The following is a 68,414-nucleotide window of genomic DNA, read 5'->3' as shown; positions in this document are numbered from 1 at the left end:
CAAGTCACTGACAGTTGCTGTGCCCGACACTGATATGTACTTCATCATTGGCGGGCACATATGGGTCCGACGGTGACAGGTTTTGGGCAAAAATAAAAAAACACGGGCCAGCCATAGGCTCGTACCAAACACAGCGGAGGTGCTCGTATGTAGGTTGACGGCAGATCCAGCTAGCTCCCGCGAGCTCTCGCCTGTAGGTCGATGGCGGATCCGACGGTCTGTAGAGAAATATGGTGAGAACAGGGGGAGAGAGAGAGAGAGAGAGAGCGAGGGGGAAAGAGCAACGTACTAACTGAGGTCGACGGCGGCGGATCCGGCAACGGGCGTGCTCCAGGACAGCGTATCCGGCGGTGGGCGTGCTCGGGTGCTGTGGATCCGGCGACGCGCGAGCTCGGAGACAGCGGCATGGTCGAGGTCGACGGCGGCAAAAAGCGGGGCCGAGGGTGGATCTAGTGACCATGGCGGTGTCATAGGCCCTGATGGCGGGCGTCCATGGCGGCGAGGTCGGCCGGGGCATCATCGCGGCGACAGGCCTCCACGTGGGCGGAGAGAGGAGGGAGAGTAGAGAGAGCGGCGAGGGAAAGGAGGGAGAGCAGAGATGGGCTCCGTGGAGGAGAGATTGGGAGGGAGGAGAGGGAGTGGATCGGGAGGAGATTGGGAGGGGCTAGCTTGATGGAGGAGAGATTGGTGGGGGAGAGAAGCTCAACGTGTGCCTCCTCCCCCACGTAGCCCTCCTCTGACGACACGGGGGAAAACCCTAGCCGCCACCGGTCTTCCTCCTGCCCCTCCCTCTCCCCCGCTTCGCCGCTACCGGAGGGGGTGCCGGCGAAGCCCGCGCACGCCTAGGGAAGGTGGCGGCGGGGTGTTTTCCTCTTCTCCCATGGCGAGGCGGCGCATGGAGGCGTGACGCGTCGGCGGGCAGATCTGCAGCGTCTAAAGGTGCGGGGTGGCGCGTGTGGCCACCAGCGCGGAGTAGGTCTGGGATGCGTGACGGCATCGGTGTGCTGGGCGCGGTTGGGTGTCCGGCCAGATCTGCTGGGCGGCGTGGGGCTGCAACATTGGCGTGGTTGTGGCGTGCGCGTTCCGGCGCTCCGAGGTTCCCGGGCGGCTTGTTGGCCGGCGGAGGGTTGGCCCGTTTTGGGTCCGGCTTGGGCCTGCGGGCCAAGGGTGGTTTTCTGCGCGTGCTTCGCCGAGGGGACGTCATAACCGATGCGTGGGGCTGTTACGGCACCCTGGCCAGTGATGGTTTGGGCCATTGGCGCCGACTGGCCTACGTCGGTGCGCACGGAGCTTTGGTGGCCTCTAGTCAGTTCTTCGCTGCGAAGCTTTTTTCTCCTACTCATGATGTGGGTGAAAACCCTGCACCGCCTTTGGTGCCGGCGACGACGGCGTCCTCGGACGTCGCTCCCTTCTTGAAGGCGTCATCATGCATCCCTACTACATCCCACCTTTTGTAGATGAGGTGCCTCCGAGGGAAAGCGCAGATGCGTTATTCGGATCGGGCAATGGCGACATCGTGTCGTTCTTGGAGGCGTTGCCTTTGGAGCCCTCATTTGGCGGGGGAGTTCGCTTGTAGCGGTGGGGCTGGCGAGGGAGGTTTTTTTTTGGAAAAGTCGTTCATTTGTTTAAACTGAAGGGGGTCAGAAGACGCCCTTAGGTTATTTTTGTCACCTCTACCGACACAGAGACGAAAAACAATAAACTAAAACATTTTAAAATAATGGTTTTACTATCGAAAACAATGAGAAGTCGCGTGTTTTTTAGTTAGAAATCAGTCGACGTGTCTAGCCGTGGGATCTTACCCAACCATAGCATGTGTGGGAGATGAGAGAGTGGGGATGACTCTCAGATCTTAATTAATCCAATGTCTCAGATACGTCAACCGATATTTTAAACTTTTTAGCTTAAAATTAGGCGACTGAGAAATAACGACGCCCTATTATATCCTAATCGGAAATTCTTACGCGCTCACATTCGCGCACGTGTCTTTCTGCGCGACGCACTGCTGCGCTGGCTGCTATTCGTGCGGCTGCCGCTACTGTGCTATCCTGCTGCTGCTGCACGCATTTTTTTCCTTTTTTTCTACGGAATACCTGCTGCTCTTGCTGCATGCATGCATCCATTTCCTTTCTTTTTTTCTACGGAAATTATAAGGAAAACATGTCGGTCCGCTCCTGCGGCCTCGTTTCTCGTGGCTGCCACGCCCGTCGACGGCGTTCTCGCCGCCACGCATTGTGCTCGTCTTCTCGCAACTACGCGCCATGTCGCCTGTCTGCGCAGCCCGCCCGGAACCGTGCACGTCGCCTCATGCTGCTCCGCCACTGCCTTGAGCCGTTCCAACCTCTCTGTGTCGCTCCCCTCGCCGCCACGAGCCGTAGTTGTTGCTGCCAGCGTGGTAGCCATTGGCGACGCGGCTGCTTGCCCATCCTGTCCGCCCACAAGGATGGAACCAATGCAATTTGTCGGGGCCATAGCTGCTTTGTTTTCCGTTTCAGGGAGAATCAGGCTGCTAGTCCGCAAATCGTAATCAATGGGTGGATCGAGCGGTGGTGCCTCTCCCACAAGGCTTGCATTGGGGAGAAACTCTGCACACTCGCTACACCCCGGCGAGATTCAAGGTCGCGACGACTGAATCAAGCGAGTAGAGCGAGCGGTGAGTGATAGAGTTTGATCAAAATAGACAAACGTACAATGGTTAAATGTGTTCATTAGGGTACGTGTGGCAATTTGTGTTCACTAGAGGTGGCAATTTATCTGCATTATGAATGGCAATTTATGTTCATCAGAGGTGGCAATTATCTTCATAAGAGGTGGCAATGAGTATGCATTAGGATGGCAATTTATGTTCATCAGAGTCTGGCAATTTATGTGCATTAGGGTGCCAATATCTATGAATTAGGAATGACATGGGGATAGGTTTGTGTGTGTCGTCTTACAGGAAGGTGATAGATCAACTTGGAGTGGAATAAATGTGGGATGCAATGGTGGGTGCTATATAACCGAAATGGATGACTTACTTGGTTATTCGTGTTCATGGGGGAGGCAATTTGTGTGTACTATGGGTGGTAATTTATATTCATTAGAGAGTGACAATTTGTGTGTATTATGAGTGGCAATTTGTGTGCATTAGGCGTGGCATTTTGTGTGCATTAAAAGAGACATGGACATAAGGTTGGTGTGGGTCGTTTTGAATGGATGTGATATCTTGATTTGGAGTTGATGAGATGCGGGATGCTATGGTGCATGTTAGATTTTTGACTGAAATATATTGGCATGGTTATTGTGTTCATTAGAGAGTGCAAATTACATTCATCAGGGATGGCAATTTGTTTGCATTAGATACGACAAGGAAGATAGGTGTGTAGGGGGTCATTTTAAATCGGCATTACATGGTTATTTCTGTTCATTAGGGTGGTAATTTATATTAATTAGGGGTGACAAATTGTGCTAAAATTTTAAGGTCTTTTTTGAAACTCGTGAAGTCTCATGGTCCATGTCTGATGTTCATGTTCTGTTCGGAACTCATATTAAAATGTGTTGAATCTACGCGTGACAAACCTAATGTGGCACAAGCTAATGTTAGCAAAGAAAATCTGACATAGCATGGCCTGCTGCTGATGCAACCAACGCGTGTCGGAGGTATAGACACAACATGCCTAGCTGCTAGCACTTGGCGTGAAAAGGACTAGCTAAGCTGACGCGGATTTGCTGGAACGTAGTGCGTGGTTCCTTTAGCGCGACCGTCACGCGTTGCCTATAGTGCGACCGTCGCACGATATTACAACTTTATACATTGGAAAGTGACAACTTTGTATATTACATGGTGGCAACTTTAGACACTAGAAGGTGGCAACTTTTAGCACAAACTTTTTTTTTCGAAACATGTCAATATGAGATCTTGTTATGAGATCTTGTTTCAAAGATCTCATCGAGACAAAATAAACCATGAAGACGGATCGTAAATCGGACGTACAGTTTGAGAGATAGAACATTTTAAGTGACATTTTACAAAATACACATGCGTTGCCCCTCGACGCAGCTGATCCTGCTGTGCTAGTTGCATGCATGCATGGATGCGGATTGTTGCGGCTGAGTGGGCTGCATGCATGCGGGCTACTGCCACCGTACGCGCAGATAGACAAACGTGGGGATGTTCGCGCGTTATTCCAGCCCTATCCTAATTTATTGGTATAATTTGGTATCGCCCACGGTAGCGGACAAGGGACGCTTCCGCTGTGTCCGAGCTGAAACCTAGTTCTTCCGAGTTCCTCCTAGCTTCGGTCTCAGGGTCGTCTGAGTTCTACTCGGATTTGCCTCCAACAGCCCAGACTCCCTAGAGTTTCTATATAAGCTTCGACTGGTCAGCCCCACCCATGGCCATACGTAACCGATCATCAAGCAGGATCGATCGATCCTCTGCCCCGCGCGCTTTGTCAAAATGAGTATTCGCCCCGCCAGCTCTACCGGCAGCAACAGCACCGTTTCCGCCGCCCCCGCCGCCGCCGACGTCGACAACTTCAGCAGCGACGAAGCAGAGCCGTCTTCGTTCGCGCCCGCGCCGAAGCCGCTGACGCCCAATCCCAATGGCAGCTGGTGTTTCAATCGGCTCGTCGACACCCTGCACGGCGCCGTGAACGACATTGGCGCGGACGACGGGCTGCCCCCGGCCGTTTCCTATGCCCGCGGCCGCAGCAGGTGCGCCCGCTGCTGGTGTGACCTCGAAGTACCCGACGTGGAGAACTCGATCAGCAAGGAAGGGTGGATCATGGTGTGCAGCGAGAAGTGCCTCTGGCCCCGCGTCTACGGCGGGGAGGAAGAGAGGTGGCAGGGCTGGCTGCCGTGGTAGGCACCGAGAAGATCGAGTTCGACGCCGGCCGCCTGCAAGTTTATCGTGATCGATTGATTAGAACCGTAGCAGTATTGCCCGATTGGCTTACTTACATTGTTGCTTGATTTCTATTACGCCGCAAGTTTGGCAGTACCGGAATCCCCTGTGTAGTCATAACGCTGAATAATGTTCGTGTCTTGGTGGCTGTGATTTGGGTACGAAATTTCGCAATACAGCATGCTTTATGGATTTTAAGTGTACTTGTGATGGGCTCATGCTCATGGGCCCAGTTCTGTCCCTCCGTAGATGGATTGACGCTATGGGCCAATGCAGTTGGATATCGCCTCTTCCCCGATAACTCATAAGTCTAACTTCCGCAGCCCCATTTTGGTCCGATCTGATTTTCCTTTCATTTTCTCTTTTGAGTAAATTACAGAAAACCACGACATTAGCGGTTAGAGTTACACTTTGGTATCGGTGCGGTTAGAGTTACACTTGGTATCGGTGTAAGTTTTAGTTTTTAAAAACCACCGAATTTAGCTAACCGCTCTGTCACTAGTCTAAGCACGAAACTGACGAGACGGGTCCACTGGTTGGGCCAACGTGGCGTGCCGCTGCCCACAAACCCACTTGTTGGGTTATTTTATTCCATGACCCGAACAGCCAGCGCGTCTCTTCCTCAACTCCGGTGGGAGCGCCGCCTCTTCGTGCTTGACAGGTGGGTCCAGTGGGCTTGTCTCGTCAGTTTCGCCCTTGGACGCTAGCGACCGAGCGGTTAGCTAAATCTAGTGGGTTTTAATAACTAAAACGTACACCGGTACCAAAGTGTAACCCCAGCCACTTATGTAGTGGTTTTCTGTAATTTACTCTTCTCTTTTCGATTGCGCACCAAATATACTCCTGCCTTTTTAAAAGAAGTTTATTTTTTTTAGGGAATTAAAAGAAGTTTATTTTTCCTTTGCCTTCGTTAAAGTGCCTTCACATTTCACTCACCATACACGTACAGCCCATCCCATCAATAACCGTGAGAATATGGGCTACGCCTACGAGCTCGCCACAGGTCGGCCCACGGCCTTATTTACAGCCTAATTCCATCACAGCCCAGACAAACGATATCCTTTTCCCACTCCACTAGCTTGGTGCACGGAACCTTGAGCGTCCGTTTCCTCCGGCATCCACGTTCAATGGATCCAGAGGGAGGTCCAGGTTCAACGAACCTGCCCGTTCATGGCCCCTGGCCGATCACCCCAGGCAGAACAAGAACAGCTGCTGAACAGCTGCATTCTCTTGCGCCGCCTTTTCGCCACAAGTTCGGGCCAGTCACTTGCCCACCTAATAAGTACGGAGTGTATTCCATAGATCCTGTCACTCATCGATTCTGTCTTATTACCAGGGGAAATTGTGTCGTAGAGCAGCAAACACAGCATCCGTTGAGAACGAAGTCGCCGTCGTACGTGAAAGAAACAGGGTACCATGGGACGTCTGACCACACCAAGTACGCAAGCACTCGCTCTCGTTGTCGTGCCGTTGCGTAGGTAGCTCTCGACTAGGGGCTCAGCGCCGCCGAGAAAAGAGAGAGAGAGGAAACTAGGTTGAATTAAACCTGCAGGAGGCTAATCTATGTTGCACAAAGTATCCCGAAAGAGAGAGAGGAAACGATGTTGAATTAAGCAAGAGAGACTGAGAGAGAGCGCGCACTTTCTCAGTGACTGCGATGCAGCATCATCGATGACCACGGAAACGAGCGGGATCCCGTCTGTGGAGAGATGGAAACCGCGGCCTTGTGTGGCCACGCAGAGACAAAGAGAATGCACGTGAACGGTCTCTCCTGTAGGTTTTTCTTAAAGTAACCATATACTGTATTTCATTAGACAATGTATGATTATCGAGATTACGCTTATGGTCACGACATGAGATAGACATAACTTGTCGAGCAAACTTTGCACAAAATACCCCGCAAGAAGTAAAGTTATAATTCGATCCTTGGAGAAACTTATGCCTCGCCGAACCGTCGTCCACCCTCGTCCTCCGACGCCACCATGGCAGTGTCGCAAAAAGAGTCAGTCACCATGCACGGATCTGGGAGAGCACCTTTACATACAAGGATGCTTTTCGAGCCGATAAATCAGACCGCCGCAAGTGACGAGACCGAGACTTTGTGCCACGTCGGTCGGGGAACTTTCCCATGTTCACCAGAACTCGACGCCGTCAACTTCATCGAACGCAGTTGAAGAAAAGGAACGCCGCCGCCTACCGTCATCCACGCGGCCAACAACAAGACAACAAATACAAGAACAGCAGCCGGCGAGACCGCCACCCGTGAAAGTGAGGACCACCAACCACCAAACACGAATCTCGCCGGAGCAAGAGATTGGTGAGAAGACTAGGCCACCTGGCCCTCGACGCCAACGGTTGGTCTCTCTTGGAGTTGGTAGCACTCCGGAGCAGAGGAGATTTTTTTAATTCTTTTTTTGAGAATGAGAGCGGAGGAGATAGGAGAACCACAAATCGATCGGACTGAAATGTTACTACCAAGTTGCAGGAAAAAAACAGAGACCGAGGCCCATCTTAAGGCCTCTCACACTGTTTTGTCTCTTAGCACGTTATCTTAAGTGATGGTATTTCATAAGAGACAAAGGACAACTCCAGTGGGGTGATGCATTTGGGCCAAAGCGATCCTTTCGGGCCGAAACGGACAAAATCGTGATCCAGCGGGACGACCCATTTGCGCCCGAGTCTGGATTTTGGTCCGCAGAGACACATTCCTATGCCAAATCTACGGTGGAACAGAGGAGATCTACAGAGCGGCGATAGAGGATCAAGTAGCGGCTGGTGGAGCTTGCTCCCAACCCTCTCTCACCGCGGCAGCAACCACGGGAGAGCCATGGCTGCGGCGGCAGGAGAGCCCACGCAGCTTCAGTTCCACGCGAGAACGACCGTGAAGGTTTTTTTTCACTCCTGTGCTTTGACTTCGTCACAGGAGAGACACTCGTGGGCCTTGATTGTTGTCTTCCGTCCGATTGAAACGAGCGGTGGATGCTAGGGGTCGCAGGGCACTGGAACTCAGTCCGATCATTCTACGGCAAGATTATATGACTTGATTTACTTTTGCTGGTTCTACGTATGCATTGTCTGATTTCTGGCTTCAACTTGCATTCTTTGTTTCGCAAATCAGTTATAGATCCCTCGTTTCTTTTGTTCCATGGGACAATTTCGGACACCAAAATACCGAATTGCCGTTGTTTTCTGGGCACCCATTTCGGTTAGCATTTGGCATAAACCGAATTTCAAAACATCAAACGAACCGAACCGACGAGACCGTAAAGAACCGAATTCCGACCCCTAGGTCGAACCACTGGCGTAGCGGCTCAAAGAAGGAGGCCAAACTGTCCTGTATACACACACAGACCTACCCGGAGCTGCGGAGCAGAAAATCTGACGAAATACACGAGCGGAGGTCTCGTGATTGCTTTGTTCCTCTCCATGCTGGCCTTCAGTTGTGTTTCCTTTTTTTTTCCCTTTCCATCCATGATCCAATAAAAAAGAATCCCGCAGAACTCACAATTCCCCCGTCTTTCTTCCTCCTCTCGCCCATATTCTCCTGCACTGATTCCTTCCCAAATCCGTGCCATCCAAAATCTCGGTTGCCGCAGGTTGATTTCCCCTTCGATTCTCTCGCTCCCGACCGTTTCTCCTCCCATCGCCCCACGAACGGATTCCGCCCTTTAGATCCCCGTTTCATAATCTTCCCCAATTCGTAACTGAGGCAAAAATCAAGCTAGGGCGGCCGCCCTACCTTGCCCTACTGGGTCCTCTGCCCGTGGTACTAGCAGTTCTTATGGATCAGCTTGCTATGCTTGCGACGGAGTTTGGTGATTCGTCGGACTTTGAGGTTGATGGCATCACTGAGAATGATGTCAGCGACGAGGAGATTGAGCCGGAGGAGCTGGCCCGGCGAATGTGGAAGGACAGGGTCAGGCTCAGGAGGATCAAGGAGAGGCAGCAGAAACTAGCTTTGCAGCAGGCTGAATTGGAGAAGTCGAAGCCGAAGCCAATATCTGACCAGGCCATGCGAAAGAAGATGGCGAGGGCGCATGATGGGATTCTCAAATACATGCTCAAGTTGATGGAGGTGTGCAATGCCCGTGGGTTTGTATATGGAATCATCCCTGACAAAGGGAAGCCTGTAAGTGGTGCTTCGGATAATATTAGAGCTTGGTGGAAGGAGAAGGTGAAGTTTGATAAGAATGGCCCTGCAGCAATTGCGAAATATGATGCTGAGAACTTGGTGGCTGCTGATGCTCAGAGCACTGCGGTCAAGAATGACCACAGCTTGATGGATCTTCAAGATGCTACTCTGGGTTCACTTCTTTCATCATTGATGCAGCACTGTAGTCCTCCCCAGCGCAAATACCCATTGGAGAAAGGCACTCCACCCCCATGGTGGCCTTCAGGGGATGAAGAATGGTGGATTGCCTTGGGACTTCCAAGCGGACAAATTGCTCCTTACAAAAAACCGCATGATCTTAAGAAGGTTTGGAAGGTCGGTGTGCTGACATGTGTGATCAAGCACATGTCCCCCAACTTCGATAAGATCAGAAACCATGTACGCAAATCCAAATGCTTGCAGGATAAAATGACTGCGAAGGAGAGCTTGATTTGGTTGGGAGTCCTACAGAGAGAGGAAAGGCTTGTTCACAGCATTGGCAATAGTGTCTTAGCGATTACTTACAGCAGTGCTCCAGAGTACAGAAATGTTAATGGGAACACAAACAGCAGCAGTAATGAGTATGATGTTGATGGTTTTGAGGAGGCTCCTCTTTCTGCATCATCTAAAGATGACGAGCAGGATCTTCCTCCGGCTGCACAGTCCAGTGAGGAGCATGTCTCATTGAGAGGCAGAGAAAGGGCCAACACCAAACATCCTAACCAGGCTGTTCTGAAGGCAGGAGCAAAAGAACAACCAAACATAAAAAGAGCACGCCACAGTTCCACTGCTATTGAGCACGGGGTACAAAGAACTGATGATGCACCAGAAAATTCAAGAAATTTGATTCCTGATATGAACAGACTAGATCATGTAGAAATTCCTGGCATGTCTAACCAGATAATCAGTTTCACTCAGGTGGGTGTAACAAGTGAATCTTTACAACACAGAGGAGATCAAGGACATGTTTATCTTCCTGGTGGTGGGGCTAATAGCTTTGATAATGCCGAAGCTGCGAATGCTACTCCTGTAAGCATATACATGGGAGGCCAACCTGTACCATATGAAAGTAGTGATAATGCCAGGTCAAAGTCTGGAAATCCCTTTCCACTGGCTGATGATTCTGGTTTTAATAATTTGCCCAGTAGTTATAAGACACCTCTGAAACAATCACTACCATTATCTAGGATGGATCATCATGTCGTTCCCGCGGGTATCAGGGCACCTGCTGTCAACAGTCCTTATGGTGATCATGTAATTGATGGTGGAAACTCAACTTCCGTCCCTGGAGATATGCAGCACCTCATAGATTTTCCTTTCTACCCTGAGCAAGATAAGTTTGTTGGCAGTTCCTTTGAGGGGTTACCTTTGGACTATATCAGTATCAGCAGTCCGATCCCAGATATTGATGATTTTCTGCTGCATGATGATGATTTAATGGAATACCTGGGAACATAACATAGGTAATTTTTACACATCCATTTCTTTGTTGTTTTTCCCTCTTTGAAAATTTACATTTTCATTTCGTTTTCAGGTTAGGAAGGCCTCTTATGCCTTTTTTGGGTCATCCATTCTATCTCACCAGGATTACCAGCTTGACTTGAGTATGGAAGGCTAAACTTCTGATTCGTCTGCCGTGCTTCTTATTTGAGACCACCTGTAGCATGCTCAATGATACCTGACTTACATTCTTTTGAAATAATAATATCAAATGATGACCGTATCGTAAACTGAAAATGATGACTGGATCGTAATTGAAAAGGTGTACGTGGTATAAGTTTGAAATAGTAAATATTCCTGGGGGAAATCTGTAGTGACGAAGAGAAAATTCTTTGTAATTTTGGAATCTGTGAGATATTAATGCCATGCTCTCCTTTATTCTCTCATTCTCTCTCATTTTGCCTTCTACAGAAATGTTGAGGATTCAACATTATATTTGCAATCATGGAATGGAAAAAATACAAGTTGAAGAGATCCCTCTGTTTCTTATATTTTCATGTAGCACAATTAATTTAACTGCTGTCATTCATTTATGGTAGTTACAGCGTCAAACCTTTATTATATGGTGATACAAATTTTAACTAGCGTTGCAGATAAACTTTCGGAGATACCCTAATATACCACCACTCGAAATCTAGCACCAACACTGTAAAAAATAATAATTCAAGCACCAACACTCGAAATCTAGTGTCCTGTTAGTTTGGCATCTCCTTATATGGATATGGCTGAGGTAACCTTATTAGTATGTACTCTAGGTTGGTTGTTGACCTTCCAGTATGACTAAAGGTGCCTGGTGTTTGCTAAAATCAGTCACACCGATCTTCTGAGTAGTACTCCCTCTGATCCTAAATTCTTGACTCAAATTTGCCCAAATATGGATGCATCTATTCTTAAAAAGCGTCTACATACATGTAATATTTCGACAACAATTTAGGATCGGAGGGAGTATTATTTATAGAGGCGTGATTTCAGCACAGATTTCTAACCTAAGGCTAATTTGTGCTATTTATGTAGGCATGGTGTTGTATCCAGTGCTAAACAACACATTATGCTTGCAGACTGTCTCACACTCTAAATACAAAGATACCTTTATACTCATATTGGTTAATTTTTTACCCTGGCAATAGTTTCACCTTTCTTATGCTTGCATACTGTGGGTGCGGTTCACCAAAACAGAAAAAACAATCAATACAAAACACTTCCACATGCTTTCTTCTATTCCACTGCTCATTATTTTAGCTAGGCACTGTTATGCTTACCTGAGTTAGACCAAGGTACTCTCAAGTGATGGCTAACAGTGTCCTGAACCGATGCACTTTTACTGAAGTGCAATTATTTCGAGTTTTGACTTCATTGACGTTGACAATCTCAGTATATTTCTTTAGTACATGCTGCTGAAATTTTCATTTAGTATGCTTGCACTGATGAACCTGTTCTGTGAAGTCCCAATGTGCAATTACAGCTTCTTGCGATGTTGGTTATTTCAGTGTCATCATGCTAGCTAATTTTTTTTAGCTGCTCACTCCTGACCCATCTGGATTTGTTGATTGATCCTGAATGAATTGAAGATATAAGCTTCAACGCGTTCCTCGTTTGACGAACGATCGAACCATGCATCTTGCTCTGCCATCCTTCCATTTTCCCATCTCCTGTCGGCGAGACCTTGGTCATCAGGCAATGACGGTGCTGCTGCTTCCAGACGTTCCCAAGAGAGGTGCAGTGGTGGCACATGAGTTGAGGATAAGCTGCGATAGATGGGATGGCCACCATAGGAAGCCTTTCGTGGTGTGGCTGGAGCATGAGGGCATGGAGGCAGAGGTGCAGCGGTGGCACATGAGTTGAGGATAAGCTGCAATGAGCGCTTGCTGAATTTTCTCAAGGAGAGGCTTTGCTCATTGATTATTCCCTCCTGCTTATTGCTAAAAAAAAGTTGACCTAATGTTTGTGAGGTGCTTTTAGTTCCACTTCCTTCAGTTTTTTCTGGCTCATTTGTCGGCAACACTGAGTACAGCGGACCCACCGATGTCCATCCTGCCTCCTCCTGTCCGGCCACCGACCTTTTCTTGGACGGCTCCGCTACCACGATCGGCGCCAACGTGCTGGGCTTCTTGGGGATTGGCAACAGCGTGGTGTGGTGTGGCTTCTTAGATCACAGCACTGGCCGGCTTGCTGACGCCGTCCAGGTGCACTGGGGGCCCTGGAGGTGCACGTGCAGGGGTAGGAGCAGATCTGCAGCGCCGGCGCCTGAGGAAACGGATGTGCCATGACAGGGTGCTGGATGCGCTGCCGCTGTAGTACAGTTTACGAGCCATCAAGGAAGGTGTGTCAGCCAATAAATATATTAAAGAAGTTTCTGCAATTTACATAAACATGGATTGATCATAGGCTTGTTCTTGTGGTGTTTTTGTAATGCCCACGCTGCATATGGTATATCTTCTGATTTGAACCTGGAGACTAGGCAATTGCTAATCTGTACCATGGCACCATTGTGGGGGCATCCAACACTAGACTGATCAAGCACATATGTTTTGTGTTTGTTCATGAACAGGTGTGCCCAGATTTTGAGTGGCGTTCATATGCAAATTTTACCCTGGACAAATTTACGATTTGTGAGAAGCACATGATAAAATAAAATAGGTGTTAATTTGCTCTACTATAGAGCTTCAGAGTGCAGAAATGACATAACTACTTTGCTTCAAAATTGTTGTGGTAATCTCCATATGCAGCTAGCAATAGTGCACACCTCATATTTGTGGTGTCCTTTCCCCCCTTCAATATTTGCTAATGAGTTTACTTTTCTAATATTGTTTGTGGAGTGATCTCATTTTTCCTTTCTTTACTTTGTATGCTGCTGCGTCATGCTATAGGAGTAATTTTGTGGGCTTCTGATTAGTGCCTCATTCAAATTTGGTATGGCTCTTTGGCTTATGTGGTTACAGGTCAGCAGATCATTGTGTTGAGGAACGAGCAATTTGAGAAGCCTCTGTTCACCAACAGTGAGGTGAGGCCTTTGTCTACTGATCTTGGTTGGGTTTGTGAAAACATGGCTATGCCAGAACTGGTGAATCTAGCAATGAATTCTTACCTCCGAGGCTATTCTCCTTTTCTCGTCATGGTCTGAAAAATGCTAGATTTCCATTTTATCTTTAGTTACCCTTCCTATTTGTATGCTTGAAAGGAAGCAACAATAGAACAACCTGTGGAGAAAGCTGGTACCAGATGATTCTGGATTCAGGTCAGCAGATCATTGTGTTGATGTTAGTTTTCTCTGATTACTTCATGCACGTTCCTCCATGCTCTCGGATACGATCAATGCATGGATGATTTGATAGTTTCAGGTCAATATATATAAACGGTTTGTTAGTTATGTTTCGAAGGAAGCATGGTTTGATAGTTTGTTTAGTTTTCTCTAATTCACCTGCGTATAAAATATTTAGTTGGCATTGGTAACTATCTGTATATCTATCACTGAGCATATACTATTCCACTGCAACAAATATCACACTCCTGTAAACTTAAATGGCCATAAACCCATAATATGCTGCTACTTCGCCATTTTCAAGGCAGATTAGTAAATGTAAAGGGTGTGTTTAGATGCTAACCAAAACACACCTTGCCAATTTTTTGGCCATGACCAAAATTTTGGCTTTTGTTTGAATTGTAGCCAATAATTTGGCAAGCGAATGACTTCTTGCCAACTCTAGTTCATTTTTGTTGCCAATTTTGACCAACTCATGGGCCACCAAAACCTTCACCAATTTTTTGGCTAGCCAAATGTTGGCAAGAATTGGCAGGGCAAAAGTTGGCATAAACCAAACACACCCAAAGTTAGTTGTAATGACATACTATCAAATTTTCCAGGGTATGGCATTCCAAAATGTTGGAGAATATGCATTTACACAAAGGAGATAAATCACACTCTGTTCATGTATCCTCACTCAATGACCTTCAAGTCATGGAGATGGCTGATGAGTAAAGCATCAATAATGATACCATTACGCATTATCATGCGCTTCATGATGCCTAATGTGTGCAATATTTTTCTGTGGTCTCACTTTTTTTTTTAAGTTTTGGACGCAGTTAATTAGCATGCTAACTCTAATGTGGACATTTCCCAAAGTTTTTCTCTCTGTGAATCTGTTGCTTTCCGTGTTGTTACCATTTGTGCCATGTCGTTTCTTCTTGCAGCTATGGATAAATCTTGATATAGTTTGTGGTGGTCCTATCAAATTGGCATTGAACTAAACAAACCCAATAGATAACCAACTTAACTGTAGTAGGTTCTTTTATTTAAGCAATAGTACAATTATCTGAATCTTTCTGTATTTGTCTTCATTGAGATACAACTTAAGTTATGGGTTCAAAAGTATTTATTTTGTGTGTCAGGAGTCAGGACATCAGATCAATCTGATGTTTCATCATTTATTTCAGAACAATTGACATTTGAGTGGGTGTAGCCCAGAGTGAACTGACATGTCTAACATATCAGATGTACAAGTAAGATCTGATGTCCATCCTCTGTTCTAGAACAATTGGCACTTGAGTGGGTATAGTCCAGAGTCAACTGACATAGCGAACATATCAGATGTCCAAGTAAAATGTATGAGCATGTATTGGAGGGATGAACAGGCCTCCTGCACAGTGCCTAAATGGGCAAAAAAACAACCTGGATCTCAAGAAGGTGTGCAAGGTGTGACCTCAGCTTCTAGTTAGATTCATATGCAGCAGATTTGAGCTTTTCAAACGTTTCTTCTCTTTCCATCCACCATTATATTTTACAATGTATTACTCAGTTAACTCATGATGTTCTCCTTTTGTTAAAACTTCAATTTGAAACTGAGCATTTGAAGTTGTCTGGATACATTGCTTCAATATGCTCTTATCAAAGACCCTTTGTGTGTATCGATACACCTAATCCAATAATAACCCTCTGACTTGGACCAGATCTGCATTTCTTATTTCAAAGCTTAGAAAACTTAGTAACTTTGATTGTGACATGGACTAAAATAAGGGCATTTAAATTTGGAGTAGGTATTTGAAGTCGGTAAGTATGGAGTAGGTGTTTGAAGTTGAAACGACGTCGATAAACATTTTGCAAATAAATGTTTGGATATGTAGTAGCAGCCTGCAACTCTCTCACTTGGTATGTTATATTGTTATAAGTAAAATAAAGAAACATGTTGCTCTCTTGACTACTGAAGTTCTTTACTCAGTGTAACATTTGATGTAAACTGTTAGTAGCCTTTTCTTCGAAGATAATGCCATGCTGACTGTCAGAATAGTTTATTTCCCTCCTTAACTGAGTTAATGGGTTCAATAATAAAGGTTAGAGATGAAGCCTGACAATGATGGGTCTGATTGTTACTCTCTTTACAATTCAAACTGATGAAGTACATTAAGACTGACATATATTAGACACTTTTTGCTAGTTGTGCTGTTTGTATAGACATCAACAACACTTACTAGCAAAATTTGTGATCTGCCTGTTAAATTTATCAGATCTGTTTATAACACATGTATCTCACTAGCTAGGAGCATGTTTATTCTTGCATATATTCTACTGCTGTTATTTTATTGCAATCTTCAATCATCAGCTCGGTTTGGTTGTTTCCTTTCGTGTTAAAAGATTCAAGATTCATATCTCTTGGTATGAGAGTTGTTGGAACGAGCTTCTTGCGCACAAAGTGTCAGGAGCCAACACTCTTGGGGGGTCCTCTAGAATCCTAATCCCTTTGCAGCAGCTGCAGCCTGAAGCTCTATCACATGGCAGACCTACTACATGCTGTAGCGTTCAGTTGTCAGAGCCCAGAGCATCAAGATGAAAAGCTGTGTTCAGTAGTATATCAAGTTGTGAAACGGATGTCAGATTACTGTTTGACCTTTACCGGAGAATACTTTTCAGCTGCAGATGCATACACCTCTCTCTTCTTTTCTGCCATTTCTTTTGGAAAACAGGTTGACCCAAGGATGTGGTACAGACTCCAGACCAGAGGCAACAGTACAACACAATAAGTATGGGAGAAGCTAGTGTCAAATCCTTCCATGCAGAGCCTATTCACCTCCAATGATATACTCTGCTCATATCGAGGTGAGTCGCTTGTCAATTGCAATGATGCGATGTTGGGATCTATTCCTGATTTTTGTTTTGTTCCTTTGTTCCAACTGCTAGGCCAAGGCTTTCGACGCTTCTTTACATCTTGCCCTTCAGGTAAAGAAGTCCTCCGTTCTAGTACTCTGCTTATTCTCATGGTTTTCTCTGAATACTGATGACACCTGTGAAGACATTTTTTCTTCTTAAAACTGTCAAGACAGAACACAAACTTTCAAAATACACTTTGTTGACTCTGAAAGACCTTGAACAAAAACTGTAATAATCTCATCGAATTTTCTGTGTTTCTCATGCACCATACATGGTGTATTTTCTAGTAAGCTGACTTATTTTTTTTGTTCCCTCGGCGTCCGGCAATTCTCCAATCTGGGTCACATGTTGCAGCTTCAGGAACCGGCCTGGCCTGTAGATACGCGTGTAGCCGCGGCCACAGACCGAAGTCTCCGGCTGACATGAGCGGCGACGATTCAAAGTCTGCGAGGGCCATCTCTCCTGCGTTGCATCAGAGAGGGAGAATCGTTATAAAATACTCCACCAAGGCTAGCATCTCGAGATCGCCAGTGCCAAGATGTCATACGCACAGCACAAACTAAATTCCTGAGAATTCATTCGGTCCCGAGTTTTCTGATCGCACCGTTCCAAGCACTCATAATTAGGCGCAGGTCCACCAAGTGAAGGTGATGAGCATTCCATGCCAGTATAATAATTACTGTTAGAAATCAAACGTTTTTTTTGTTAACTCTCTGTTGCAAGAATCTCCTAAAAATCACATAGGATTGCGTATTGGCGTATTGCTAAGCTTAGGATCGCACTTCTTGAACAACTTTACTGAAAAGTTAAACTTCTATTAGAGATGACGATTGTTGTATGCTGATCCAGAGGCTTGAAAATGTACTGGTAGACCACAGATCTACGAAAATTCGAGTCAACTGCCGAATAGCTAGGTAGCCAGCCCAAAAGTAAAAGAGAGGCTCTCAGCCAGTTTGGAGCGGCAGCCATGGGAATGAGGTTGCGTCCACGTAACGTGGGGACTGGGGCTGGGGAGCGTTCATTCAACCAGCAGACTGATGGTTTCGGGAGGCGGGACGATGTACGTGCCTCGAGAGCGGCGACAGGCCAGAGAGCATTCACAAAAAAACTCGTTCTCTTTCTCTTCCGGCCCGCGGCTACGTGCTCCCCTCGCCTCGCTCCTCTGCTCAAGTTTTGGAGTTTTGGACAGGGGCGGCAGCGCGGCTGTTGCCGTGGCCCCGAGCGCCCGAGCTCGGTCAAAGCCAAAGTACTAGCAGCACGCATGCACCGTTTCGCATGTGACATAAGCTCCTCCTTTCTCCGTTTCGACGACGCTGTCTTTTTCCCCTTGCCGTTGCGTCTTCTGACTAGCTTTTGAATGCTGCTACAACAAGTAGTATTATGCTAGTAGTAAACTCGATCGGTCTGAAAGTCAAAACGAGCAGTCCAGCACCATGAATAATTCTTCGGAATCATACGTCGTTACAGGTCAGTTGTCATATTTCTAATGATTCGAAGTGAAAATTGAGAATGCGATACGGTTCAGTTCAGTTAATTGTCATGTGGCCTCTGTGTACTAGTACCAATATACCACGTACTGTTACTGTACTTGACAATTGACATGCTTTGGTTTAATGTTATGTGGTGGGGGATTTGTTTTCTGAAAGAAGTTCTTCTTTAATACTGTAGTACAATTCTGTCTGTCGTTGAACACGTACAACCCAAAAGTTGTGCTACGAAGTATTGAGCTAGGTCAGGCCAAAATAGCCGCACCGTACGTACCGTTTTACATGTGTGACCAAGCTTGTCAATCGTCATTTCCGTCTTTTGACGGTGCTGCCTTTGTGACTTGCTGCCGTTCGTTGTGTCTTCTGATGACTAACTTTCTGAATAATACTGCCGAAACGGATATTAACTCCAGCCCGAAGTCAAATATCAAAAGAGGCGAGACCGCAGAGTGCTAGCAGCACCATTAATAATTTCTGTGAATTGATTAATTTCTAAATATTGATAATGCATTTGATATGCTTTGAAATTGTCTACACTCTAATAATATAAAAATCTAGAATGTTCTTGATATGCTTTTTTTTTCCTTATTTAATTGTCATGAGTCTCGATTATTATTTTTCAAAAGAAAGAGCTTCATTGGCAATCTTTTGGTCTTTGCACACAACCCAAAATTTATTACGAAATATTTGTGAGTGGCAAATCAGTCCGACAGATAGAACCAGGGGCAACGCAGCCGGTGATTGGGTGGGGTCCGCACCAGTCAATAAATTTGAAAAAAAAATTATATCATAAGTAAACATTATAAAAATATTAAAAAAAAATAGGATTGCAATGTATTTGCCCCACCCAATATTGAAAATACATTGTTTTTCATCCTTAATATTGAAAACCTGAGTCCGTCACTCACAGAACGGAAACATCATGCCAGCATTAGAGCAAAATTTCACTTTCGGTCGTGTACTCAACACGTACGGAGATATATGGGTTGGAGGATTTAGCAAGCATCCAAACTCTTCGAGTGACACTGAAAGGGCGTTCGATGGAGGGTGCCACGTCAACTGCCATTGAGGTGGGCGCCCGATCGATCTTACGTTCGTCTGCTTGCTTGGCTTTCCTGCCTCATCTCCGCGTGGGACCTGCTTCCCGTTCCTTCTCCACGAAGCACTGCCAATCGCCGCCGTCGCTGGCCAATGGCCAGTCCCGCCGGCCAAAGTCCGCGTGGTGCCGGCGACGGCGGGGCCTTCTTACTCGGCATCTGCATATCCAACATTGTGAACCAAATCTAGAGAGCATATTTCCATTTTGAACCACATTGTGTGGTTTATAGAGTCCTCAAAGAGCAGAGACACACAGTAGTCTGCCGCGCATGGTGGATCTGCCTACGCACATCTGACACAACGCGGAGAGGTGAGCAGGTCGATCGAGTCTAACATGTTCCGTTCGTCTCCTTTGCCCACACCATTTGAAACTTTATTGATGAATACACCCCTGTCCTCCGCATGCATCAAGATGATGCATGCACACAACACGAAAGGTATAGAAGTACCAAATTTTGTGCCGGCCAGATATGGTCAAATAGAAAGAGAGATTTATGTGACCGACGATACATCATCTCATAAATTACATTAGCCAAATGCGACCGTCAATTATGTCTGGGACATAAATCCTATTGCAACCGCTTCCAGCTTTTGTCCACCAGCAGCCACCATAAGCTGACATCCTCTTGTCTCGTAGTAGCAAAGACCAGAAACGTATGCAAGTATGCAACTAAGTGATATACAAAGAGTACGTTGACTGCAACACATGAACTTTTTTTACCAAAAGAAGTGCCATTTCGATTGTAGCCAAACAATTCCCCAACATATCGGGTGCTGCAAGCCGGAGGTACGTTAAAGACTACAGTAGTATGCAGGTGGTACGCTATCCGAACGGGCGAAACGACCACCGTCAAGGTGCCTGAGCGATAGTCTCTTGGTCATCGCAAAAGCAAAACGAGTTTGCTGCAATATGCCACGTGGATATATAGAACTAAATACAGGAAAGGGAAGGATTTCGGTGCAAAAGCTAGCAGAGAATTAAGCGAAAGAAAACAAGAAATAAAAATAAGAAAAGCGGCAATTAACGTCTTGCGCTTCATCACCTGCCCCGCTCCCCTCTCCCCGCAGAGACAAGAGAGGGGTTAAAGCAAGCAAGGAAAAGAACGAGAGGAAGAAGGGGAAAAAAGTTGGCTGTTTGTAAGCGCGCCATTAGTTGCAAGAGGGCATGGAGCCAAACAGAAAGTTTGTTTCGCCATTAATGGCCTCTCAGCCCTTCTGGAACCCATAGGTATACCCAGCAAAACAGCACACACACACACAGACATAGATCATTAGAGACGAAGAAGGGAGAGACTGCAGAGAGAGAGGGGAAGAACTGGTAGTAGTTCGTTCGTCGAACACTAGCTAGCTAGGGTCCAAGGCGCCATCACGAAGGTAGATAGATAGACAGATAGATCGAGGTCATATATGCTGCACACCGGGTGCCGCCCGGCCGGCCTTGGGTAGTTTGCTGGTGATAGCTAGAGATAGAGGTGTGCCTTGGCAGCTAGCCCTCCTAGAGACAAACCGTATTTAGGTCCCGGAGATACACATACGTAGACAGAGATAGACAGACAGACAGAGAGAAAGGGGAAGAGGAGCTAGCGGCGCCTGCGTGTGTGCGTGTGTGGGCGTTGAAGATGATGAGTGCAGCAGGCAGCCAGAGCCAGCAGCAGGAGATCATCAGGCAGCATCAGCAACAGCAGCAGGAGATGGAGATGAACATCTCCTTTGGGATGAGCAGCCAACACCACAGCCTGCATCACCATGCCCCTCCCTCCTCGTCTTCCTCCTCCTCCATGCACGCCGCCGCTGCCGCGAGCTTCATGTACGGTTCTACTGCAGTCTGAATCGAATTTTGCCTTAATTACTTCCTCTTCCTGTTTGTTTGCGTGTCTGTCGACTTTGATGTGTTCTTCATCGATCGATCCATGTCCTGGATCGAGTTTAATTGACTGGGTTACTAATCGATCGCGTTTTTGTTTTGATGTTGTTCGATTCAGTTGCTCCTTGATTTTGTCAGGTTCTTGCACCGGCGCGGTACTAATCCTTAATCGATCTTGCCTTTCTTGGTTTCTTCCTTCCTTTCTTTCTTTTTGGCAAACCTGATCTAGCCAATAGCTACAAATTGCGTAGCGTGCTAGGGGTGCCAATCTGCCTTCTTGTACTGAATTTTTCTCGCATGTTGATGATTGTGTTCGCTTGTTGATGGAAAGTCAAGCGATTCTTAGATTAGGTATGGACAAAGGACAGATCGAACTACTTTCTGAATTCTTGTTTTCTTTGTCTAGGGGAGAAATTCTAGGTGATGAGTAAAACAGTTTTAGATTTACATTAATATAATTGGACTATTGGAGACACGGACAGTTGATTTGTTCGGATTGATTTGATAATTGGATAGTTGAATTGTTCTGTTTTGTAATCGGAGCCAGATAGTTGAATTGTTGAGGAAATTAACAACTCACTAGTCTCCACTTTGAATACTCATCATTAATCAGTGGCCTCTAATTAATTGTTTTCGAGAGGACGACAAGAATACAAGTAGTAGTTAAATTAGGACATGCTAGTTCTCCTAATTCTAGTAGGAGAAGCAGCATATATGTCTGCATATATATACCAGAGTCCATCCGTATGTTTACATTTTTTTCAACGAGCATAACTTGCACACATGAAATTTTGTTACTAGCTAGCCATATTTCCTGGGTTGCCAAATAAATGCACGCTACAAGGCTACTAGGCCGCTAGAGAAGATTCCATGATATCCTCCTGTTCCCACTCCTGCAGAGAGAGAGAGAGGGAGAGAGAGAGAGGAGAGGTTGGACCAGGCGATAATAATAGCATCACACATACATAGGCACCTACACTCCTCCACACACAGCTTATAGCAGCATGATTTCATGATGATGTGTGCATATATATATCTCAAACCCCGTGCATGCTTCCATTTAATTTACTCCCAATAATCACCATTTACTACTAGTACTAATCTGTGAGGTGAATTTCTGTTGCAGGAGCGCCAAGGAAGCAGCAGCTGCATCAGGCGCGTATGACCAGCTGGGGGACCTGGACCAGGCCTTGTTCATGTACCTCGACCATGGCCACGGCAGCCAGCACGCCTCCGCGCACCACCAGGAGCAACGGCGTAAGTACGCTAAAAAACAAACTGTCATATATGGAGCGTGTTTGTTTGGAGTTGAATTTGCAGGAGTCAAACCAAACGCAAGTGAGCTGATGTCACTCACTCACCGCCGGCCGGTGTTCAAAGCGTCAGTTAAAGTTTGCTGGCTGGTCTTTTATGCGTTTTTGGAGGATAGTGCTCTAATTAAGAGCAGTAGAGAAGCATAGGTAGGTTCAGAAACAAATGTGCCTAGCTGCACATATTCCTGCTGGCTAGTGGCTTTGATCCGGTGCGTGCAGAAAGAAAGGCGCATGCATCTTTTTCCGGGGCGCGGCGTGAAGAAGAGCCAGAGAAAAACGATCATGCATATGCATGGCCGGACGGCCGGACGGCCTGCAGCAGATTCTCAGGGTACTACTACTCTATTTTGACCAGGATCCTGCTGCAAATCTGCAGAGGACCATGGAATCGAGCACGCACTTTCTCAAAGTCCATGCATGGATGGAACCAACAGACCTCTCTCTCTCTCTTCGATCCCTTACACCTTTGGCCGGTCGGACTGTGACATGTAACAAACTGCTCAATGATTTCCTGGCGGTCGATCGAGCTGCATGTGCCCGCGGCAGAGAACCAGGCCAGTACAAGCACGCAGAGGGGATGATCTCCGGCCAGTAGCAGCAGTACCACCACCACTACGCCTGCAATGCAATGCCATGGCTAGAGCTGCATCCATATGCATGCTGCCTTTGACCCAACAATCCCTATCCACTTCTCTTCCCGGTTTGGGCACAGGCAGGAGCGCGCATGCCTTAGCTGTGTGCAATCCCGCCTCTCCTGTCCTGTCCTGCCTGCCCCGTATCTCACCGTAACCAAGCCCCAGAATTCTCGTGTTGTCGCCAGGCCGCCCAAAAGCTAGCTCTCGTACTGCTCTCCCAGTCTGCTACTGCTAGAGCTAGCTTGCTGCCACTGTATGTACGTACCCATGCATGATTGTTTGGCTGCTGTGATCCGCATGAGAAAGGAGAGACATGCACCTCTAGCTAGCTAGCTGCCATGTTAATTGCAAGCTCTTCATAAGAGTTTCCGTTGTATATATGTGCCTGAGAGCTTTCAGTGGCTCAGGTCTTGTGGCTCATTTGCTGATCTCTTATATATATCCGATCTGCCTTGTTCATGGACGCAGAGACCCTCAACATCTTCCCTTCCCAGCCGATGCATGTGGAGCCATCACCAAAGGTACGAACACACACAACTGCAACTGCATATCCACACACATTGAGATCTCACAACTCACGTTTATTGCTTATGCATGATTGCTGTTTTGATTGTTTAATACTGACCCGATCTGATGTGCGGTTGGTAGGGGGAGATTAGCCTAGCAGTCCTGTCGCCAGCACCGGTGGGATCCAAGATGCCTAGGTCATCACCTGATCATCATCAGCACCAGCACCAGCTGCAGCAGGCAGCCATGGAGGAGTTAGCAGGGAGCAGGAGGCAGCAGGAGCATCACCTAGCGGTACAACAACAGCACCAGCAACCTTTCGCTGCCGAGCCTGCAGGAGTCAGCAAGGATGTGAAGCCGTTGGCCAAGGTAATTAACTTACCTGCTTACATTGGTTGAGCCCTATGCATGCACACCCACATGCTGAATGACACATTGTCATGCTCTTGTTTATTTGAATGACTACTAGTGCTTAATTATTGATCTTTGAATTGGTGATTGCAGAAGGACAAGAGGGGCTTATCGACCAGTGAACGCGACCCAAAAGTAAAAACATCTTGATCTTAATTGTCAAGTCCTGATAAATGGACTATATGCAGTGCTTGTAGTGCTTTTCAATACCTTATTACTTGTTTGTGTCTCATTTTTTGGGTTAAATTTTGGCAAAATGCAGACGCTGAGAAGGCTAGCCCAGAACAGGGAGGCGGCAAGGAAAAGCAGGCTCAGGAAGAAGGTGAGTGAAGCAGCAGTTACCACCAAATTAAATGGGATGAAACAGTAGTGAAATAAGAAAAGAAAAAAAAACATATGTGAAGAACAAACCTTATTTAACTCACTAACTGTACAGGAGTAGCGATTAATTGTTTATTCTCCTTGCTGCAACAGGCTTACATCCAGCAGCTCGAGTCCAGCAGGATCAGGCTAGCTCAGATCGAACAAGAACTGCACAGTGCAAGGGCTCAGGTATTAATTTGCACAGAATTACTTAACTCCATGAAAACTAAATCCAGAAGTTTTTGTCTCCTTTTCTTTTCAATTTGTATGCACGCTGCTTTATGCAAATCTCATGTATGCATATATGTACACAGGGAGTGTTCTTCCCTGGCAGCGGCCTCCTCACCGAGCAAGGTGTCACCGGAAAAGGGCTCGGCGGCATCGATGGCCTCAGCTCCGGTACACTATACTTTGCCTATTTGTGCTTCACATCCTGTGCTAATATACAAGTAATTGAAGTTTTTGATGGCTTGATGCTGATGAATTTGGCTGCATGCGCGCAGAGGCGGCGATGTTCGACGTGGAGTACGGGCGTTGGCAGGAGGAGCACTACCGCGTGATGTACGAGCTGCGGGCGGCGCTGCAGCAGCAGCTGCCGGAGGGGGAGCTGCAGATGTACGTGGAGAACTGCCTGGCGCACCACGACGAGGTGGTGGCCATCAAGGACGCCGTCATCAAGGGCGACGTCTTCCACCTCACCTCCGGCGTCTGGAGGAGCCCCGCCGAGAGATGCTTCCTCTGGCTCGGCGGATTCCGCCCCTCTGAGGTCATCAAGGTACGTCCTAGATCCATCCTCAATTAAGCCCTAACTTGCTATCTCGCCCTAGATTAGACACTCACAATATTCCCCACCGCAGTCGGTCCTAGGAGGAAATTATTTAGGCCTCTTTCCTAACATTATTACCATGTCCAAAATTTGGTGATTTAATTTGAGAGTCCCAAAATATTTGAATCTAAATTTTAGGCCAAATTCAAACTAAATTCAAAATATTGGTCAACATTAGTCAAACTCCAAATGAAATCTGCTCGATAATTTAGAAATTTCGATGGGGCCGAATATTCCCAAAGATCGAAATTTGAAACCAAAGGGTTTATATTATATTGTCCTTTTCATCCCTGTGTAAAAAAATTACCGGCCAGAATTTTCATAGAAACCAAGTTAAATTTCTAACTTCCGTTCTAGAGTTGCGGCCATCTAACAATTTCTTTTCTCGAACTAGCTGGTAGCCCGGTGCATGTAGCCTGTAGGTACCCAGTAGCCTAAAAAAGAAGTACTCATATATCCATCCGGCCTGAACTAGCGCCCATGTCTCGCGGCATTCAAGCCGTACCGGCAAAACATCATGCGCATTTCGATCGGCACCGGCCGGAATGACACGAGACTGCCTGCAGGTAGCACATATATATCATATCCTCTAGTTTTGTTTCCAGCAGCGAACGGGTAGGGAAAAACCTGCCATTGCCCGGCGAGCCTCCATAACTCACCCATGGATCCGGCCAGGCCGGGCGCTTCCCACCGCATTGAATTCCCAAACCCCCTCAATCTCTGTCGAGTACTACTGCAAATTAACGAGCCGTGCAGGCATGCTCCGCCGTCCCCGCGGCGCATGCAGCACACGCGACCGAATGCCATTCCCGGCCGGGGGGGCCTATTAAATGGCCAGACACGCGAGTGCTCGCTCCGCCTTTCACCTACTTGTGGAAACGCACATTCCAAGTGGATTTCTGATATTCTGATGTTGATTCATTTGGTTTTCGGATGATTTTGACGCGTGGACGATATTTTTATGCAGATGGTGCTGGGGCACGTGGAGCCGCTGGCGGAGCAGCAGATCGTGGCGGTGTACGGGCTGCAGCAGTCGGCGGCGGAGACGGAGGAGGCGCTGAGCCAGGGGCTGGACGCGCTCTACCAGTCGCTCTCCGACACCGTCGTCTCCGACGCGCTCAGCTGCCCGCCCGCCAACGTCGCCAACTACATGGGACAGATGCACGTCGCCATGAACAAACTCTCCACACTCGAGGGCTTCGTCCGACAGGTCACTATTGATTAAGCCCCCCCCTGCCTTTGCATTGCATACATACTTGTTCCTTGATTAATCTGCATTTCCTGTCGCTTTAGCGGATCGGTTAGAGCTGCGACCAATCGGTCGAGAGCGACGATGCATATATATAATTCTCTACTAGCTAGTTCGTTGACAGGGTACAACGGATGGTTCACCTAATATATATGTTGATATCGACACGTACGGCATTTGATTATACTATTAGCTAGATTAATCTGCATAAATATATATAGTTTGTGGCAGGGCACAGGCGGCTATAGCTAGTAGCACTGTCAGTCCAGGTGCATGCATGTGTATATGGATTAGGTTGTGAACTTTTAAAAAGCAACCGACTGTCGCCATCCCAAAAATGGACAGCTGATAATTAACATAGTAGGGTCGATCTTACGCTTGGTTAACTATAAAAAACAATATATTTCTGCAGGACTAACAAACAGTACAGGATTTGTTTAGCCCGCATGCTTAATTTGGTTAGTGATGATGGAGTACTACCTTTCCATGCATGTTGGGGTAGTAGGTGTGGCGTGGTGCATTCGTTTAGGCGTAGTCCTTCACAGCCTTATCAGGTTACTGTAAACTAAGGCCGGCTTGTCGCTGCATGTACACATTATTAGTAATTAATCCCAATTTGAAATGCAGACAGTACTGCACTACACTGCTAATGGCTGATATCGGTGTGACGATGGCAAAACGTCGAATGCATGAGAACAATATTATTTTCCTATATATATGCTCTTTGTAACTTGTGTGCGTGTCTTCAGTAGTTTAAAGGGTACGTAGTTCTGTGTGTTCCTTTTAGCTCTAGCTTGATGTGGATTAAATGATTAATTGTTGGATGCATATATGCAGGCTGAGAACCTCCGGCAGCAGACGCTGCACCGGCTGCACCAGGTTCTGACGACGCGGCAGATGGCGCGGTCGCTGCTGGCCGTGTCCGACTACTTCCACCGCCTCCGCACGCTCAGCTCGCTCTGGGTCACCCGCCCCAGGCCGCCGCCTCAGGATCACCAGCAGCCCGGCGACGGAGCCGGAGCCGGCGGCACCCCCCACAGCAGCTAATTAACTCATCCATCAAGCTGACGATCGATCACCATGCATGCAATTGCATGCCTGCATGTCGTGTTAATTCGCAAGGATTTCACATAATGTAGTAACATGCGGGCGCCGTGCATGCTTGCATGTGCATGCGTGTTCGTGATGGTCAGTTAGCTAGTTAAAAGAGGAACAGAGACGCCTAAGTGCAAGCTTAGCTAGTTGCTAGTGGAGAGAGGTCAGGAGAGGGATCAGGAGGGGAACGACTGAAAATATCAAAGAATGTTTCTACCGTCTGTTGGTTTAATTAATCAGTAGCTAGGCAGAGTATGACATCGATCGTGGATCTTAATTAGCTTAGTAGTGTTATCTAAAGTTACCTCCGGATGCAGATGGCTATGTGAGTCGGCTCTTGAGATGCAGCTAGCGTTTTCTCTCGTCAATGTGCAGCTTCGATAGGTTGATTATTACCGGTGGGGTGCTTGATGCAATGCGTGCAGCCGCAGACAAATTACGAACCAGCAGAACGCTGTTTGAAGTTCGTATATGTCTAGATTGCAAAAGGAAAGCTGCAATTGTTCTGCACAAATCTCGTGCAAACTCACGTGAAATTGCGACGCTTTTTATAATCCCTTGCAAGAAGTCGTATGCACGATTATCCAGTTGGGCAGTGACGGATCTAGAATATATTTTACCATGGGGGGTGCCACACTTTACAGTAGCACTATGAAGATATTTTTTTTAATACGGAGCACTACATATAAATTCCAGTCCTCACCGAAATGACCAAAGTCTTGGAAATTTTGACATTATTTTGGTTTTTTATGAATTGATACTGATTATGTAAATTGATCTGAATTTTCTAGATGCATATTTCGTACCCAAAAATTTAGAAAATTGAAGGGACTTTAACAAAATTTTAATCCCCGTTGTTAGCAATCGGTCCAGAAGCCATGTCCATGAGCGAGAGCTCAACATTTTAGGGCTTATCGTCGCAGCTTGCTATCCTTCAGAACACAGACAACAAGAGAAATCATTTTATTATCGTAGATATCAGTGCCTAGTTAGCTCAAAGCTAATATAAGTGGGTGGCCTGGTGGTTCAACCATATGAATTACTAGTATTTTAGAGCATTGAACATTAGTAAAACTTGATTAATTGTAAATACTATTATATGGTATAAATAAGGGGAAATTTGCTAGAGGACACCGTTATTTTGTGACCTTTACCAAAACACATCGCCGGAATGGGTCTTTGTCCAGTACCATTATAATTTTGTGGACATTTGCTAGAACACACTGCATCGACTAAAATTGAGAATTTGACATTTTTACTTGGTCGACGACCATTTAAATCCGATTTTGAACACTTTTGTCCTTTGTACGATTCGATATTTGACATCTACGAGGGTTCACTGTTGGTTGAAGTGGCCATTTGTATCCTGTGTTGCCGCACTCTGCATGAGAGGAAACGCTTCGAACAAAGAGTTTGAAAAATTCTAGACACATTTGCTAAAAGGTAGAATGATAATTCAATGTGAAAAAAAAAGTTCAAACTTTCTGTTTTGGACCATACAATGTGTTTTGGCAAATGTTCACGAAATTTTAATGGTACCGGGTAAAGACACATTCTGACGGTGTGTTTCGACAAAAGACACGAAATAATGATGTAATTTTCCCTATAAATAAATTAGCATTTTTGGAGGGGTTGCCAAAACCAGAACAACGTAATTGCAATACGGGACACTGATACTGTGATACAGAACAACACAACAAATACTGAACGACTCATTGCATGTTTTCTCCATATAATCTAAGACGAAGCTAGGCAATGTGTTTCTGGTTTTATGCTCTGATGATGTATCCTAGTTTTCCTTTGTTGTCTCTATAGCTTCACTCCCCATTCCCTTGTTTTCTTTTTCTCTATGTATGTGTACTCCTCAGATCATTCTCTTTTCTACTCAGACGATAAGAAGTATCTCAAATTTAGTACAACTTTGGATCGGAGACATTTATTTTGGATCGAAGATGTCTCTGATACATTTATTATGGATCGGAAGAAGTATCATTTTGATAACACATGATACATTATGTTCTTTCACAAAGAAAATGAACCGAAAAATAAAGATCGGTGGTCGCAATTTCTCCGGAAAATGACCCTTATGTCTGGTTCATCTTTTAAGGTTATATCTGGTTCATCTTTTCATCTTCAGGGAATTCTACGTTGGGCCTTATGATGTTGGGCTAGTCTAATCTGTCTGGTGTTTTCAGTGCCCGAATTGACTCGGCCCGATAACTGTCTCTGATACTTCAGATGGACTTCGCTAAAGGGCCCATAAAGAATAAAGAGCACCTATCACCTTTCCATCTGGGTCTCAGGCTCTCAGATCAGAACACTCAGACCACGGGAGAAATATCCCGAGCAGCCACGCCGGAGCCAGAGAAATATCTCCTTCGCTTTTGCACTTTTGCTGCGGGTCCTCGACACGTCACAACCCCTGCTCCTCCGCCGATGGCCGGCGGCGAATCGGAGGCGGAGCGGCGGGCAGCGCTGCTGCGCGAGATAACGGGGGAGGGGGGCTTCGCGTTCGCGGCATCGGCGGAGAAGGCGGCGGCGGGCGACCTCCGGGCGGCGGAGGCGGCGCGGGAGATGGCGTGGGAGCAGCTCCACTCGGGGCCCTGGAGCGAGGTGGGCCACGCGTGGAGGGACGCCTACGCGCTGGCGTGCCTCCACGTCGCTCGGCTCCGCCTTGCTGCCGCCGACCGCCGCGCCGCGCTCCGGGCGCTCGACATGGGGCTCATCATGGGAGGGAACCTCCTCCGGGCCGACCTCGAGGACGCCGTGGCCCGGATAGTGGCTGACTCGAGTGACGGCGACGGCGCGGAGACCGGCGAAGAAGCCCAGAGGTGGAGGGAAGGGCTCGACAGGAACCGAGACATCGCCGATGTGAGACCGCTACTGCCTTCGTAAGATTTCGTGCGTGTGTTTTCGAGCTTACGGTGGTCAATACATCTACTAACTGAGCTTAATTTTTTTAGGGCCTTGTTGTAGAATGGCTAATTTTCAATGTCTCATATAAGACTCTAATTTATACTACTCCCTCCTGCTGGAATTACTTGTTAAAATATTACATGTATCTAGACACTTTTTAAACATAGATACATTCATATTTGGAAAAATTTGAGATAAGTAATATGGGTCGGAGGGAGTAATGAATACTATACTAGATTAGGCTATGTATATGGCTTCTCTGTTTGAAGATCTTATATTACTAGATTAAGCACCATTTTAAACACTTAATGCACATGAACTGATGTGTCAGTGTCACATTGTCATTATTAGGGTGCATAATGCCAGGAGTTTTGCAGGTATTTGACCGGAATAATTGGTGCAGATTGTCTGTAACGGGTGTTAACGCTGGTTCCAGTTACCACATTCCTTCCTTGTTTTCTGAATTTGTTGTGTTGATAAGGACATTTACAATCCTTGTTTTCTGAATTTGCTGTATATCTGCTAACAATATTTTGTCACAGGCACTCAAAATTCTTCCGAAGAAGTCTTTATCTTGTAAGGAAATCGAGAGACGATCATGCATATCTTTGGAGGAGTTTATATGTGATTACTTTTTGCGTGAGTCCCCTGTTATAATCAGTGGCTGCATCAATCATTGGCCCGCAATGACAAAATGGAAGGATATTCAGTACCTAAAGAGGATCGCAGGAGATCGGACTGTTCCTGTTGAAGTAACTGCTTCTAGACAAGCTGTTTCTATTACGTTAATTTTATCTCATCCCTCTTTGAGTTGATATATGGTTTCACTTTTCTTAATAGAAAAGTGCATCTAAACCTGATGGTTCAATGCTATTATTTGATCTCAAATATCATTGAAATAGTTTGTAGAGCTTACTTCCGTGCCCTTTTCAGCTGATATATAGCAAATACTTGCATCGTCTTTGTTACCCAATAATATTGGTTATTTGTAAAATTGCCCTACATACATGAAAAATTAATTTTCAGCAGGCTTATGTCAAATACAAATAGTATCAAGTAAAATTAAGCAATATTGTATGCTACATGTGTGTTTACACTATATTACACAACTTGCATATTCAGTATGTTCTATGTTAAGAAATATGATACACCCCCTATTTTTTTGGTTCGCAACGTGTCTATTTCCTTGACATTCAGTACTCTAGGTAAAATCACTTTTAAACTTCTTTGTTCGCATTTGTTTCTTTCAGTTTTGAGATTGTTGCCTTTTGTTTTTGTGTGCAGCATTTTACTTCCCATGTCACTTTTAAAGCCCTAACCATAGGGACTTCTTTCTGAAAAAGTGCCTTTGTTCTTGTGTGTAGTGTTTTGCTTACATGTTACTTTAAAGCCCTAACAGGGATTTATTTCTGAAAAGTTTAGCCAATGTGATTCCATAGGCTTTTGACATGTATAGCAGTTTCACTTTGCTATACTTTTGCTTGCATCGGTGTGCCATCTTTCTTAACCTTGCTGTTATTTATAAGAATTATATATGTTGGAATTTTTCCTGATATTGTTAGCAGAGTAGCATAGTTTTGAAAAATTGTGTCCTGTTAACGACAATCTGAAAATTAGGGTTGCTACCTATTCATGTGCAGTTCACTATGAGCAACACAAGTTTGTATGTTGCTTGCTTCTAGTAATTTTTAGAACCCATGCTTAGCTGACAGTTTAGAAGGAATATTTTGAGTATTATTTTCTCCTTGGTATTGGTTACCTAATGGTTTTGGTGCACTGATATAGTTGATTCTGTCAGGTTGGAAAGAGTTATGTGTGTAATGATTGGAAGCAGGAGCTAATCACCTTTTCCAAGTTCCTTGAGAGGATGTGGTCAACTGTCTGTCCTTCAAATTTGACATATCTTGCTCAGCATCCGTTGTTTGAGCAGGTGGAAGCTGTCATTGTTGATTCTCTAGTAAATCTCTTAGTTCAGTTGTGAAATTTTACTTAATGACATTTGGCAGATAAAAGAGCTCCAAGAAGACATAATGGTTCCTGACTACTGTTATGCTGGTGGAGGGGAACTCCAATCACTTAATGCTTGGTTTGGTCCACACGGAACAGTGACACCATTGCACCACGACCCACATCACAATATTTTAGCTCAGGTATAACCTGAGTGCTGTTTTCAGTTCTCCTTGTTCGTTTCTAGAATTAACAACAACAGTTGCTGTTCGTGTAGTTTGAATCTTGTGCTGACATTTTTGCAAGAAGAAATCTCTAATCACCCATTTGATGTGAAATATTTATATTATCTTGTAAATGTCTTGTAAATGGTGTCGTTTTGTCACGTGTTTATTTTAGTAGCTGAACTGTTTTTCTCTAAGTTGTCGGTTTGTATAAAAGTAACTCCGCATATTGTGGTTTCCATGGCTTCATGCATCACCATTTAGTTGTTATTCCAATGTGGCATCTATATAAATGCTTAAATTTGCAAATTATCAATATCACTATATGTCATCGCAAATGGCACTTTGAGCTAGGAATATAGGACTACCTAAAATGCTTCATCAGCTGGGTTGCTTGAACATTGTGATACATGCTCCATTGTTGAACAGACATTTATGGTACAAAATATTTTCTCTCTTGAAATTGTAAAGGGCTTTAAACTTCAAGCCAAGAACTCAGATGATTTTGTGAACATTTTAGTGTTAGAAATTTGTTCTGCTGCATGGTGATCTACATGTAGTTCGGTGGCTTCATTTGTTCAACTGTGAACCTTTTAGTATATTTCTGGATGACTGCCTGTTAGTACTTCCTTCTTTTTTGCGCATAGCCTGTTAGTATTTCCTTAATGTAACTTTATCAGCAGTTGTTGGTTAATAAATTTTCTCCACCAGGTCTTGGGCAGGAAGTATATTAGACTCTATCCTGGTTCAGTATCTGAGGAATTGTACCCACACACAGAAACTATGCTAAGCAATACCAGTCAGGTATACACAATCTGTTCCAACTTGCTACACGTTGGAAATGAAGAATAAACTTGCAGATTTTCACAGCGGTACATGTCGTTTTGGCAACAAAATATTCCCCCCCCCCCAGAAATCACAGCTAAAGACTCGAAATACTGAGATTCCATAGAGTTAAAATGCCCGAGATTTCATTTTTGCATTAGTAGTACTCTCTTTTCATGAATCTTAACCATAGCATTGCAAACTGGAGCTAGTGTTAAGTTTTAACTGGATTTTTTGTGCTACATTTGGAAAAGTTCTAGTTTCCACTTTTTTACTTTGTTTTTGTCTACGGCTGTTTGTCCATTGTTTTGGAGCTGTGCTTTCTCAGTTTTCTGTGTCTAGATATATTTCTACTTTGGAGCAACTTTGATGCTTTGGTAAGTACTCCCTCCGTTCCATAATTCTTGTCGAAATATTACATGTATCTAGACGCTTTTTAGGAATAGATGCATCCATTTTTTGGCAAATTTGAGACAAGAATTATGGAACGGAGGGAGTAGTAGTTAGGTTAATATGCAGACACAGGTTCAAGGAACCTGTTCCTTACTGCTTCATACTGCCATTTATCCTCATAATTTCCATTACAAAAAAATGCATTCTTACAACTTTTGTTGGGTTTTGCACAATACAGTGACTGTGCAAATGAAGCCATAAGGTTTTGGTGTTATATTTGTGCTAATAAATGCCTCTGCAGGTAGATCTTGACAACATAGATCTGAAGGAGTTCCCAAGGGTAGAAAACCTTGATTTCATGGACTGCATATTGGAGGAGGGTGACCTGCTCTACATTCCACCAAAATGGTGGCATTATGTCAGATCACTTTCTATTAGTTTCTCCATTAGCTTTTGGTGGCGTAAAACACTTGCAACTTCAAGCGCCCAACATTTGATCTTTGGTAGTACATCAGGACCAGGCTTAAGGATTCAGGAACTTGGTAAGCCTGACCACATGTAGTATTCATATGTACTATTGTACGTGAACATTGTTACTTGATGCATACCACATGTAATGGTGATTTACATTCTGTACCCTCGGGAGGTTGAGATTGAAGGACTGATCCATTTTCCAAAGTCCTGTAACCCGTAACCGTAAGTGTTACTTCTTAGAGAACAGAAGTGCCTCAGGTAGAAAGATTTGTTACGATAAGAGTGAATCAAGTGGGGATTAATTTCTTAGTCAAATTGTAACTAAATCGTGCAAATTTTGTCGCATGTGCAGCATTGCTCCTTGGAGAAAACCTAAAACTGTCCTGTAAGTACGTATAAACCTTTAAGGTTCATATTCAGTTCCGGTGTGGACATACAAGAAAATAGGGCCCATTTGCTCAGCTTTTAACTGTAATGTTACTGTGTTAGCAATCGACTGCATATTTGATAGACTTGTGCTACTAAATGTCTGCGACCTCTAAATTAGGGAATATCAGCAATTTAGCATGCGTCTGCCTGACTGCCTTTGAGTTCATTTTGGTTTTATGCGGAGCTGTTTGCACGCTTACATGACTGAACTAAGGATCCGATATTATGATATGGACATGATATTGGTCAGATGATTGAATGGTACAAGAGCATGCGATTCCCAATCGTGCCAAGCTATCTTCACTGTTTTCCTTTCAAAAGCACTGAAGCTTCGTTCTTGAGACAAGCGAACACATCAAAGAGGAAGAACAGTAAAGCAGTGGCCCCATATATCTAGCAATCACAGACATCTACATCAATTCTTTTGGCATCTATCTTTCGGCAGCATGAGCACGATATGGTGCAGCTAAAGAATTTCTCCTGGACCAGGCGAAAGGTGCCACGGAAAAGAAGCTGCACCGCCATGGTCCATGGGTCATGGCACGGCGCCGTCTCCAATGATCTGAGGCTGCTGGCTGAGCCGCTGAGGCCGTTGTTCGTGTCATGGAGCGCAGCTACGCTGGGCTCGTCTCATGCATGCAGCTTCCTGCTTGGCTTCTCGTAGCTTTTAGACTGTGGGCACTGCTGTGCTGTGCTACTGTGCTATCTGCGATGCAAGCCTGCAGGGTGTGGTCACTCTTTGGTCGCAGAATTATCACTAAGCATTGATCCCTGTGCTCGTTTTGTTCTGTTAACCAGTTCTGCACTTCGATCGATCTGTCTGTTTTGTTCACGCGTTCCGGATTATGGAAAGCCGGAAGATTTGCCGCTTTCTCTGTGAGGTTCAACCTTCATCTACCTTTATGCAGTTAAGCAATTTGGAGTTTAGCAATAGTGTTTTCTCTTCTTCTAGTTCAGGAATTAGAGTGCCCTGCATATATGCCGCAAGAATACCAATGATGGAAGGAGGAACAGGGTTAAACTAGCACGCCTAAACAATACTAGACACAAAGGACCCATTAGGAGCTACTTCTCTGTTCCTAAATTCTTGTCGTTGTTTTAGTTCAAATTTGTACTAAAACAACGACAAGAATTTAAGAACGGAGGGAGTAGCTGACATGCGTTTGACATCCTTAGCCAAAAGTTTAATTATAAATCACCTTTTCCCATGCCACCTTTTGTCCTGAAGAGCTGAACAGGCAGAACAGCCCGGGTAAACTAAGATCAATTTTTGCCTATTTAGGTGTGTGGTTTGCAAAAGTCATCGCCTCCTAACAAAGGGAATACACATCCCAAGTATAGTGGGTGGTGTAACCGGAGACCATTTGGATTAAACAAACGCCATCATGGGACAGACATCCTTCTAGGTATGAAGACTCTCTCAACAATCTGCAGCTCAGCTTAGTTATGAGTATTTATTTTCTGTTCCTTCTTCAGTTGCTTCGTGCCAAGACAACAGGCTTTCTTGGGGTTGCCTACCTTCCCTTGTTTCCTTGCTCCTACACCAGAACCTCTTTACAGCTTCAAACGGGAGCAGAATGTTTTTGTTTCCACAGTTTGAACTCCTTTTTCAAAAGGGAACTAATTTGAAACTTTTGTTGGTACCACACGCTGAGGATGGCTATCTCAGTGCCAATGACTGACGTGGATGATGGATCCCTAGCAATGCCCATGAGTTGCCACGTGAGAAAATGCTAAGGCCTCCTTCGTTTTACAGGATTTTCAAAGGAAATCCAAAGGATTGAGTATTCCTTAGGAAAATGAACATTGTCGTTTTGGAGAAAAATGACAATCCTAAGTTTTGCTTTCCTTTGAACCGAATGAGCTGCGCTATTGGGTTTGGCGTTGACAGAATAGAGAAGGGTTGAATTTGGATAGAATTTTGAACTCAGTTTATTTTTAAATTTGTTGTGAAAAACGTCAAATTGCAAAGGAAGAAAAGACATGAACAAAATGAGGATAAAAGAAATCAGACACGAGACTATGGAAAAGCCCACACCAACGGTTAAGAGAAGATACATCCAAGCTGATTGGTTTAGGCCTTTAAGCTTCAGTGCACACCCCCTCCCCCCGTGTGTCATTGTTTGACAAGGAGACGTCCTATCTTGCTGCATGCTGCTAGTGTGCTAGCTAAGTCCATGCAGCTAGACGCCGTTGGAAAAGTTTGCAAAGGAAAATGGTAAACAAAGTGTAAAGAAGTAAAGCGAAGGGGTGGGGCACACGTTACCTTTTTGTTGGTTTTGCTGTCTGTGACTGGACTGTTTCTGTTTCTTCACGAATCTAATTGGGGTTGATGATCTGATGATCGATAATGTATAGAAAGTTAAGAATGATTAACCTGCCCCCCTTAACTTATCCGGGCATGTGATCCTTGAGATTTTTGGATTGGCCATACAGCTAGGAGACCTAGGGCTTTTACATCTGTGGTCTGGTGCACTATGCTTGTTCCAATGTTCTAATCTGACCTACTAACTCGGATCTTGTTAACTTTTGGTGCCCAACTTTTGACTAATCACTTGGCTCAAAACAGTGGCGAGAAGAATAGGCTTTTTGGACCTGCCTCCCAAGTCCGTGAACAACTAATAGCTTCTCAATTAAATTCATGGAGATTACTTTGTTTGTCCTTTTGAAACGAGAATGGATCGAGGTTGTTTGTATTGTTAACTTGAGCTGATTTCGATCGTCACGGAATATATTTATGAAGAGGGATTTGGTGTCCGTTTCAGTTCGATAATAAATAAACGACAAACCGAAAGCTCCGTTTCTTTGAAAACGCTCTATCCCCCATGTTTCGTTGCGTGTGGTAGCTATAGCCAGGATGTCCGTCCCTCCCGTGGAATTGTGCAAATTAAGCTTTGTCCACCCGAGCCGGGACCGGGACACAAACAACACGCTCTGAAAATAAATATTTTACACAGCCGAATCAAATGGTCCGGGCGCCGCGCCGTGGCTGTGGATGGATGGCACGTACTCGTGCGGTGGTTTGTTGTTCGTTGCGCGTGGCGTGGAGCTGCGTGGCCTCAAGCGATCGCCAAATGGAGGCGGCACGCCGGCACTTGGGTTTTTGGTTTTGCTACGCGAGTCAGTATAGGCATGCAGCTGAACCGGACGGTTGATCCAGGTTCCTGGCTGTAGAAATTAAATTAAACGGGTTCAAAGCTTTGCATCAGTCAGGCAAGCAGCAGAGGCAGGGTGGTAGAAAAGGCTGCGTGCGAGCCAGGCATCGGCTCATTAATTTTCCCAGGAGAGATGCCGCTGGGGTCACACGCATTTGGCTACCGGTACCAGCTACCCCCGTGAAAAGACGAGATGTATTTATTACGATGATCTCTGAGTGGAGGCAAATTCTGATGGTCTATGGGACTCTTTCCCGTCTTGCGGAGACCGCCCGACGCCTCCAATAGAGCAAAGCACGTGAAGCAAAGTGTATTTCACTGGTGAAACATTTTGTCCTCTGTTAGAATTCACCTACGGTTCGAGGTTTTTTCTTTATCACAAGAAAGAAGAAGCTTACACATAAATACCATCACACATTAAAAATATTACAAAACACAACGTCGGGCGGCTCAGGTGGCAGCTGAGACCTAGACGAAGAGCCCATTTTTCACATAACCCCTAGCTGTTGCGATGACATCGTCGGACCTTACCCGTAAGGTGGGTTTGGTTGTGGTGGCGAGATTTGATAGAGTGAAGATCCAGGATTCTTGGCACGGTGTTCGCGGTTGTGGCATGTTCCGGGTGAGCGGGCAGCATGCACACAAGCACGGTCGTTGGCCAGCTGGGACGTGTGTTCAGATCCGTCGCCTCATTGAGGTCCGTGGTAGCGTGGTGTATCCAGTCCGTGCATCCATGTGCAGGGCGACTCTGCGCCGTACATCCAACTTCTGAGAGTTTTAGTGTAACAAAGCGCGGGGAGCCAATTGAGTTGAAGCTAGAGGACATGGTGATTGTGATCCAAGTGTGGCAATATTTCAGTAATCTTTGCACACAAGCGTTGATTCGTTGCACTTGGTGCATGTTGTGTCTGCTGGTCACTTGGACTAGTCTCCTTAGCGCTGAAGTGGTGTTGTTGTGTGAACATGATAGTAACAACGAGTTCTCCAATCCAGTCTGGCATGGTTTGCTACTATTTATGCTGATGGATTTGCAACATTGTTTTGCTCATGTTGCAGTCGATGATGGTTGAGCCTCATCCCATGAGGTTCGGTAACGCTGATGGGGTGTTAACGTCCGTGTTAAAGCTTTTGTCCCTACGGGATTGATGCCGACCATGATGTCACTCGCTATCGAATTTCTCTTCCTTGGAGAAGCGTTCTTAAAGAGTTGTCCTTCCCCTCCACTAGATCATGATCGATAATATCAATGGCGGCTGTTGTGTTTGGACCACCTTCTCATGGATTGCAGTAGTGTTGTACAATTATGGTATACGAAGTTTTTGGCGAAAGATTTGACCCTCTAAGGATTCGTGGCACTGGTGTTTGCGGACGTTGTTTCCCTCCGTTGAGACGACATCGAAGAACTCGGTTCATATCTTACTTTAGTGGCAATTGTGATCTTCATCGGAGGACAGCTCTCGGCCCAACTTCAGGAAAATCGGGGTACTTTCACCTAATCTGTTTTGTTCATATCTTAATTCATGCTTAGTGTGTTGGCCAATCCAAGACCAAAAAACTTATGCAAAGTGAGCTTAATTCTTGGTTTGGAAGGCACGACTCCAGCCCCCGCAAAAAAAGAAGAAGAAAAGAAACGGTTACTCCAGCCTCCAGGCAGCAAAGAAACAAGCAAAGCATATTTTTAAGGGAAACGCTAGCGCACCACCAAAAGCGACAAAAGAAAAGCCCAAAAGACGCTGCCTGCAAACGCTGCCAACACCCCTTCAAATGTGCAGCAGTTCCCTCCACCACCTCGCTCACTCGCCTCACCAACCAGCCCCTCTCCCGAGCTCCGCTGTTCATTTCCCCTCCGTTCCCTTCTCCTCCCCCGCCCGTGCCCACCTGCTCCTTCGTTTCCAGAATCCCAAGAAACCCCTTCCTCCGACCCTGCAGCTAGCGCTCGTCCAGTGCCACTGCCTGAGGCCTCAGGAAAAGCTTTGGAGCGGCCAAGGACGCAGCCTTTGACCCATCACTGTTCATCGTCCCACGGAAGCCATGGCCATGGCGGCCGCCGCGGTTGAGGCCTTCGACCCCGCGGCGCCGTCCCGGATTCCGCTCCCGGCCACCCGGCAGGAGGTCCAGGCCGCCGTCGCCAAGGCAGCCGAGCTACGCGCGCTCCACGCCGCCCTCCGCCAGCGCGGCGCGCCCAATGCCGGCGCCAGCCGCAGCCCTGCCACCATCCGCCTCCCGCCGGCCGCGTCCCCCGCGCGCTCGAGGATAGCGGCGGCGGCCGCGGCAGACGAGGACTACCCCGTGTTTACCCCGGTAAAGCAAGCTCCGGAATCGCCTTGCTGTTTCTCTTTATGGTTACCCCACTGCTCTGTACTCTGTAGTCTGTAGACTCGTCTCTTGATTTGCCGATGGGCATTGGTGCTTTGCCTAGTGGTGCTGCCTGCTCCGTAGAACAGAACACCACCCACAATTATTGCAAGCTTGATACAGTAGTTGATACCACTGAATCATTGTCTCCATCATTGTTTGCTTCATGCTCCAATTCCTTGACAAATACTGTAGCATTTCTGACTTGGCTTTGCTGAACTCGTACAGGCATACGACGAGGAGCCCATGGTGGCCGCCGGGCTGAACGACATCTACCAGGACAACCGGAGCCGGTCGGAGAACTGGAGCGGCATCGCCTTGGACCGTGACGGCGGCAGCGGCGAGGCGGCGGCCTACTCGGACTGCGACAACCACAACGGCGGCTTCTCTTCCTCCAACAGCGAGGTCCAGTGCTACGTCCCTTCTTCCAGCGATCACCTCCGGAGCAGAGGCGCCTACAGGATCCACCCGGCCTTCCTGCAGTCGGCGCCGCTGGCCGGCCGGTTCCCCGCGTCAACCGGAAGGGCGGGTCTCAAGGTGCCGGCGTCGGCGTGCAGCAGCAGCGGCAACGCGTTCCGGCCTGCCACGATCGGCAGAGATAATAACCACGACATGGGAGCTCTCAGGTTCCTCAGCAGCAATAGCAGAGCGCCGCTGTCCTCGAGCCGCCAGCCCTCGGCGCACTCCAAGGCGAAACAGAAAGGGTCGCAGATCTTCTCGTGGCTCTTCACCAAGGCCAAGAAGAAAGCCAAGCCGGAGACAACAACGGCTGCCGTCATCGAACGCGAGAACATGTCGCAGCTCCTCAAGGAGTGGGGGCTGCTCTCGCTCGACTCGCTCAAGAAAGAGCTCGCCGAGGCCAACGCGCACCGGGACGCCGCGCTGGAGGATGCCGCCGAGATGCGGTCCTCGCTAGGCGAGCTGACGAACAAGCTGATGAGCGTGGAAGCCTACTGCTCGGAGCTCAAGAAGGCTCTCAGGCAAGCGACGGGCAACGACGGCACGCAGTCTCGTTCACGGCGATCGTCGGCGAGGTCGATCGGGTCGAGCCGGGAGCTCCCAATGCCGGTCAGCCATGAGGCCATGGTGGAAGGGTTCCTGCAGATCGCGTCCGAGGCCCGCCTGTCGGTGAAACAGCTCTGCAAGGCTCTGATCCAGCAGGTTGAAGAACCTGACAACGGGCTGTCAGACAAGCTGAACCTGCTCCTGCAGCCGTATCAGCTCACCATCACCGGCAGGCACTGCTCCAAAGCCGTGCTGTACCATCTGGAAGCCATCATGAACCAATCGCTGTACCAGGACTTCGAGAACTGCACGTTCCAGAAGAACGGGGCGCCCAGGTGGCTCGACCCCAAGCAGGACCGGCAGGAGAGCTTCGCGTCCTTCGCCGCGCTGCGCAACCTGAGCTGGAACGAGGTGCTGAGGAAGGGCACCCGGTACTACAGCGAGGACCTGAGCCGATTCTGCGACCAGAAGATGAGCTGCGTCGTGGCCACGCTGAGCTGGTCGTGGCCGTGGCCCGAGCAGCTGCTGCAGTGCTTCTTCATCGCCACCAAGTGCGTCTGGCTGCTCCACCTGCTGGCCTTCTCCTTCAGCCCACCGCTGTCGATCTTGCGGGTCGAAGAGAACAGAGCCTTCGATCAGATGTACATGGAAGACATACTGCCTGACAAGCAACAGGTTCAGAATCCATGGAGAGTAAAGGTCATGGTGATGCCGGGGTTCTATGTGCAAGATCGAGTGCTCAAGTGCAGGGTTCTCACAACTAGATCAGTAGCATAGATATCTCTCATGTTCTTTGTGTAAGCTAGTGTAGTTCAAGGGTAACATTTTCTTTCTCCTTGTTCAGCCCAGAGGTACAGAGATTAATGTCAGAGTGGTGATCCATATGTTTGTGGGTGAATTTGGAAGTTGGAACAAGTAATTGAACAATCAAGTGCATAACAAGAGAGCAGATGAATGACACCCCGTAGGAAGTACTCCTTTTATTTAGAAAAAAAATCAAAATATTCTGAAAAGTTCTCACTTGTAGATATTGTAACGTACTATCTGAAAAAAAAATCATGAGAAAAATACATTGATCTGTACTCTAAAAATAACAAGAACGGTAAAAAAAGTGTCTTAAGCTGCCTTTTCTTGCTTTTCCACAGAACGGAAAAAATGAGAACTTTTGCACGAAAATTCTTGGGCGCACAAATACCCAGTCATTAACACGTGAGAATTTTTTTTCAAAAAATTTCACCACTTATAATATTGTTTTTGGAACCGGGAGCATGCCAGGTGCACTTGAAAGTTATTGACTATAAGACTGCTTACATAGTGCTTCCAAAATATTTTCAGACAGGCCTAGAAACTTCTGTAGAACAAACTGAGGATACTGTAAACTAGAGAAGATGAAGACATTACATCATATGCACATCAGGGAGCCGGCTTGACAAAGCTCAAAACTGAAATCATACCCAGCTGCTAACTGGGGAATCTACAAACCGAAAAGACTGATCCCCCACATAATCCTCTTCAACATCTAGAGGTTCAATGCTCTCAATGATGTTTTGGGGTACCTGAGGAAGCAACAACTGTGGCGGCAGTTTTGGAGGAAATATAATACTTTGCGCAAGACCAACAGGCTTCTCCCACATGAGCAGATGTAACTGGATGGGGTGCAATGCAAGGCGGTGCAAGGAGAGCTTTTGGCTGAGGGAGATGGTGTCAAAGCAACGGACTGCACCTGAACTGGAAATCATCCAGGGGAGGACCTTCTCATTGGATACCCTTGATATGATCAGCAGTTTTGACGCCTCTTTCGCGCGCCTGAATAGATCACGGAGCCCTGACCGCGTTGATGGTGCCTCGTTGTCTTCATCATCATCGACAACTGAAGATATGTAGATAAAACCCTGGACGAAACAAAAGTGTCATGGTAGGTTACATGGATAAGTCCAAATGCTGTATTAACAGTGGCAAACTGGCAACTGAAAATGGACCTCTTCGGTTCGGCTGACGGCAAATCCTAGCCTCGTGTCACCTTCCTGAAGTAGGATCTCTAGCGGTATTTCTCCTGCTGTGGAGCTGTACCAAAGTCGGGCTGCCTTCACCACACCGATGTCGACCCCATGGTAATCCTCGAAACCATAGAGGGTTGCATTCACGAGGTTCGACATATCAGACAATGACCCTGAATTGACAGTTGCAGATGCGGTCTCTCCAGATATCTGAACATTTCAGGGTGTGAAGATGAAATTACTATCCAACAAAACTGAACCTCTAGGCAGTTCTAGTTATAGTCAAGTAGGTGCAAACCAACTGAAGGTCGAATGTTCGTTATAGTAATTTCTGAAGTCAGGGAACCTAATCTGCACCTTGGTGAGAAGAGCTTCACTCTGCACATTTATGAACTCAACAGGGATTCCTGAGTCCTGAGAGGAGTAGAGCCATGCGCTGGCACGAGCCAATGTGTCTTCAAAGGACTCGTATCGACATGCGTTCATGTCCAGAGCCTTGGGGAGGACGAGCATCGAAAGGTGGCAGCTGGAGTTGGGTATGCGCAACGAATCACGCATCTTCTTCTCCCATGGGTATGCAACGTACCCATCCTGAAGTTGTGCCTTGCTTAGTGCTGATGCAACTCTTGTGCCCCTTGTGCCTTTATCAAGGGAGAATACACACATTACATATAAAGGTCATGACAATAAGGCATACTAATACTGTATGCATATTTGTTTCGACAAAAAAAAGGGTATGCAAATTAAATATCGTTTATAAATGGAAGCATCAATAAAGTATTCAGCAATATTGTCAGAAGATTTGTCAAAAGAAGAGAACACCCATGATTTCATTGTAGCATGAACAGCTAGATATTGCAAGAACACTAGTAATAAGTACTACTAGCAGTAAACACCGACTAGCATATATTTCAGGAACTTGTAGATAGATTTGAAGTCATAAATAGTCAGACTAACCAAATTAGACAATAATGGAGTAGAACTTCACCAACAGCAAGGACCAAATTAACTTGCCAGGAAGCCACCAACATGACTGTTCACAATGACCAGCACGTCAACAGTCTACCGTGCCCTATATTCTCCAGCAGAGACAAGAAAACGAGTGAAATGTACAAGGTACGGTGGAATTGACCACCACCACCACCACCTACGCAGATGGCCAATTTCCTTGACATCTTTCAGTAATGTTTTCCCATTCTCCTACTTTATTAGTACTATTCTCATTCCACCCTGCATCATTTGTTAATGTTATGTAGCTATCATTCTAGTTAGTGATAACTACACGTGCCTTGGTTTTCTAGCATTTGAGATGAATAAAATGTGCATTAGAAATGCAGGAAAGTTCTTTTGGAACAATGCACCGAGAGGTCAGCCAATCAGAATATAATCCGTCTACTTTGAACATCAGAGTTGACAGCAAACTTGTCTTTTGACAACTGACGTAAAACACATAAGCACGGGTACATACTGAAAACAGGCCAATATCGCATCTATCTGGCTGATAGCCTGATACTCTTCTATGTTCCCATTTTATTTGCGTTCATATTGAAATGTCAAAATATCCTGGCATACGTTCCTGGCATCGAATTGGTAGGTCGAATTATCCGGTTCCATAAATTACGATATAACACTGTCAAATTACGCGATTTCAGTTCATTATTCTCAAATTAAAGAACATATCTGGCTCGAATGAGCTGGAACAGCAAACAGCGATGGGGAAATAAAGCAGCTGTTCGGAGTCATGGACGGTCCGTTGTTATTTTACCTTGCAAGACGAGGCACTCGCTCTCGAGGCGATCGCCGAAGCCGAGGACGTAGTTGGGGTCGTGCAGCGACCGGAGCACGTACTGCTTCCTGCCGCCGCCGGGGTGCGGCAGGATGCACGCCTGCAGGCCCCTGCCGCCCCGGACCCGCACCTCGACGGAGGTGTCCCCGCGCTTGAACGCCTTGTGAAGCGCCTTGTGGAGCCCGGCCCGCCCGCCCTTGAACGGCGGGTCCAACGACTCGGCCCCGGAGCCCAGCCCCACCCGGACCGCCTCCACCACGTCCCCTTCCTGGACCACGTCCCCGCCGCCGCCCCACTCCTCCGCCTTGGAGCTCCCTGCCACGCACTCCAGCACAACCACCACCGCCGGTTCCTTCTTCCTCCTCCCCTCCTCCTGCTCCATGGCCAAGTCAGTTCCCCCTCAATCACGCAACGACCGCCGTGCCCCGTGCGTGGCCAAGTGGTGCGCCAGCCGGGGCCCGTGGAGCGCTCACGTGCCGCCCGTGAGGCGCGCGCGCGGGGGGGAACTCCCTGCTCGATCCTAGCCTCCTAGGGAGGGCAATTCCGAGCTCGGTGCGCGTGCACGATACGAGATTCCTCGTATTGTTTGGCCCGCGACGACGCCGGCGAGTGGCGGGTGGAGAGCGCAGCTGTAGGATTTTCTCCGCGCGCGCCGCGGTGTGCGAGCGGCAGCGGGAGGGGGGGTTTAACAAGAGGCCGAGGCGGACGGGTCGCCGTCGTGGTGGACGAAGCCGACCAATCGCGTCGCATGGCTGCCGTGTGGGCTCCTTGGAGGAGGTGGTGGGGTCTGGTGGCCCGCGCGTGGCAAGCTTCCCGTGGAACGGTCGCCTTCTCACGTTGGATTAGCCGTCGTGGGTTTGGTATTTCTTCCCTTGGACTCGTGTTCATTTTCTGAATCTATAAACTCTATAAAATTGAAACCCACTAAATGCAATAAATTTTGTAAGCTGCACATGCAGGCTATCCACGTCATCACATTGGCCATCGCATCGTTCGTGCACAAGCTTCCAGTTTCCGCACGCGTTCCGTTTCCGTGTCGTCAGCTCCATTCCGCAACAGCGCCGTATGGGATTCGCCTAGGCCTTTCGCAACCCATCACAGGTGGGAAAAACAGACTCCGCCACGATGTGGCATGTATAGCAAGAAACAAATCCTGGTCGATGCTCCGCTGCTTTGCCTTCCTGCTGCACATGCTCCCGTTTCTCCTGCGCCCGACCTTTGCCTCCATGTGCCGCTGTGTGCCGCTTCCCTGTCCGCCGCCCTGCCCTCCTGAGTTATGCGAGTCCGTTTCTGACCCGTTGGCCGCTCCGCTCCCCTGCGACCCTATAGTCTACTCGCGCGGTCGCGCGACCTGCCCTCTCCCAGGCGTGCCCGTTTGCTTTTTGTCTTCCCCGTAGAAGCTATCTGAACTCTTTATCTTCTGCATAAATGTCGTGAGTGAAGTCGGAGCCGCCCTGGCGACCCATCCCTTCCTCTTCTTCACCGTTATTGAACTTATAGATGCTTAAGTACCGCACCCATGGGCCAAGATGCCAAGGTATTAGCAGCAACATGCAGCCGGATGGGGAAGCCAAGCGCTTGATTTTTCTGTGCCTGCGGGTCGACGTGGACACTCGCCACACTGGCTTTCTCGTGCTAGCCATCATCGAGGCCGTGCCGCCGTGGTCCATGCGATGGAGAAGGGACGGTCTGCGAACTGGAGAAGGGACCCTGCTTCACTTGCACCACAGCTCTGTGCTCATCCGCCATAGCGACAATCAAATGGAGGCTATCATCATGCATAGACAGTCCTGGCACGGCGCACGGTCGATTGACACCGCAGTATGCAGCTAGCACTGTTTCTGGCGTCTCCGTTGTTAGCCCGTCGGGAACCAACATCTCCATAGCCCGACGCTTCATGTAGATGTCCTCCCAATCCTACATTGATTTGGACAGCGTTGAGGACTTATTTGCCTATGAGCAGGTAATATATTCTTATGTTAATCCCCTTTCCTTCCAATTGTCTCGATTACTGTCGCAACCTCAATTTCACTGGGACCTAGATCTTGCAGGTTGCAGCCTCTGCTGCTCTGCCCTCCGCTCGTCCTTACGTGATCTTGATTGAGTGGTCATGAACCAAAATATTCAGAGGATTTGTGAGATACAACGCTGATTTCCTCCAGATTCCAGTTATTTATATTTTTTATCTGTGAAGATTGATAGACCCCAATATTTATGGTTCATCCTTATTTTATTTAATACTTTTTCCATTTCTGGAGACTGACAGTTTCTTAGATAAAATCTGACAACAGTATAAAAATCAGATGCCGGAGATATTGGTGCAAGTTACTCGCACATTTCATACCTACTAAAGATACGAAGAGCCTGGCCTACTATCTCCAGCCCCTAAGTTATTTTTATTTCAATATGAAGGTGTACCTCCATTTCTTTTAGGAGTACCAATAACAACCCAGGTAAGTAAGGACGTGTATCACAAATTGTAAAACATATTTGTGTTTTCTCTTCCATCCATCGTATTATGACTTCTGATACTATTCTTTTTCACTACCAAAGCAGGATGTTTCTAATGTAATATGATGTTTGTATAATATTTATTTTGCTTCATCACATTTCATGTTTTCACGCTTAATCGAATGAATTGTCCTTTTATATCCGCGACAACGCGCGGGGAATCCACTAGTTCATTGGGAGTCCTCAAGTCGTTCTCCAATTGGCCGTGCAACGGCACGCGTGTCGCATTCGCATAGAACTCATCCTGCTCCGCCGCCGGCTGATCGTGTGGAACCACCGCTTCCCGTTCATGATTTCGAGACCGTTGGATCTAGAAGCAAATGGCCTAGGACTCACCTTTATAAACTCAAAAGGGAGATGCTCTGTTAGGGTTAATCAGATAAATACCACTGCAAAAAACTTCTACTCCAAATTCTCGGCAAAAAAAAAAACTTCTACTCCAACAAATACCATTAGTAACGTTGCAACTACTCAATGCTCACTCAGACGCGATATGGTAATTTCTAACGAAAATATCCAACTTTTAGGCCTTTTGCCACTTCACCAATACAAGGTACGGAGTACCATCATGATTTGTAGGTCGATCGTAGCAAAAGCGCATAACAACCAAAATGCTGCACACGATAATCCCACACCATCAATTCATCATCCAACACAGATCATCGTCTTCTTAGGCTCCGGAGACCATAAGAACCTCGACGGAGATAACATTATAAGGAACGGCATCACATGCCAATTGCTATACCGCTGAATCGGCACCATGGACACCACTCGGTCAGCAGGACTGCAGGACCGTGTCCCAGCGGCATGCTCAACCTCTGCCTAGTCTAAGGCCCTGCTTGTTTGGGCTTCTGCTTCAGTTTTTGGTGCTTTTAGCAATCTCCAAAAACATTTTTTCTGTTTACACATGAAGCTGAGAACACTTCTCAGCTTCATGTGTAAACAGAAAAAGTGCTTTTGAGATTGCTTTAAGGACAAAAAACCGAAGCAGAAACCCAAACAAACAGAGCCTAATGCTACAAGAGCGCTGTTGCCCTTCAGCGCTACAGACCAGGTCTAAAACAATGCCAACCCGGCCGGCCAATTAACACGCTTATGCTTGTTGCGACCAGATCTTTCACACCATCCATAGGCATACAAGGGCCATTGCCCATTTGGGCATCGAAAAATATTACTCACTCCGTCCCAAATTAAATGGCTTGGATTTGTATAAGCGAATCCATCTTACTTATTTTGGAACAGAGGGAGTATAACTAGTCAGATGCTAATCTGCATTGGGGAGAAACTGGGTCAGGCAGACAGAATGCAGGAGTTAATCTTAGCACCTGATACTCTGTCGGACAAATTCTTAGCATCTATAGACAATTAAATTCACCATGAGGAATCACAAACCCATCCCCGACACACAATATCTGAATTAGTATGAACTCCAAGATTCCATCAGATAAACTAACCCGGTAATTTAATATAAACAATAGATTCAAGACCAGGGAGACGCAGACTGTTTAGATCCAAATGACATACTATTTTACAACGGAGCAGATACCAATGGCGAACCTAAATACCATGGATTGATTGGGTTTCATTTTCATGACAGACATAACTAAAGTATGTACCAACTTGCATGCATACAGTTTTTTACAAGATGACAGCAGGAGCCAGGAAGCATCACTTTCACAGAACATCCATGGATGAACATCAGCAACCAATTTCGTTTCTTCCAGATCTGAAATGGCAAGAGAATGGCAGTCAATAAAGGAGTTGCAAATAGGAAGTGTTGCACTCTGTTGCAGGAAAAAGGTGAATGGAGGTAACTGACTGTTACATCATTTGACCATTAGAAGGAACAGTATGCAAAGGTATCTTCATCAAAGAAGTAAAATGTGCTTACTAAAAAAGTGAAGGGAGAAAAGAAGGTACATGTGCAGTTCCTGAGTTCGGGTTGTGTAATTCCAACAGGGATGAAACTAATATGTACAGAATATCAGGAGATACCATCTCAGACTTCACTGAATCAACTATTTTAATGTCCATTTGACAGAATAACAGAATTATAGATTTTCGTGATCTCAAAAAGGGTACCCATATATCAACTTTGTGCTAAGTAAGATTAAGTACAGTTTTTGCTGTGGGGAAGATTACATGACGACTAACGCTGCAACTGTAGCAAAGACAACAGCACGTCAGCTGTTACTAAGAGCATGCCAACGTAAGCTTTTTTTTTACAATGTGGAGAGGAGAGAGGAAGTAAAGTGGAAACAATGTTTACTCCTGCATGAAACTGCTTGGGCTATTGACCAAGGCATAAGTGGCAATCAAATGCTTTTTGGAAAGACCCCTAGTTACTATAAGGCCCTGTTTGGCTTTGGATTTTGGCTTTTGACTTGATATTGTTAGCATAAGCAAAAAGCCAAAGCCAAAAACACCTAAATAGGTGCATTTTGGCTTATAAGTCAAAAGCCACACTTTAAGCCTAACCAAACAGGGCCTAGAACACTTTGTGGGATCCAACCTCTCACATGAATCTCTAGCTTTTTCTCTCTTACTAGTTATGAGCTTCTAATGATGCGCTAAAATATTCTCACTCCTCTTAGAAATGGGCTAGGTAACAAATTGCTGGGGATGATCTAATGATGGATGACAACTGTCAAGGAAGATGAAAAATGTAAATTGATACACATCGACAGCATATTAAAAAATTAATATGTGCACAGTTCACGGATAAAGAAACTTTCATGAACTAGATTCATGACATGGGAGATAATGACTCCAGGGATTGTATGTGGTGACCCTGGAACCAAGAGGCGCGGCAACTCCATGAAGGTAGCCGCAACTCAAGGGCAGGGATGAAGTGGATGGGATAACTAGATTGATATATTCTTGACTACCAATAGAGATTACAGGGGGCCCTTTTATAGGGAAGACTCAACTTGACATCCAGGAAACTAATCTCTACTTTCTAGACAGACCATATCTTAACATTCCTATCTAATCACTTGCCTAACTAATTTAGAAGAACTAATGGGATATCGTCCATTATTTGGATATCATCAATTATTTCAAAATGACCATTCACAAAATATGGCAACACTAGATTCTCTTGGTCTTGAAAAAGGGTATGATAACACCAAGACAATTTTTTGTACCAACTACCAAGATTACATACTTTTTTTTTGTGGGGAAGATTAAGTGACAACTAGCACTAGCAAAGATGATGGGTCACAACCGCCAATAATAAATATTCACAAAAGGATACCAATTGACGTGAAATGATAATAAGAATATTGAATTGATGGAGAATGAATATCAATTGAAAAAGATGAACTGAAACAAATGGCATATTTGATAGGTTCCCGCTTTTCTAAATTAAGATATTTGATAGACTTCATCATCCAAAGGGATCAGATAAATTCAAGCATAAGCAGTAATACCTTCTTACAGTCCAGAGTCTACATCCATCTCTTTGTTGCTTTACTCAAGTCTTGGTGACTTTGCCGTCTAGTCTTTTTAAAATCTCCATTAGAGGATATAAGTTGCTTCTGTCTACCAACTGAACCTCTCTCTACTTTCGGGTTTAAGCTTTTCTCTTTCAATGGGCTAATTGAGCGCAGGTTGCAGGCTGATGATTTTGTTGGAGGAAGAGATGTTTTTCGCACTGGCACTCTAGAGCTTACTTTGGATTCACAATCACCTGGAGTGTCATTGACAAGATGTACATTAAGATACTCTCTCCGTGCTATAGGAGAATCGGAATCTGATGAAGATGAGCTAGTGCTGCTCATATCATATAAAACATTATTGGACATCACTGGCAGTTCAGAGCAGACTTTATTTAAGTTGGCAGAAGATGCTCTTTTAGCCCTTGCTAGTTCAACAACCTATAGTTAGCAAGCAAGAACATGCGAATCAGTATTTCACCCGAATCAAATAAATTTCGCAAATAACAATGAGCACACACAAGGATTTGGAAAAACTGCTTACCATCTGCTTCAGAGCTGACATGTCTTTCTTTAGTTTAGATATCATCATGTTTTTCCGTCTAAGAGTATCCTGCAACTCTGCAATTCTCTACATGCAAAAAGAGAGGAAATAACGCTCTAAGAATATGCTATCTGCCGAGTAGGATGCAAACAATAAATTACACGTACCTTGGCATCAGCGCTACTAGATGCATGTGCCGCTGCAGTCAGTTTCTTTATGGCTGCATCCTTCTCTTCACATTCCTTCTGTAGGTTATACAGCTCTTGTTCTGCCGCTAGGGAACTTAACTGGATGAAATTTACTAGTGTCATCACTCAGCAATTTTTGTGTTCAAACCATTGATCAAACAGAGAGTGTTGATGTGTGTACATCTTAATTAGCCTCACAAAAATACACATGAAATGGAAATATAAATATGCAAACAGCAAAATGATGCTCATAGTGACAGTACAAAAATATAAGATATCTTGACCACGGAAAGATGCAGCCCTATTTACCTGATTGTCCCCGTTTACATGATTATCCACTGAAGACACGACACTCCAACAAAAGTCTGAGAGGTCTGACATACGACGCTCCTCGTGGTCCACGAGACTTACACTAGACCTACCAACTTCATCACTATTTGCATCATCCTTTCCACAGAGATCCTGCATATTTGTACACCATAAGAAAATAGAAGTGCGACAAAAGTACCTCAGCGAGGTTACTCTCTGTAAACCCATTATACCTTTGTTTTGTGAGGAGTAGCCGCAATTTCAGGTAGTGCGCACGTGCAGCATCTAGCTCCCTCCTCATCCCCTAGCTCCTTGCTCTTGCTGCTTACCAACTCAATATTTTCCCTCTCCGTGGAAATGAAACTGTCGCACTTGATATATTGCTGTTGCAGGGAGTTCATCTCAGCGAACAGATCATCCAACTTCTGCTGCATACTTTGCAGCACCTCATCCTGCACACCAGAAGCGTTTATTTTGCTAGACCCTAGAATTGATTGTTCAACATGCTAAACAGTGTAAAGTATTATTGCGAAAGAAAGAGTTAACATTCTAGTGGAACCCAATCATGGAATCACCAATCTAACAATTGGTCAAAATGATATGAACTTATGCAGACACGTTTATACTGTAGGGCGGTCATTGTGTATCCAAATAAGATATAAAAATGAGGAGATAAGTAGAAGCAAACCCTAATATGAATCGACCGCTGGAGTTGCTCGATGCGGCGGGCATCGTGGGAGCGGGAGGAGGCGGCAGCTACGGTGGCGACGAGGAGAACTCGGTGGAGCGGGCTGAAGAGCTCCCAAGCCATCGCCTCCTCTGGGGAGAGGCCCGGTGCGGCCACGTCGGCGGACGCCGCATCCTCAGCGCCGACAAGGCGGCCCTGGAGGGAGACCCACGCGTGGCGCCGCGGGCTCGCGGGTTCGCAGAATCGGCTCGAAAGGGCGCAGCGGCGTCGGGACGATGAGGCGGAAGTCCGCAAGGATATGCGGGAGGGAGGAGGGTCTGGAGGCGGGGTCGCCTCGCCGGCAATGGTTGCGGCGGCGACCATGGCGACAAGACGCGTTTCGATTTGGGGATTTCTTTTGGAGAGCTGTGTTCTGTTCGGGCGGGTGATGTCTGGAAAGTGGTTTTCGAAAGAGTCTTTTCGAAATGCGAAATTGAGACGTCTCGTCAGACCTGCGCTGTGCCTCCAAAGTCCAAATGGGCAAATTTCGATTTCGGAAGTTTTCCTTGGTAGCCGTGATGTGGCCCATATGGAATCAAGTCCATGTAGCCTGGACAAAGACCCACCCTAAAATTATTTGGGCCCATATGCATGGGCCCTTATTTCTACTCTGGTGAAACAATTTGTTGAGAGGCCCAATTGGCCGTCATTTGCCGGCCGCAAGCACACGAGTACACGACACGCCAAATCCCCTCAAAAAAAAAAACCGACACGCCAATGGAGCAACCGCCGGGCGTCGACGCCGACGGGTACCGCATCCGGCCGCTCGAGCTCGCGGACCTCTCCAAGGGTTTCTGCGACCTCCTCGCCCAGCTCTCCCCGTCCGCATCCCTCACCGAGGAAGCCTTCCGCTCCCGCTTCGAGGAGCTCGCGGCCCTCGGCGCCAACCACCTCGTCCTCGTCGCGGAGGACGCCGCCACGGGCCGCCTCGCCGCCGCGGGCGCGGTGCTCGTGGAGCGCAAGTTCATCCGGCGCTGCGGCAGCGTGGGGCATGTCGAGGACGTGGTGGTGGACGCCGCCTCGCGCGGCCGGGGGCTCGGGGAGCGCGTCGTTCGACGGCTCGTGGAGCACGCGAGGGGGAGGGGCTGCTACAAGGTCATACTGAACTGCACCCCGGAGCTGAGGGGGTTCTACGCCAAGTGCGGGTTCGTGGAGAAGAATGTCCAGATGGGGCTCTACTTCTGATCTAGGTTCCTCCTTCTCGGATCTCTTCTTGATGATGTTTTCTAGTTCTTGCCTGTATCTGTATCCATAAAATGCAATGAGAAATATTTGCACTTTTAAGCTTTACTTTGAATAATAGTTGCTGGAACAACATTTGCAATTCTAAACCATGAATTTGGCCATTGTAGCTTATAAAAAGGAAGCGCCAAATGCCTAAATTGTTGACACGAAAACATACTATTCTGGTATCTAATGTGAAATGTGTGACTTGTGTGTCGCCCTGGTATACTTGGATTGAAAATATGAATTTTACAAGGCATTTTTTGGGTGGATGAAGGTCATTTTTACCAAAAACTCATGGATGGAGGGAGGAATGTTGACTTCTGCAATAATCTGTGTTATTTGTGCTACTCCATAGGAAGTATTTACAATTTGTGCTCTAGGTGGTTGTTTACGATGTTTGTGTATGCACTTTGGAACGCCAAGAGGTGTTACACTGTTACAGATAAATATTTTTTGAAGGTTTCTACAGATGAGCTATGGAATATGTTTTTCTACATGTAGTGTAGTACTTAAAGTGTTCTCTGTACTCACTTACTTTAAATATGCTCGGAATGCTTCAATTGCTGTTCCATTGTGTTTGTTTTACCTTTTGTTGAATCTCCGTGTGAAGTGTACTGTTTGAATTTTAAGATGGTTTTTAATTCATGTCCGTTCTATGTCAAAAATGCATGGCTATTGCCTATCAAACACTACCAACCTGTGCTCCTTCAAAAGAAAAAGGAAACTGGGAACAAAAGAACTTCTGGAACTCCTTGAGAAAAAACAAAGGTTGAGTGAGGATAATAAAAGATCATCTGACACTCTTTGAGTTGGCGGTTGTTGTTACTGTGTTAGGGTGGCTGAGGTAGAGAAGTTCAGATTTCTATTTATGAAGACTGAAGCCTCTATACTAACTTATAGACCACCAAGTCTTCCTCAATTCGCATGGTTGCTCAATCCAATGTGGTGTCAATAAGTTTGGTCACGAAATTGATAAATTTTGATGGTGAAACAGAGGATTTAGGGGGTCAAGTTCAGAACAAGTACTCCCTTTACCTTAAGTGCAAGTAGCAAATTCGCTGTAACTCTTATCAACTTTTGTGAGTGCGCATGGCATTTTTATGGAGGTGGTTAATTCCAGAATTTAAGAGGATGGATATGCAACTCTGCTGGCAAAAAGTTTTGCAACACGGTACATGAAACTGAGAGGTGCACTAGTTACAAAGTTAATCATGAGGCAGCTAAGGGCATTTGCAGATCTTTATAACCCATACGGATGCTTGTATTGGTTTCAGACCATGCAGTTTTCAGTTTCAACAACTCGGTGTTGGTACTTCAGATTCAGAAAAATATTTAATTCGATCCCCTGTAGCGATTTTACTTTGTTTTGAGGTGTCACTTAACCTATGATTCAACCCATGACTCAGAACAAGAGCATTTCGTCTATATTGTAAGTAGTGACTTATTCTTTGATTTCATGGTTAGCTGTGGTGATGTCTTTAACGAAGTGATCATACTTTATCAAACCATGTCTGGACAGGGATGGCGATTTTGTTTGATGGCCTTGTGTTATGGTGACTGGCGAGCAGACAGAACTTAGAAGGGCAAGTTGAAGTCCTACTACTGGAATGCTGGACCAACATTCTGCTATTGACTCGCACTATACCGGTGACTAGTGCTTAGAGCAAGTTGCCAATAGTAGTCCTAGGGAACGGCAAGGAACTGGTATGTCTGAGGTGTGCCAGAAAGTTCCCGAAACTTGAACGATAGATAGTGGTGGATCACTAATAAATCCAGCACAAGCTGAAGCTGGATTGGTTGTTACACCTTCTTTACTGTATTATAATTGGCTGGTTTCTCCAAATTGAATCGATCTGACTTTTAGTCGTAAGTTCGTAACACAACCACATGATGCCATCGTTCATAAATTTTGCTGCTGCGTCTTTTGAAATTGGGAGAGCCCGGTTGACAGGAGGAGCATTATTATCAAAAGTTCAGACTGAAAATCTTTTGGAGCCAAACATTGAACTCCCCCATGTCGTACCGACTCCCATCTCTTCTGCTTGTGCTATAGAGAATGACGGCTTCTTCTGTTCTGTCAAGAGTAGCCATGGAGTACATCAAGGAAGATTGTTTTGCATAGAATCTGGGACCTTTTCACATGGAGGATCCCCATGGTGGAGGCATTATTGAGGATTGCGCAGGCACTGCGCGCTCCTGGGAATGGCTGGATCGCCATCATCCATTGTACCGGCCGGGGCGAGGCGTTCCATCCAGATCTGCCTGACAGACAGTTTTGCCCAATCAAGCCTGACAAGTGACAAGGCTTAAGGTATCTTCCTGTGGCCAGCACTCCCCACCAATTGTGCTGCCAAAGTTCCACCGGATCGACTCAGTCGCAGTGCATTGTATTGTACAGTATATCCCGGAATGATGCGGTGTACTGGTGGCGATCGCATCTTTCCTGCCCTGATGCAGCAGAGGCGGCAAAAGACTTTTAACTGGACTGCACTGGTGCGCGGGTGGTTTGCTCGATCATCCATTCGTATCCTGCCCGCTTTTGACACGCTCGTGCCGTTTCCCGAGTTGTTCACTTGGATCCTTACTACTGTACCAAGTAAGGTGGCACCATCTGCCCGTTTTTCTATTTCAAACCAAACCTATTCGATTGCCACCGTTTCGTAAGACTGGCAAGCACATTGGAGTGGGATCACTGTACTTAACCACAGCACCTTCTTTACTCAGGACAGAAGAGAACGCACGGCACGGGATAACGGGATCATGTATTGTCGCGTACTAGCTGAAAACTGATAGATCCATTGGCTCGCAGGGTACAAAAGCGGAAGTAGTAGAGTGGTTTTGTGCTGTTGCCGGCCGCCGCCCGCCTTGGGCTGGGCCTTTCTCTTGCTTAGAACCTTCTAACGAGATGCTCACATTAAATTGAACAGTACTCTACCAACATCCACCCACACCACACTCGGGTGGAGGTGGTGCATGCTTTGCTTCGACGTACGTGCCTGCCGACATCCTCCCGTAGCCCCCGCCGTACGCACGTACACCGGCACCAGATGGAGCCGTTGAAAGAAAAACACGGCAAAGCGAACGTGCATGACAGCCCGAGAGCGCCATCCATGATCGAAGCTAGAATCATCGATGGCCGGCGCACTGATGCCGCCTCTCACTGGAACGCGCGGAGAGGAGGCCCAACCGACGGCCCCTGCATGCACCGCCGTGGTCCTCTCCGGACACCGCGCTCGCAGGGCCAGGGACAAGCTAAAGCCCCCGGGTTCGAGTGGGAATTACCGCGGGATAATTTCCCTCCTCGGTTCTGCAGGCGCACTCCACTGCTGGCAATCGATCGGTGGCTCCACGGCACAACGCCGAGCATCTCATCCCTCCGTTTACGCCTGGATCGGCATTCGGCGCAGCACGGGCGATGGTGCTGTAGGCCGTAGCTCCGTGCAAGCTAGATCGGGGCGGCCGGAGAGCAAAATGCTTGCCCGTTCCTCCGCTCCGCACGTACGGTTGGTTACGCGACAGGATGGCGCCCAAAACTCCGATATAGCCCGGCTAACTAACTAACCGTCGTGCATGGGTGGGCTTCTGGAGTTTTCCTCTCTCTCTTTTTTTTCGACTTATTCTTGACTAGTCGTAGTAGCTACTGGAGCACGCACGTACGGCCCACGCTTAAGTGGCCGGTCCAACCCTCCCTTAGGTAAAAAGGCAAAAAATACAGAAGTCCTGTGTTAATCTGGACCTTAATTACAGCGCGAGGGGGTTCACGCAATCACGCAGCAAACACAAGGGCAGCATGCAGAGCTGAGTCTCCTGGTCGATCGGGCGAACCGCGTATAAGAGCGGGCTCCATCGATCGACGTGACAGCGTCCTGCGAGAACCCGTGCAGCCACAGCCACACATGCATGGCTATTCTATTCACTTGTCCCCTCTACAGGGGAAAAAAGGACGAAGAAGCTACAGCCTACAGAAAAAAGATGAAGACGAAGCTTGTGGGCGGTGAACGATTTGATGCGTACGCCGCCCAGCTAGATATATAGGCCGGCTTAATTAGCTTCCTTCCCTTATTCAAATGGAGGCACGTTTATAAATCGTCACAGATATATCCTACTTTGAAGGCACTTTTGAAAAACACTCAAAATGCAATTCCAAGCACTATTATTGATGAATGCAACCACATATTTCACTGTACAATCTGATCATGTTACAATCGGGTTGTGCAATTCAAATGAACACAAATTTCAATGATACAATATGGCCACACAATTTAACTCAAGGAAAAGTCAATATTCAAATCCCAGTTTCAAGGATGTGAATACTACTAGCTGATAAGAAATTACGAAGAAAAGCAATCAGTTCAACGCATTGTTTTTGACCCGAACTACGGCGGGCGAAAGCCAGCCTGCACAACTTTATTAAAACAACCGAGAGCTTTACAAGAGAGAGTGGGGGGGTGGGGTGGGGTGGAAGAATGTACAATAGAAAGGATCACATCTGTCTAGCTAAATGGGTAAACATTACAGCCCAGTCATTCATAAGATCTTTTGAAGAGGTGGAGGTACAGCGATGAGACCAAAGTGAAACATCCACAGAGCACCTGTCGATGACCGAGTGGGGATCCTCGAGCACATTGTTGAAGACCATAGCATTCCGTCTTTTCCAGATATTCCATAGAACAGCAAGGAGAATAGTGGAGTGAGTCCGGTCAGCCGGTTGTCTTGCAGTGGCGAGAGCGGCCAAGTTGGAGCACGAAGAAGCATCCTGGTGGACAGACTGAAGCGCCGACCAGATAGGGCGAAGGGCATGGCAGTGGAGGAACAAGTGCGAAGTAGTCTCCGAAAGAGTGCAGAAGGGCATTTGACGTCGGTAGACAGGCCACAGCGGAACCGGCGATCGTTGGTGAAGAGCCGGTTCTTGCAAGCTAACCGCATCAAGATTTTGTAGCGATTCGGAGCGAAGTTCTCCCAGACTGAGGACGCCGCAGGATCGTCGCTTTTGTCCACAAAGGAAGCCGAGTATGCAGATCTCGTGGAGAGGATCTTGCCATCCAATCGACACAATCGCGAGTCTTCGACCTGTAAATTCAAGACCACAGAAGCCAACAAGTTTTGCAAATCGCCAAATTCAAGGGTCGCGGCATGGGAAAGCCTGGGGCGAAAGGTTGTAAGGCTGTCGAAGGAGAGCATGGCCGAAGCAACAAAGATGTTCGGCCTGAGGGAGTGGGAGAACACAGCAGGGAAACGGGAGGCGAGTGTGTCCTCCCCCAACCAAAGATCAAGCCAGAAGGAAGTTGAGCGCCGTTGCCGATGGAGACCTTGGTAACGCGGCGAAAAAGGTCAAGACCAGCCATCAGGTCCTTCCAAACAAACGAATCGAGAGAATTTGAATCTCCCAGGTCCCGGTGCTGAGACCAACCATAGGAAGACGCGAAGCGCTGCTCCCAGGGTGGTGCACCAGGCGAGTGAACCTTAGCAAGGTGCTTAAGAAGGAGACAAGAGTTGTGAGAGTGAAGGCAGCGGAAGCCCAATCCCCCTTTTTCGGTTGGAGCGCAGACCTCATCCCAAGCAACCTTACAGTTTCCGCCATTAGCATGGTCCTCACCCGTCCAAAAGAAGGCCCGACAACGTTTGTCAATTTCCTGGATCGTGCCGGCCGGAAGGAGGATTGCTCCCATAGCATAAGAAGGTAAGGCTCTAAGGACCATGCGAACTAAGATTGACCTAGCACCGATAGACAATAATTTTCCTTTCGAGCCGGCAAGCCGACGGTCAACCTTGTCGATGATAGGGCGGAAGGCGGAGAGCCTAAGCTTGTGCGTGGACAACGGGAGGCCGAGATAGGATTGAGGGAAGGATGAGATTGGGCACCCGAAAATGTTTGCCATGAGGGAAGCTTCTTGAGGATCCACATGAATCGGCACAAAAGTACTTTTATGAAAATTAATTTGCAGGCCGGTGGCCAGGGAACATTTTGCGAGGACCTCCTTAAGGTGGAAAAGCTGAGAGTGGTCTGTGCAAAGGATGATAAGCGTGTCGTCGGCATATTGAAGCACCGGACAAGGAAGGGAGTTGTCATCCTTATTGCTAATGTTCTTCAGCGCCTGCTTCTTGCTGCGTCTTCCAAAGGGCTCATCTCTCACCCAGTTCAACGCATTGTCATCGCTGCATTATGCTTTGCCGCTGCTTCCATCGTTCCATTTCTTCTTCTTCTTGCTTTCCTTTTCAACTCTTCCATTGTGCTTTGTACCGCCGCTTCCATCGCCGTTGCATTATTCTTTGCCGCCGCTTTCTTCATCGTTCCATTTGAAGTCCTCTTATTGCGTTCCTTTTCAACCATTTCAACAGTAATTTGTGAAAGTTGTGGCCGCTATCTTCAGCGGTTCATCACATGTGAGTGAATAGTTTGAAAACTATGATCTTCAGAAGTTTCAGCCTAAATTTGACCAAATTCTGACAGATTAAGTTCTCAGAAAAAATCTGAAAAAGTTTCGGAACATAGATTATGCTTACTATGTGACCTGGGAAAGTTTATCACATTTGAATGAATATTTTGAAAACTACAAGCTTCTGAAGTTAGAGTCAAGTATTCGACAACTTACTTGGCAGAATTTCATCCATGTCTATCTGACCAAAGTCAAGCTATATTTTTCAACATTTCGAATTTCTTTTGGAGGGAGATCAAGCATTTGCAGCTTAGACTTGAGCTCATTCAATCTTTGAGGTTGGCTTCCTATCATAGAACTTCCTGCGATTTGCAAAATAGCAATGGTTTCTTGCAAAATAGCATTTGTGGTAAAAGGTAATGATTTAAATAACGCTAGGCAGTCAATCAAACTCTTAAATAGCAATAGCCAATCAACCTCTTAAATAACAGTAGCAAGTGAATCAAACTCTTAAATAACAGTAGCAAGTAACATAAGTTTCTCAAAAATGTATAGCTTCCAAAATAAAATTTGACAAGACATTTATTAAAATTATACACATTCAAAGATTGATTGGAGAAGCTTTACACATATAGCTTCCAAAACAAAAGTTGAATGATCACAATGGACTTTCAAAGGAACAAACATCAGCTTTATAGGATAAAAAACCAGATGAGGTAATCTATATATAATTTGCAATGTTTGTTTAAATTCTTACCCATCTTTTTTAAACCATTCTATCCAATCATATTATCTCAAAATCACTTGAAATATATATGACCTAGACCTACAAAGCAAAAAACCGCAATATTTCAATAGGGTGTGTTATATCTCAATCGCCTTATTTTTAAAAGCTGACGCATCAGAACTATTGGATTAAGATATGTGTGTCATCTACACTCTTCCCTCTCTCACATGTTGTTGTTTGATTAAGATCCAATGGCTAGACAAGTCGACTAATCTCTAACTAAAAACAGAAGACTTTCATACAGCAAACAAGTTTTAAAGTTGCACGAGTTCAAAGATTTCGAATTCAGTTGACTGGGGGTTCTTTTCAATGGCAACCGAGAATTGGCAACAACATGAAAACTAGCATTCACCGTCTTGTAAAAATGGTGATGGTCTGAAAATGTTGGGTCATATGCTCACCGTGGTGAGTGATAGATTTGACTACACACAACAAAACTATCATGGCGCCTTTTTGAATTGGGGCACTATTTTGCGGTGTTGCCGTGACCACACCATTCATGCATTTCCTTTTTCTTTCTCACTTCGAATGCAAAACAACTTTTCTCGAGGAGATAGAGTGAACGGATGGCTCGGGGTAAAAGCGTACGAAGAATCAACTTTTACACTTTGATGCTACGCTGGCTTGACATGATGAGGAAGCAAAGTAGTCTATGTGCTAAAGAAGGCCCGGCCAAGTTAGGGAGAGATTTCATCTATTTTCTCCACGTGGTGCTTGCTTGCTAGTCGTGGTGAAAGCGGGCACCGTCTATACTGACAAATATTACCGCACTCTGTATTTCTAGCACGTCGTTAGGAAGAAGAAAACCGGGGTTGATACGGCAGGTTCTCTCATACTAACTCACGTGACACGGTCCGTCGTTGTCACCGTCACGGCTCTCTCTTCCTCTCCATGCTTTCTTTAACACAGGAAGACGACCGACCAAGTCTGGACGACCACGTTTCTAACCTGCAACGATTTTGCTTTCCCGAACTCTGAAGCTGGGCTTGTTTCAAAAAGAAAAAAAGAGAGTAAACGGACCCACATGTACCCACGTGTATAACTGTCGAAGAGCCATGTCAGTGTGTCACGCAACCACGCAATTCGCAAAGCTGCTGCGCAAGCGCCCGTATACTTGGAAGAGGAAAAAGAGGACCATGGCTGTAGAAGGGAAAGAAATAGCAAGAATTAGTAGTGCGATATTGATGTTTGATTTCTTCTCTCATTAGTCTATTTCTGCATACTCTATTTGGACTGGAAGTTCTTGACCTGTCCACGCACGGCGCTGAACCATTACTGATATGTAACATGTTCTCCTTTACTCAAAATAGATTTGTCACGAGATAAACGAACAGTCATTCGGGAAAGAGTACTTGGTTTTATCAATGATGGATTGATGTGGAAGTGTTTCAACTTAGTCATAGCCTCTTCACTTCAGTAAATTGATACTTAAAGTTGCAAATTGATCATCAATTTTTCAGTTCAGGAAAAATATTCTAAAATTGCTTCCCTGTGTGTTGACAATTTTCCATGTATCTGATCCAAAAATAGTTTCGATAGGAAATAGGGACAAACGGATATGCAGGTATTTGAAAAACCATCATATTGTTTAAGGAGGAGGAAGAAATTAAATCCTCTCAACTTGAATTAACTATCATGTCTTCTATTTGTACACGGCATTCATACGAAGCACAATCTCTACAGACATAGGGGGCAGAAAGCTACACTTCAATCGTTTCTCCAAAAAAAAATGCTTCACTCAAATCAGGTACATCGTGGCTTTGATGTTTACTCATAATTAACATAATATATGCAATTAACTCGCTTTCATACAGGTTGTTCATACCCCCTTTACGAATATTATTCACCCCAACAAATTATTCGTGTATCTGGTGAAAATGGGCAGTTTCTGAAGTTCCATCCAACAAGCAAAAAAAAAAGGTCCCCCAAATTCTATTATATGCTAAAAACAATATGAGGGGTACCGACAGGAGGCTCCACGTTGATCCACATCACCTCAATTATTTTGGGCGTTGGATCTGAGATCTAATGATCAAAATTTAATGAGTGTGGTATATTAGATGGGCCAGGAATAAAACATCAAATTGGTCTAATGCCCACAAGGCCCAACGTGTTATGATTAATGGTTATTAAGTTAATATTTATTTTTATTGTGCCAAACGAGTTAGTCGATCAATATATTACCAACCTTTCGACTAAATTTTCCATTATTTTTCTACACACATCATGGAAGTATTAATTACTAATAAATATCTCCACAATCTATTATACACAAAAATCAATTGAAGGGTACCGAGGGGAGGCTCCACGTTGATCCACATCACCTCAATTATTCTGGGCAACGATCAAGATTTGATGACTTGGATATATTAGATGAGCTAGGAGTCAAACATCAAATTGGTTTAAGGTCCACATAGACCCAATATGTTATGATTAATGGTAATTAAGTTAATATTTATTTTTATTGTGCCAAACAAGTTAGTCGATCAATATATTACCGACCTTTCGACTTTATTTTCCATTATTTTTCTGCACATGTCATGGAAGTATTAATCACTACTCCCTCCAGTCCATAAAAGGCGTCGCCCATTTGGTACTAAGTTAGTACAAATTTTGTACTAAGTGTGTGACACTTTTTATGTATCGGAGGGAGTAATAAGTATCACCACAAACTAAAAAAACGACTAACTCTTATCAAAATTTAAATCCAAGTATCTATAGAACAAAAACATTAAATTCACATTATGATTTATTATCATGCATGAAAACATATCAACTAATATAATTTAGCATGCACATAATCTATGAGTGCGAACAATTGATCCATCAATTACTACTCATCTCAACTTTAATTTAGTGTACGGATGTTATCTCATGTGTAATCGCATATAGAGAAAGACAAGAGATTGGTAGGTGATCTAAAGTTTAATTTTAAATACTAAACTAACATCAGTTACAAATGACCGGTCAATATATAACAGAAGCACAATACAAGGTTCGGGAGAGAAAACATCACGTTGATCCAAATTATGTATTGTTAGTTAGATAAATATGGGCTAAACATGACCACCATTTTCCATTTTCAGTGATTGTTAGTGTGATCAACAATCTCAGGTAAAACAAGTGGTTTGTAGGTGAACTGAACTTTAATCACAAATACTAGGCTAATATCATCTATAAATAATTCAGAAATTTGATGCAAAAGTTGGTCCACCAACCGACACTAGATTTAATCTTTAGTTTTGGATTTCGATATTAAATCACATATAGATAAAATATTGTCTCATGTGTTAAAACATCACTTGACTCAGTATATAGATTTTACTTTTTTCGATATATTAAGTTGATTAATTCTGTATTTCTAACGACCAATTATATAAATAGTATGGCAATACATACCTACGTCAGTTATAAAGCTAAAACGATTACAGATGTTTCCCGCGCAATTGGACGGGACACCATGATGCTAGTTCTTTCGAGAAAAAAACAACGTAGCCTTCTAAAGGATTGCAGTGCCAGTAAAAAATAAACAGATCGGTCGTGTAAAATTATTGCGATTATGTACACTTCACATCAGGAAGGACCAACCTTTTAAAATTAAGTGCGCAGTTTGTCCCTGAGACGTGGGACCCAGACGATGCCTGTTAACGAACCTGCGTGTACAAACCTAATCTCCCGTTAAACCTCTTGATGGCGATGGCAGTACGTACGGCCTCCATGGTCCTCTGTTTTCACGGACCATTGTCAGTGACTGGCGGAAACGGACGTCGTCGTACGCGTACGGTACACCAGCCATTTAAATTTTCAACTGCATTGCTATTGGAGTAGTAGTAGCTATCCTCCTATCTAGGACTCGAAGAAGATGAAAAAATAGCTCTCGCGGTGCGGCGCAAGCAGATGGAGATCGACGCTTCTTCTCCCGATCCCATGCGGCCGTGGAAGCTTGATCAGCCAGCGAACTGCTTCGGTCTGCTCGCTGAGCATGTGCAACTGGCCCGGCCGTCGTTCATCACCTTCAATGAAAAGCAAAGACCACTATCAGCACCTCGGAAGAACATTTTTGGTCAATTTTTTTATCCTAAAGGAGCTTAGCGTACGTTCCTAGCTGGAGTAATTCAAAATGATCGGCAGAAAGGCGGTTGTTTGGTCAATTACTCAATTGTAACTAGCAGCAGCATGCATGTGTGATTTGGATACAGGCAACAGGCCTAATTAAAGTTGCCCCCTGCCCCCGTTCACAGGGCAAATCTAGCCGATTTTAACATCTCCGGTTCAGCACGCTGCACAACGAGATTACTATAGCATCTCACTACCTAACACAAGAAGTAATAACTAAGCGATTGAGGTTCTTCGACGTACAGTTCGGAAAGGCAAACAAAGTTGTAGCAGCAGCAGCAGAGCATGGGGTTGGATGGATGGATCACGTGTACGTACCTTGACCTGCATCTGGAGTTCCTTGATGTAGTCGACAGCCAGATCCAACATGTCAGACGTGTTGGTTTGCTGCAGGTGGTGCCCAAAGTAAAAAACCAGTCAGTACAGTACTCGTACGTATTACGGGCTCATGACCAGCGTGGTCCGCGCGTCCTCCCGTGGCGCGTACCACATGGGGAAAAGAACTAATCATGCCGCTCTCCAACGATTTTACTAAAATTGGATTAATTCCCTGGAGACAGAGAGCAGGGGATCACCTTTTCCATGTTGGGGACGAGCTCCTGCAGCTTCCGTATCCGCTCGCTGATCTTCGTCCTCCGCACCTGCACCGCGCACCACCAACACGTCAAATTCGACCGCATATATCCTTGGACCTTGGAACGCATCATAGAATCGCTAGCTGCAGGTTATATGCGCATGGCGTGTGGGTCGGAAACTCGGAATTAAAATTAATGGATTGGGGTGGAAAACTGGTACGGACCCGTTCGGCGATGCTGCGGGGGTGGGTGGCGCAGCCGCGCTTGGCGCGGATCTTGCAGGGCACGGCGTCCTGGAACTGGAGGAACTTCTCGATGGCAGCCATCTCTGGCGACGTCTTGCCGCTAGGCGGCAGGCTGAGCTGGTGCTTGATCGGCGGCACCGACGCGCCATTGTTGCCGGGGGAGTCGCGGCGGCGCTTCGCTGCAGCAGCTGGTCCGGAGGACTGCAGGCTGTCGACGGACAGCAGCGGCGACGGCGAGGGGTCGTCCCAGCCGGCGGAGGAGGCGGCACCGCCCATCGGGTACCCGCCGGGGCCGGGGATGCCGTAGCCGCCGTTGCTGCCGGCCTCGTCGTCGGCGCTGCTATTGCCGCCGCCGCCGCCCAGCTCCTCGCCGACCATCTCCGAGATCTGCGACATCATCGACCCCTGCCGCGACGACGAGAAGCTCAGCTGCCCCTTGAGCCGCGGCGCCTCGCCGTTCCTGAAACCGCCGCCGCCGCCGGACATGCCCGCTCTGAGCATATTCCCGTATCCTCCTACGGGGTACAGTTTTAACAGTGTTCCATCCATTAATTGCAGGACGCGACGGTTCCAGAAATGGAAAGCTGCTGCTACTCTCAATCTACTAGTCGTAGCAAGCTAGAGTAGCTCATGATTGCTTTGCTGCGCTGCTACATGGAGCGCGAGAACCGAGAAATTAAAGCCCGGTGAGGGCAGAGAGGAGAATGAAAAGGCACCAACCGTTGTCCATGTTCAGATGGTTGAGGAAGTCGGCGGGGGAGCTGCTCTGCCGGAGCAGCAGGCTGTTGCCGCCGCCGCTAGCGGCATGGTCCGTCCCACCGCCGGTGCTTGCGGTGCGGTACAGGGCGGTGCCCTCCATGGCTGCCATCTGCTGCTGCGACTGATACATCAGCTGCTGCTGTGAGGCCGCCATGGACGCTGCCGTGGCGGCGACCTCCGGAAAGTGGCTATTGACAGGGCGGGGAGGCTTGTTGTCGTCCCTGATATCTGGGCGGTGGCCGCCGGCGAGGAAGCGGGCGAAGACGGCGTCATCCGGGCCGGTGCCGGCGGCTGCTGCAGGGAGGAAGTCGTCGCCGAGCAGAGTGCTGGGGGCCGACCTGTACCGGAGCAGGCCGGGGGCGCTCATCGGCTGCTGCGGGGGCGTCCGCACGCCGGCGGCCGGCTGCTGCAGCTGGATCGGCAGGTTGAGGTCCTTGGGCAGCGCCGCACCGTACATCACACACGCTCCGCTAGCGCTCGACTCTCCGGTAGTCGATTTCCTCTCCCGGCCAGACACTGAACACAGACCAGCTCTCTGGCGCTGTATGAAATCCAACACAAGTACAGAAGCAGGGGAGCACAGCACAGTGTATCCCGCGTACTACGTAACTAGGAGCAGTGCGCTACGGGGATTCTCCGGGTCCTGGTTGGTCTGGACTCTGGACTCTGGAGGCGGAGGAGGAAGAAGGACGGGACTGGTGTTTGGGGTAGAGTTTCTTGTGGCTGGCTGGAGTATCCTCTTCTTTAATGGCGCAAAAAGTGTAGGGGCTTTTGATGGGGGGCGTGTAGCAGTTTATCATGTGGGAGTGAGAGCTCGGCGGTATTTATAAACGGCGGAAGTTACTGGAAGGAAGGAAAGGATGGAAGTGCCGTCGTGGTAAGGGTGGTAGTACGCATCTTTGAGTATACTCCTATTTGCCTGTTCCGCTTGCCCATTCCCACCGCTCACATGGCATCTTTATTTCTCTTCCATCGATTGATCGGCGGTTAATCAGTCAATCTGTGTTGGAGACTCGCATAGTCGAGAATCATGCTTGACTATCTTAGGTTGATTATTAAACAGGCGGTACGAGCGTGCCTCTACTTGCCCCCGGCCGTCAACCACAAATCCCATGCATGTGGAATTTTCTAGTCTACCTAGTCGCAGTGAGTCTGGTCGTATTGTTTCTTCTTTACTTGTATATACAGTTTTTAGAGACAAAGAAGATAGGAAAAACAATAGTATTTGGTCTTTCTCTTCATAGTTCTATATATATGCAAATAACTGTACAGGTTATATATAGGGTATTTAATTTCCCTCCTATCTCTACTCAGCTTCATCTCCATCCACCCTATAGGATGCTAGTATCCGAACTTTTTGACTGGAAAAAGAAAGAGTAAAATGATTAACTAGTCTTTGAAATTACCAAAATATAAGTAGTTTGAAGAATTACAGAGGCTATATGTGTGACTGTAAACAAACAAAGGGAGTAGTAAATCTTTTATACCTCCTCCGTCCCATATTAAGTGTCTCGAATTAGTTCAAATATGCATGTATCTTAATCCAAAAAACGTCTAGATAAAAAACGTCTAGATATATGTAAT

General features: G+C 46.3%; 8 protein-coding genes across 14 annotated transcripts; 5 read left to right on the top strand and 3 right to left on the bottom strand.

The window, feature by feature from the left end:
- Positions 1-8,315: 8,315 nt before the first annotated feature.
- LOC106866873 (ETHYLENE INSENSITIVE 3-like 3 protein) lies at positions 8,316-17,309 on the top strand. 2 transcript variants are annotated; one of them, XM_024462691.1, is made up of 6 exons: positions 8,316-10,498; positions 10,570-12,855; positions 13,475-15,032; positions 15,121-16,623; positions 16,705-16,743; positions 17,029-17,309. In XM_024462691.1, the coding sequence occupies exon 1, from the start codon at positions 8,667-8,669 to the stop codon at positions 10,491-10,493; it is 1,827 nt and encodes a 608-aa protein (XP_024318459.1). In that variant the 5' UTR covers positions 8,316-8,666; the 3' UTR covers positions 10,494-10,498; positions 10,570-12,855; positions 13,475-15,032; positions 15,121-16,623; positions 16,705-16,743; positions 17,029-17,309. The 2 variants fall into 2 exon arrangements, with proteins under 2 accessions (XP_024318459.1, XP_024318458.1); XM_024462690.1 differs by having other exon boundaries at positions 13,475-16,623.
- A 3,028-nt stretch (positions 17,310-20,337) lies between these two features.
- On the top strand, positions 20,338-27,890 carry LOC100831675 (transcription factor TGA2.2). 3 transcript variants are annotated; one of them, XM_010239994.3, is made up of 11 exons: positions 20,338-21,066; positions 22,250-22,380; positions 23,540-23,592; positions 23,720-23,947; positions 24,083-24,124; positions 24,252-24,311; positions 24,464-24,541; positions 24,667-24,751; positions 24,856-25,127; positions 26,146-26,388; positions 27,265-27,890. In XM_010239994.3, the coding sequence occupies exons 1-11, from the start codon at positions 20,879-20,881 to the stop codon at positions 27,472-27,474; spliced, it is 1,590 nt and encodes a 529-aa protein (XP_010238296.1). In that variant the 5' UTR covers positions 20,338-20,878; the 3' UTR covers positions 27,475-27,890. The 3 variants fall into 3 exon arrangements, with proteins under 3 accessions (XP_010238296.1, XP_024318457.1, XP_024318456.1); XM_024462689.1 differs by having other exon boundaries at positions 20,345-20,487; XM_024462688.1 differs by lacking the exon at positions 20,338-21,066 and adding an exon at positions 21,870-22,143.
- A 1,939-nt stretch (positions 27,891-29,829) lies between these two features.
- On the top strand, positions 29,830-34,627 carry LOC100831374 (lysine-specific demethylase JMJ30). The gene is made up of 6 exons (XM_014903392.2): positions 29,830-30,393; positions 30,981-31,190; positions 32,237-32,368; positions 32,445-32,588; positions 33,321-33,413; positions 34,129-34,627. The coding sequence occupies exons 1-6, from the start codon at positions 29,959-29,961 to the stop codon at positions 34,387-34,389; spliced, it is 1,275 nt and encodes a 424-aa protein (XP_014758878.1). The 5' UTR covers positions 29,830-29,958; the 3' UTR covers positions 34,390-34,627.
- Positions 34,628-39,533: 4,906 nt separating this feature from the next.
- On the top strand, positions 39,534-42,249 carry LOC100831071 (IRK-interacting protein). Its single transcript, XM_014902117.2, has 2 exons — positions 39,534-40,186; positions 40,469-42,249. The coding sequence occupies exons 1-2, from the start codon at positions 39,917-39,919 to the stop codon at positions 42,020-42,022; spliced, it is 1,824 nt and encodes a 607-aa protein (XP_014757603.1). The 5' UTR covers positions 39,534-39,916; the 3' UTR covers positions 42,023-42,249.
- A 198-nt stretch (positions 42,250-42,447) lies between these two features.
- Positions 42,448-45,721, bottom strand: LOC100830767. Its single transcript, XM_003576630.4, has 4 exons — positions 45,008-45,721; positions 43,600-43,883; positions 43,225-43,452; positions 42,448-43,137 (listed from the first exon to the last, which is right to left on the bottom strand). Exons 1-4 carry the CDS (start codon positions 45,408-45,410, stop codon positions 42,694-42,696), a joined length of 1,359 nt encoding a protein of 452 aa, XP_003576678.1. The 5' UTR covers positions 45,411-45,721; the 3' UTR covers positions 42,448-42,693.
- A 3,241-nt stretch (positions 45,722-48,962) lies between these two features.
- LOC100823716 lies at positions 48,963-53,152 on the bottom strand. Its single transcript, XM_003578278.4, has 7 exons — positions 52,706-53,152; positions 52,251-52,469; positions 52,018-52,170; positions 51,688-51,807; positions 51,521-51,607; positions 50,971-51,417; positions 48,963-49,265 (listed from the first exon to the last, which is right to left on the bottom strand). The coding sequence occupies exons 1-6, from the start codon at positions 53,066-53,068 to the stop codon at positions 50,989-50,991; spliced, it is 1,371 nt and encodes a 456-aa protein (XP_003578326.1). The 5' UTR covers positions 53,069-53,152; the 3' UTR covers positions 48,963-49,265; positions 50,971-50,988.
- A 261-nt stretch (positions 53,153-53,413) lies between these two features.
- On the top strand, positions 53,414-55,849 carry LOC100830456 (glucosamine 6-phosphate N-acetyltransferase 1). 3 transcript variants are annotated; one of them, XM_003576629.4, is made up of 2 exons: positions 53,414-53,934; positions 55,491-55,849. In XM_003576629.4, the coding sequence occupies exon 1, from the start codon at positions 53,462-53,464 to the stop codon at positions 53,927-53,929; it is 468 nt and encodes a 155-aa protein (XP_003576677.1). In that variant the 5' UTR covers positions 53,414-53,461; the 3' UTR covers positions 53,930-53,934; positions 55,491-55,849. The 3 variants fall into 3 exon arrangements, with proteins under 3 accessions (XP_003576677.1, XP_014757672.1, XP_024318543.1); XM_014902186.2 differs by lacking the exon at positions 55,491-55,849 and adding an exon at positions 54,686-54,703; XM_024462775.1 differs by lacking the exon at positions 55,491-55,849 and adding an exon at positions 54,246-54,535.
- Positions 55,850-64,654: 8,805 nt separating this feature from the next.
- On the bottom strand, positions 64,655-67,966 carry LOC100823417 (transcription factor bHLH130). 2 transcript variants are annotated; one of them, XM_010239992.3, is made up of 5 exons: positions 66,792-67,914; positions 66,051-66,586; positions 65,827-65,892; positions 65,570-65,638; positions 64,655-65,148 (listed from the first exon to the last, which is right to left on the bottom strand). In XM_010239992.3, exons 1-5 carry the CDS (start codon positions 67,285-67,287, stop codon positions 65,083-65,085), a joined length of 1,233 nt encoding a protein of 410 aa, XP_010238294.1. In that variant the 5' UTR covers positions 67,288-67,914; the 3' UTR covers positions 64,655-65,082. The 2 variants fall into 2 exon arrangements, with proteins under 2 accessions (XP_010238294.1, XP_024310994.1); XM_024455226.1 differs by lacking the exons at positions 64,655-65,148; positions 65,570-65,638 and having other exon boundaries at positions 65,827-65,969; positions 66,792-67,966.
- Positions 67,967-68,414: the final 448 nt, after the last annotated feature.

Source organism: Brachypodium distachyon, chromosome 4 (genome assembly GCF_000005505.3).
Source record: "Brachypodium distachyon strain Bd21 chromosome 4, Brachypodium_distachyon_v3.0, whole genome shotgun sequence".
Classification (NCBI taxonomy): Eukaryota; Viridiplantae; Streptophyta; class Magnoliopsida; order Poales; family Poaceae; genus Brachypodium; species Brachypodium distachyon.
Note: the sequence above shows the minus strand (reverse complement) of the source record. Positions and strands in the feature narration are given on the sequence as shown.

Bases quoted from the DNA above. Each gene is read 5' to 3' on its own strand.
- LOC106866873 (XM_024462691.1), top strand. From the start codon at position 8,667: ATGGATCAGCTTGCTATGCTTGCGACGGAGTTTGGTGATTCGTCGGAC.
- LOC100831675 (XM_010239994.3), top strand. From the start codon at position 20,879: ATGATGAGTGCAGCAGGCAGCCAGAGCCAGCAGCAGGAGATCATCAGG. The intron at 23,948-24,082 runs GTAATTAACTTA...TGGTGATTGCAG, and splicing joins ATGTGAAGCCGTTGGCCAAG to AAGGACAAGAGGGGCTTATC. The intron at 26,389-27,264 runs GTCACTATTGAT...GCATATATGCAG, and splicing joins TCGAGGGCTTCGTCCGACAG to GCTGAGAACCTCCGGCAGCA.
- LOC100831374 (XM_014903392.2), top strand. From the start codon at position 29,959: ATGGCCGGCGGCGAATCGGAGGCGGAGCGGCGGGCAGCGCTGCTGCGC. The intron at 32,589-33,320 runs GTATAACCTGAG...TTTCTCCACCAG, and splicing joins ATCACAATATTTTAGCTCAG to GTCTTGGGCAGGAAGTATAT. The intron at 33,414-34,128 runs GTATACACAATC...ATGCCTCTGCAG, and splicing joins TGCTAAGCAATACCAGTCAG to GTAGATCTTGACAACATAGA.
- LOC100831071 (XM_014902117.2), top strand. From the start codon at position 39,917: ATGGCCATGGCGGCCGCCGCGGTTGAGGCCTTCGACCCCGCGGCGCCG. The intron at 40,187-40,468 runs GTAAAGCAAGCT...GAACTCGTACAG, and splicing joins ACTACCCCGTGTTTACCCCG to GCATACGACGAGGAGCCCAT.
- LOC100830767 (XM_003576630.4), bottom strand. From the start codon at position 45,410: ATGGAGCAGGAGGAGGGGAGGAGGAAGAAGGAACCGGCGGTGGTGGTT. The intron at 43,884-45,007 runs GTAAAATAACAA...CCCTTGATAAAG, and splicing joins CGAGTGCCTCGTCTTGCAAG to GCACAAGGGGCACAAGAGTT. The intron at 43,138-43,224 runs GTCCATTTTCAG...TGTTTCGTCCAG, and splicing joins CCGTCAGCCGAACCGAAGAG to GGTTTTATCTACATATCTTC.
- LOC100823716 (XM_003578278.4), bottom strand. From the start codon at position 53,068: ATGGTCGCCGCCGCAACCATTGCCGGCGAGGCGACCCCGCCTCCAGAC. The intron at 52,171-52,250 runs GTATAATGGGTT...ACAAATATGCAG, and splicing joins CTACTCCTCACAAAACAAAG to GATCTCTGTGGAAAGGATGA. The intron at 51,418-51,520 runs GTAAGCAGTTTT...TGCTAACTATAG, and splicing joins TGTCAGCTCTGAAGCAGATG to GTTGTTGAACTAGCAAGGGC.
- LOC100830456 (XM_003576629.4), top strand. From the start codon at position 53,462: ATGGAGCAACCGCCGGGCGTCGACGCCGACGGGTACCGCATCCGGCCG.
- LOC100823417 (XM_010239992.3), bottom strand. From the start codon at position 67,287: ATGTACGGTGCGGCGCTGCCCAAGGACCTCAACCTGCCGATCCAGCTG. The intron at 66,587-66,791 runs GTTGGTGCCTTT...TGTACCCCGTAG, and splicing joins CCATCTGAACATGGACAACG to GAGGATACGGGAATATGCTC. The intron at 65,639-65,826 runs GTGATCCCCTGC...CACCACCTGCAG, and splicing joins TCGTCCCCAACATGGAAAAG to CAAACCAACACGTCTGACAT.